This window comes from Protopterus annectens, chromosome 4.part0 (assembly GCF_019279795.1).
Source record: "Protopterus annectens isolate FY-2018-M chromosome 4.part0, PAN1.0, whole genome shotgun sequence".
NCBI classification, from domain to species: domain Eukaryota; kingdom Metazoa; phylum Chordata; order Ceratodontiformes; family Protopteridae; genus Protopterus; species Protopterus annectens.
The window spans coordinates 1,230,196,244-1,230,268,332 of NC_056733.1; positions in this window are offsets into that span (position 1 = coordinate 1,230,196,244).

Consider the following 72,089-nt stretch of genomic DNA (forward strand, 5'->3'; position numbering starts at 1 on the left):
TTAAAAACATTTGCAAGACTAGAGAACATAATAGAGTAAAAGTTGTCAGCCTAGCAGACACCTAGACTTTCAATATTAATCTATTAATTCTGGTAGTGATGTGAGCCAGGACATCATAGTTATTGTAGTGATATCATTAGATGTGTTGTCCTGGTTGATATCATTATATTTCAAGTCAGAGTACACATTTTAGAAACAGTTCTATGGAATTTCTAATAAGCTGATACAATTAGTGGACCATTACAGGATGAAAAACTTGCCCTTTTCAAAATAACTCCTAGCACTAGGGCTGCAAACATCCAACAGACAAAAGAGAACCAAATAATATTCCAAGATGAAGTTAGCCTTGACCAAAAAGCCGTTTGTAACCCTGCAGTGCTTGTGAACTGTAGATTACTGCATACTCAGCACCTTTCCACATCAACATCAGAGTAGTATGGTATGCTAAACCCATTTTTAAAACAGACTCAATATTTGTACATTGACAGCTGTTACGCAATGTTCCCGACTGACTTTCTTTGGAGAGCCCCGGAAACAAGTATGCTACTGGCATTCCAACTGAATTTGTTTTTTTTTTTTTCATTTTAGCTGCTTGAATAAAAAAAAGCCAAGTCTGTAGTGTCCAGCTGTGCTTTTTAGTTTAAGATGAACTAATCTCATTGGTGATTCTTTTGGGTGAGGGAGATATAAGATCCTATGCACTCTATATATGTTGTTGCTATTATTTGCTTTTGTAGGACTTGTTAAGGTCAGAAAAAAATGCCATGAACTGCAGTGTCTTTACTCATGTCCATTATTGCACTTTTGACATGACTAAAGTGGCTTTCAGGTGTAAAACACAATTTAAACATGCGCATTGATTTCTTTAAAGCCCCTAGTTGTACAAATGGTTAATTTTCTTCTAATGTAGAATTCGCTCTTCCCTATCAACAAACCAGTGTGACAGCGAATGCAATATTTTAAGAAGGTCATGTCTGATTGTAGAGCACATATTGATGAAAAATATTGATATTTTCTAGTCTTTATAATTTCTGTAATAAATGCAGCAATTGCTCAATAAGAAATCAAAGTGCAAGTGGTTAAATCAAAGCTATTTGTCCCATAGGAAGTTTCAGGTGTACAATATTTGCTAACAAAATTATTTAGAGATATCATCCTTCTATCTTCTTCTAACATTTTTATAGCAGACTCATCAGATAGAAAACAACTTTCTGAAGATGTCTTCTTTATTTTTCTTATCAGGTGGACAAAGAAAACATGCTTAATCTATAATGTTAGTCTAGTGAGAAACCATGGCTGTAGTAACTTCTTTGCCTTTGGCCTTTGTTAATTGGCAATTTGGTAAATAGCTGCCAAAAAATACTTGTGAGCACTTCAGTATTTAAACCATCAGCTTCTGATACAGCTACAGAGGTTGTTATACTAAACTTTATATAGTTTAAATAAATCACCTCCATGAACTTACAGAGCTCACTTCTGAATGAAACTTGTGCAACTCCTGATTAAATTAAAACAAGCACAAAGTAACTGCTGCAAAACCATGTTTGCTTTGTGCTCCAGTATTTATTAAGATAAAATTTTAACAGCTTTACAATGTTACAGGGTTGTTTACTTCTAAACATGCAGTAAAGGAGGACCTCGGCAATCAAGTCTATACCATACCAAAATCATTATGAAGCTCTAGAAAAAAATCTCAAAGCAACTCCTAATGCATGAGTCAAGACACTAGTCAGTTTAATAAATATAATCTACCATTATCAGCTCCATGACAAAATAAGTCACTCTGTACTAGCCTACTGTACATCAGCAAGGCATTTCCCACTGAACTGCTTTAGTGTAATTTTCTTCTTTTTATTTGGAGATCACTAAACAGATATATTAGTTTAGCAGGTGTTAATTACTGAATTAAAGTTTGTGATTTATTAAAAAAAGGTCCTATTATTTGCAAAGTCAACAAATGCAAATTGTAAGTGGCCATTCCACTTTAATGAGGCAGTATTTAAAACTGAAAATGTGCTCAAATATATTTTTGTGAGCATTAGTTGAAATGTTAGAGTAACAAACTAGGTTGTTGAGGGAAAAGATATGAAGAAAGAATAGGAAATACAAGGACTAGCCAGTTAAATGTAAATGGTTAGCAGTTGTCTAGTTCATTATAAAATCTTTCCACTTGTTCTCAATATTGGTTGCAATGCTATACATATTACTGCAGCTCTTGTTGGGCTAGTTCATAGGTTCATAGGTAGGTACTAGGCTGTCGGCCCAAGGGCCTAAGTAAGCCTAGCCAACAAGGTTCCCTGGCTTACACCACTCAATAAAGTTATTTTCTTGTGCCCCTGTCAAGCAGAGCCATAGAAGTGATCCCCAGGGTGTATTTCTTATTTCCCATCCACTCATTAAGATTTTTGTTGAAGAGTGCTAATGAGGAACTTTGGTTGACATAGATGGGTAGCTTGTTCCAGAGTATGGGAAGTCTCTGGGACAGGAATCTATCCCTCCAGCATGTCCTGTTTATTGTGGTGACAAGGTTTAGGTCCCTAGAGCATGTAGCTCAGAGGGATTGGGATTTCTTTATGTGCAGCATGTCCAACAGCTCTGGGTTTGACATAGCTTTATATGTTAGGCAGAGATCACCTCAGAGTAGGCGATATGCTATGGAGTAAAGCTGGAGTTTTTTGAGACGATCAGTGTAGGGCATATGTTTGAGGCCAGTACTCCTCATTGTGAGGTATTTCTGTGGCCTTTCCAGCTGCTGCAGATGTCTTGGGAGGTACATTCCAAAAGGGGCGTTGTACTCTATAATGGGTCTAATGAGTGTCGAGTAGACGGGAATAATGACCTATTTTTTCCTGGATGAGAACCCTTTTGTGATGAGGTGTGCCACATAGAAGGATTTTCTGACTATTGTGGCAATGTGATTATCAAAGGAGAGACTACTGTCCACCTGGGTCCCAAGGTCTCTTATCACACATTTGGCATCAGTTAGACTGCTGCCTATGTAGTAGTTCATGGGTACAGTGTTTTTACCAAAGGGGATGACAATGCACCTTTTTGGCATTGAGCTTGAGGCCATGGCTCTGACACCAGGCATCTGTCTCAGTGAGGCCCTTCTGTAGGATGTCCAAATAATATGGGGACTCGACTATGGCTCCTAGTTTGCAGTCATCTGTGAACTTCATTAGCCAAAGGCCTTCTGTGTTAGCCTTCAGAGAAGTAGATACCAAACAGGAGAGGTCCCAGGACTGAACCCTGTGGTACTCCACTTGTCACTGGTTTGAAGTCAGATTTGGAGTCTGCAACTTTCACAGTGTGGGTTCTGTCAGTGAGCCAGTTGACAACCCATCTTGTGATATAAGGATTTATACCTAGCTTAGTGAGTTTATCTATAATTCCAGAATGGGGGATGGTGTCGAAAGCCATGGCGAGGTCAGGATAGGCTGAGTGAACCACCTTACCCTCGTCTACAGCTTTGGTGACTGCCTCAAAGAAGTCAGTCAGGTTCAGGAGGCATGATCTGCCTTTCACAAACCTGAAATGGGTGGGGTCTATAGTTTGGAGGCTACCAATGTCTTTGTTTATGAGTTCCATGATGATACGTTCCATGGCCTTACAGACCAGGCTCATCAGGCTAATAGGGTGATGGTTCCTGGGATCAGTTGTGGCTCCACCTTTGTGGAGTGGGATAACTGTTCCAGTATGCCATTCAGTGGGCACAAAGCCTGATGTGAGGCTATGATTGAACATGATGCTTAGGTGGGGAGCCAGTTCATTCTGAAGTTCATGTAAAACACAGCCTGGGATGGTGTCTGGTCCCATGGATGCTGTGTTTTTGGCTTTAGAGAGTGCAGCTTTTACTTGCGTAATTGTGATTACAGGGACTCTGCATTCTTCCTGTATAGATATGGGCCCTTTAGGGGGTGAGTTGGGGGTAAAGTTAGCACTGAACCTATCTGCCAGGATATTGGCAATATGCGTTGGTTCTGTAATTTTTGTGCCGTTGTTCTGTAACTCAGAGCAGATCTGGGTGTTGCCATTGAGATCCCTGACATAGCTATAGAATGCTTTGCAGTTGTCTTTAGAATCAGTGGCGATTTTGTTTTCATAGCTAGCTTTGGAGGATCTTATAAGGGATCTTAGCTTCTTAATGAGGCTGACTATGGAGCTCCTCCACTCATGGGATTTTACTCTCTTTTGCAACAGTTTCTTCCTTCTGTTGTACAGTTTGTTCATGGCAGGGGACCACCAGATTGGCTTCCTTTTTTTGGAGGATAGCGTCTTGGTTCTGTTCGGGATAACACAATCCATGCACTCGTGTAAGTGCTTATAGAGTGCATTTGTGTAGGATTCAGCAGTCGTAACTGTGTTGTCCATCTGCATGGTTGTCATGAAGTTCGCCACTTCTGTCTTAAGAAGCATGAAGTTGGCATTGGAGAAAATTTTTTACCATGGTTTCCTTAATGAGGGTGGGATGTGGATATCTAGGGTGATTAGCTTATGGTCAGATCTGACCAGCGAGGAGTTGACTTCCGGTGTCGAACACCGATCGCTCATGTTGGTAATGACTAGGTCTAGGATATTGTTGCCTCTGGTGGGGGTGTGGATAAGTTGATCCAGAGCATTGGAATTTATGAATTCCAGAAAGCATTGAGTGAAGGAGTTGGTACATGAGTAGTTTTCCCAGTTAATGGTGGGGTAGTTGAAACTGCCCATTATTAGGGTGTTTGGTTGAACCCTAATATTTTCCAGTATATCAAGAAAAGAGGAGTGGGAATCCTGGGGCATTGTGGGGGATCTGTAGCAAGCTACAATTTGGATTACAGTTTTGCCCAGAGTTAGTTGCACTTGGATAACCTCAGATGCATTATGCTGAGCAACTAGCCTGGGGGTGTGGATATCCTTAATGAATATGGACACACCTCCACCTTTGGTGTTCTGGTCCAGGTTTGATGGCCAAAAAGTGTGGTATGAGTTATAGCCTGGTAATGCAGGGGTGCACTCTAGAGCCTTGAACCAGGTCTCAGTCACTGCACAGATATCGATGTTCTCCATTTTAAGGAGTGCATCAAGGGAGTGCATTTTGAGATTTAGATTTCTAGCATTGAGTAGCATTACCCTCAGTTTTTGCTTGCCTGTTCCTGTTACAGTGGTGAATTTGTCATTTGAACCTTGCCTAAAAAAGACACTATAGGGGTGGCAAGAGCCTTAGCCAGTATCCGGAATCCCAGGGGTGACAGATGCAGGCCATCTCTAGCAAAGCATTGTGGTCTGTCGATCATGTCATCCCAGGCAGACAGATACTGGATCCCCTTAGAATGACACGAGAAACTTAGCCAATTGTTGAAGTCAATCATTTTGTCCTTGTACTGCGGTATCACGGTATCATTCTGGGTGATGGCAGGATGCTACTCAGGGCTAGGGTCATACCTGCTTGGGCTAAAAGATCAGAGAGCTCTTCCATGTCTCTTTTCATGTAGTCCAGGGAGGTACATCTCAGGTCGTTCACACTAACATGGTCAATGACAGAGTCATATTTGTACTTGTTGCGGAATGACTTGAGTGCATGGGTTATGTGGCGGATCCTGGCACCTGACAGGCAGCTGACAGTAACCTTCTCCTTGTTTAGCCTGGTGAGTGGGACATCAATGTGCCTGACTATAGAGTCACCTATGACTAGTGTGTTGGGTACATTGTTTTGCCTTATGGGCTGTGGGTTATGTGTCATTTGAGTAGTGTTGGGGAGTGGAGAATGATTGCGTTTCTGCTTTAGAGGTCTCTGTTGCTTGAGCAGATTTTTACTGAGAGCCTCTGCAAATGTTTTTGTGTTTCAATGTGTGGATTTTGGTGGTGTAGGTTTAGTGGGACTATGTGATGAGTGTGGTGTGGTGCAAGTGTTTACCTTCTCCTCTTGACTGTCAAGTTCAGTCTTGATTGGAGAGAGCTTTACCTCCAGTTTGGCTAGATAAGTACATCTATCACAGTTTGTAGTGTTGGGTGGTATGAGGAGAGGGATGTCTGAGTACATGAGGCAATTGCTATATTGCCCCAAGATGCCTAGACTCATCAGATAGACAGGAGACAACGCTGGGAGCTGACCCTTGGACATGCCTGAATAAAAAACTATTTTCCTCTAGACAAGTGAGGAAAGTGAGTATAAGAGCTGTTTTTCTCTAAGCAAGTGAGGAAAGTAAGTACAAAAACTGTTTTCCTCTAGGTAATGAGGAAGGTTGAGTGCTGTAGTAATTAGTACCTTATTTAGTGCTTACAACAAGTTCCAAACAAGTGCTAAGCACGAATAAGCAAATTCAAGTGCTAAAACCAAGAATCTGTATCTGATGTAGACTAGTTACAGGAAAGAAACAAGTACAAATGCGGCTTTTAAATCAGAAAGTTGAGAAAGATGGGAAAATTGCCCAAACGGCCAATAACTACAATTTCTGGGCCAGAAAGCACTCCTTAAGTGGTAGATAGGTTACCTAATGCTTACCACTCCCACTGATAAGCTAGAATGCTTCCTTCCAACACAGAAAGGCTTGGGGGGCTCAAGAGCTTACAAACAGTCCTGGAAACAGCAAATCTGTATCTGGACTTGATTAGTTATGGCAAAGGGAGGAAACAAGTGTTCTTTTAGAGAAAATATCAATAGGTATTCAAAAATGGGCTTATAAAACAACACTCTCCCAGTCACCCAGAAGTCCTAGGGGTTGTCAATGGATTTTGGCTGATGCATGGAATATCAAGTAAAACCCATAAAAATTACAATTTGTCAACAACAAATAAGCTACATAAAATGTGCTTGACCCCTTGCAGGACACATATTTAAGACTACTTGGGGAGTTTTGATGGACTGTGACTCAGTGTGGTGAGGTTGATATTACGAGTGTCAGCAAAAAAAAATGCATGCAGAGAATGCTAATATAATCCCTAGAGGGTACATTAAAACAAACGCAGAGTATATTGAAAAATGAGATGACTTATTTATAGCATGAAATATATGGGCCAATATAAAAATGTTTTATTTCATCAATACTTCCTTTTCATTTGGTAACAGCAACTGTAGCTCCTGTTTCCTGACTCCAGGCAAGAAATGTACACATAACTTAAAAGACTATCAATAGTAATACTGTATAAAATTATTTTTCTTAGCTCTTACTTAAAACTGTGATTTCTACACTTTCTCTTTTGGAGAAATGCCTTCGCAAACAATAAGCATTTCACTGGGAAAGATATTCAATTGCACTCTAAGACCTTTCAACTGCAGCCCAGCATGAGACACAGATAACAGCATGTTAGTGGTAAAAAAAAAAAAAAATATATATATATATATATATATATATATATATATATATATATATATATATATATATGAGGACTTACACAAGTTCTCCTGCTACTAAGGGGCAAGTGAGATCCATGCTTACTGCAGCACTGAGGCCCCTAACAGCAAAATGAGTTTCCCCCACACAAGCCCACCTTTCCTACAGGCAACCATGAATATCTCTTACTTGACCACGTAAGGAAAAGCTCACTGTATTAAAAAAAATATTCAAATTGATTTAAGCACCAGTGAACAACAAGTTTTATTTAAAATTCAGATTTATTTATTTATTGGCATTTGATTACTGGGAAAGTCCAACTGGGCCACAAGACCTGGGAAGAAAAGCTCCATAGGTTTATGCATTCATAAAAGACAGGTTACAAAATGCATACAAAATTCTAGAATCTTAGCATTCTCTATATTTCCAGTTGTGTTCTACCCTAGGACACACACACACACACACACACACACACACACACACACACACACACACACACACACACACACACACACACACACATGTGCCTTACATTTTTATAACATTGCTCTTTATAGCATTTTGTCTGTGTAACTTGTGTGCAATAAAAGCTATATTAGGTGTTAGCAGCACAGCAAATATGGTTTGATAGATTATGGATGACCAGTTGTGTATCTACAGGTCCTGGTACTGTATATAGCTATAGAAATACTGGAATTTGATATAGTTTTCTTTAGGGGAGGGAAGGGTATAGCTACAAATTCTATAGTCTGATATAGATAGGTTTGTTGTATGATGTTCCTTTGTCTTGTTTATTATTTTCTAAATCAGAAACATGAAACACATACTCTTCCTTAATGGGTCTCCAAAAGAACAAAAAAATAGCAATCATCCTATAGAATACCGAGCTAGATGAAGAAACTGAAAATAAACCGGAAGGATGTTAAGTACAAAAACATAACCAGTTAATATTTTTCCTCTTTCACAGCATTCAAAGACTTCAGTCAGTCTGACATATCTTGGCCTTGATTCCAAAAAGACTTACTCTCTGTACTGCACTCTTAAGTGTGTCATCTGTTGGATGAGACATTAAACTAAGATCTCATCTGCTTGAGTTATTGGTAAACTGAGAAAAATAATTGTCAGTCAACCAACACGGTCCAGGCAGGATAAACTTCTGCTGAACACCAAGAATGTATAAAAAAACTGTTTTATTGAAGAATGTTCGCGCTTTCGCGAGGTTACCGCTTCATCAGACCGAATACAAAAGTATGTTAAAACACACAGATAATTAAAACATAGCACAACCAGTTAACTAAAACTATTTAAAAAGACCAATCAAACAAAGAGATGTAACCCATATCAACGCTTACTCAGTAGGGCTGGTTTAAGGGAGACACCACTATTAAGTCCTGGGTATTCATATGCATGCAAAGAAACAATGCATTTTAGCTCACATAGCTCACACATCTCAACAACATTATTAAAAATCACCTCTTCTAATATGGAAATGCAAAAGGTGTAAAACTCTGAATTTAAAAGAATTGTGTCCTGGAAACAATAAGGCATGATTAGCTAAAGCATTTGACGTTAAATGGTTACGTATGTTGCCTAGGTGCTCAAGTACCCTCTTTCTAATTTGTTGTGTGGTTTTTCCCACATAGAAACTATCACAGGAGCAGCATGTAGCCAAATATACCAAATTGCTGCTCCTGCATGTCGCCACAATCTGGGAGTAAAAATGTGCTCTGTAATGGGATGTGTGAAACAAAGTTCAGTAGATGTGGAAGAGCATGTCTTGCAACTGTGGCAAGGAAGCGTACCAACTTTCCCTGTAGGTATATGGGGTGGAGGCCTTGGTCCATAACATAAAAGTCTTTTGATAGACATATTTTTCCTATAGGTGAAGGAGTGGTACTCACTCACTATTTTTCTCACCTCATGATCAGCTAAAAGGACAGGTCAATTCTTTCTTATAATATTCCAGTAATGCTGTATATCACTAGAATATCTTAGAAATACCCTAGGGTGTTGGGCCTCTCCAGACCTTTGGTTACTGTTCACAGTCCTTCTACTAGAGGAAAAATACAGGGTCCCTCTGCCTTGTTGTTGTTGCAGAGTTGTATTCCTAGCATTAACTATGTGTGTCTGTGAGTAACCTCTCTCAGAGAAGCCATTGCTCAATCTATATACAGTTTCCTTGAACACAAGGTCATTAGTACATAGCCTAGAAGCCCTTAAGCATTGACCATTAAGTATGTTAGAAAAAAATATGTGGGGGTTGCATGCTGGAGCGATGCAGAAGTCCATTCCTCCAACAAGGTTTCCTATATAGTTGTGTCCCTAAAGTACCATCAGAATTCTTAGAAATGGTGGCATCCAAAAAATCATTAGATATAGAAGAATTAACAGTAAACCTGAGGAAATCTGAGGTACTTTCAAGATACCTAACAAAGTCTGAAAGTTGCCCCAGATCACCTTCCCATAGGAAGAAAATGTCATCCACACGTACCTACAGGGAAAGTTGGTATGCTTCCTTGCCACAGTTGCAAGGCATGCTCTTCCATATCCACTGAGTTTTGTTTCACACATCCCATTACAGGGCGCATTTTTACACCCAGATTTGTGGCGACATGCAGGAGCAGCAATTTGGTATATTTGGCTACCTGCTGCTCCTGTGATAGTTTCTATGTGGGCAAAACCACACAACAACTTAGAGATAGGGTACTTGAGCACCTAGGCAACATACGTAACCATTTAACATCAAATGCTTTAGCTAATCATGCCTTATTGTTTCCAGGACATAATTCTTTTAAATTCAGAGTTTTACAACTTTTGCATTTCCATATTAGAAGAGGTGACTTTAATAATGTTGTTGAGATGTGTGAGCTAAAATGGACTGTTTCTTTGCATGCATATGAATACCCAGGACTTAATAGTGGTGTTTCCCTTAAACCAGCACTACTGAGTAGGCAGCGATATGGGTTACATCACTTTGTTTGATTGGTCTTTTTTTATTAGTTTTAGTTGATTGGTTGTGCTATGTTTTAAATATCTCTGTGTTTTAACATACTTTTGTATTTGGTCTGATGAAGCGGTAACCCCACGGAAGCGCTAACCTTCTTCAATAAAACAGTTTTTTATACATTCTTGGTGTTCAACAGAAGTTTGTCCTGCCTGGACCGTGTTGGTTGACTCACTATTATTTTTCTCAGTTTGGTTGTTTTGCTTGTGAGTCTCCTTTAGCAGTGTGGTTAGCCTATTTTTGCCTTATGAGTTATTGGTAACTCAGATAGATGTAAAGGATCCTATGACACTTATCAAAAAGAGTAGAGGGAGATCCCCATTGCCCACAGTACAGAGTTGGGATGGTTAGGGGAGTTTCACTTAACAATAATTTGTAATGCAGGCAGTTCTTCTGTCTGTTTGCTCAGAGCAGTGCAATTATGATTTGTGCAATATAGTACTGCTGTGAACTGAACTGCTCAGAAGTAAATACTGTACATGAATATGGAAGTGGACTACCTCCTAAAATTCATAATCATTATTACCCCCCCCCACACCTTTTCCTCCATTTTCTACATTGGGTTGGTGTTGTGTGTGTCAGCAGTGCCACTCTCCTACTGTCTTCAACAGTCATTCTTAAGTATTTCTGGTCTCCTGTCATGCAATCCAATGATGTCTTCCCTGGATGTCCTTATTTCCTTTTGTCTTCTTCCTGTCTCTCCAAAATCATGTTCCCCAATTCATTGTCTGCTTTCTTGCACATGTGACCACACTCCTGTAATCCATTCTCATTAGCTTCTCTGTAATTGGGCTACTTTAGCTTCTGTTCTGATGTCCTCATTTCCTCATCTGTCCCACAGTGGTGTGAATCCTACCAGCCGTCTCAGGCACTTCATCTGCATCAAACCTCAGACTTCTTCAGATGCTCTGGCTTCACTGTTCAAGTTTCTGTGCCATACAGAAGCACTAGTTGCACCACTGCTTTATATATCTGTCTTCTCACCTTCATTGGTGCTCTTCTGTCACACGCTATTCCTTACAGTCTGTGCCAGTTGGCTGCATCACCTCTGATTCTAGCCATTGAAGTCCTCACTCAGGTTTCCTTCTCCTCGACCACCCCTCAAGATACTTGAAGTTGTTAACTTGCAACACTATTTTTCCTTCTATCTCAATTTTCAACTTCTTCTGGTTTCCCACATTGGTTGCCATGTCAGCTGCTCTTTCTGCGCTCACTTTCATCTCAGATTCCTTCAGTTTTGCATTTTGGTCTTCGAATATTTGCTTAAGTTCCTGTTCAGAACCTGGATGTAGTGCCATATCATCTACATACAGCAGATGTTTTGATATGTCTTCACTGACCTTTTTGCTAATGTAGTTAATTACCAGTATAAACAGCAGTGGGCTCTGAAATGAATCCTGATACACACACACACACACACACACACACACACACACACACACACACACACACACACACACACACACACTTGCAGTGGGAACTCCTCGGTAAGTCTAAACACTGTTAATACTTGTAACATTGTGTCCTTAGACATGGCCTGTATTAATTCCACCACTTCTACCCAAACTTTAAACTATCACGGGCTTGCTCAAATCATTTTTTGGGACCTTGTAAGTTTTTTCCAAGCATCTGAAGGCCCAGTTGGAATCTTTCATCGTCTTCATCTTCTCTGCTATCTACCTCACTACAAAAGTCAGGTTGGTTATGGTGCATTTTAATCTAAATGTAAACTATTCTACTCAGATTTTCATTTCTACAACTTTGCATATTTATCAGTCACCCTGTTCAACACATTCATGCAGCATGACAAGAGTCTGATACCTCTGAACTGCCTACACTTGTGAATGTCCCTTTTCTTGTAGACTCTCACTAGAATGTTTATTGTCCACTCATCTGTGATACCCATTTTTCTCCTTACAGCAGTGGGTACCCTCCGACGCTACTTCTTTCCTAATCCAGCGTGCTCATTATACCCGCTGTCACCTAATTTGAGGGTGCTGCTTCCCCTCACTTCAGTTCCTTTCTGCTGTTCTTACTTCTTATAGGATGGATTATTCTTCCTCTTTCATCAAAGGCTGTGCATGGGGTAGTGCAGATTTTGTGAGGTTTTCTTCATTTGAGGTGGTGGCATACTCCTTAAAATTCTTAGATAAGAAAGTCCAAGGGCTGTATTTGTTTTTCTCTCACTTTAAATACATCACTTTATTTTATAAATTATTTATTTTATGTGTTATTTTGTTTTGCTGGCAGAGAAGAAATGCTTTTGGCAGAGTATAGTAGCTGGGGCAACATTATTATCAGAAATGCAATGGAATAATTGCCTTCCTTTCCTTAATAAAGTCTTTGTGCTGTGATACTGTCTTATATGGTCAGTCTTTTAGCCTTTGGATGTAAGAAAATATGGACATCTAATGCCTGAAACAATTCTCCCTCAGTTTTAAAGCAAATTGCTTATAAAATGATCTGATGCATTACAGCTTAATAATTACATCTGTGTTGCACTATGGCTTGATAAAATATCAGTCAAGGTTGATATGACTTTAAGTGCATAAAGGGATTTTTTGAATGAGTTAAATACATAAAAAGATCATTAGCAACAATGTACTTGTATTCTTTGTTGATACAGTCTCTGATATTTTTGATTTTCTGTTGATTACAGTCTGTGGTTAGATGGGGATTTATGCCTCCATGATTAGATGTTCTACAGAAATTCATCTTTGAATTTACCTGCAGATTTATTTATTTTATTTATTATTTTACATTTGGTTACCGGGAAAGTCTGACTGGACACAAGTACTTTTTCAGCAAAGGCCCGGGGAGAAACTCTCCACATGTAACAAAGCCCATACAACATAATTATTATCGATTATAATTTCAGTTACAGAAGTAAGACATTTTCCATTTCCATCAATACCCAGATACAGAGCAGGACTTTCATAATACATTAAAATCAAAATGGTAGTCAATAATTGAAGACATTTGTAACCAGATATAGAAGATGCAGTTTATTAGAACTGCTGAAAACTGAAATAATTAATTTTTCACTCAGGAAAGGCTTTCTTTATCAAATGCCTTCTCACCATCTAAGCTGAAAACTAACAGAGAACTGTTATGTTTTTACAGACCTTTACAATAAGAAGGGCCTTTTTTCTTTTTCAAAGTTTATGTTCTTGCAATAAAAACATATTGTTCACTTAATGTTAGATTACATTAAAAGGAATAATTTTAATTAGCAAAGATACAAACTTTACAGCCAGAGTTCAGTATAATAATGTCCATTAGATGAGTGCTACAGTAAGTTTTCTTTGTTCATGAGTAAAATAAATCTGTTTTCCCACATGACAGCTTTAAAGAAATGGCTATATGGTTTTATTCATGGCTTCATATTGTATAGATGCATGAACTGTTCTGAAACATAAGAGCAGTTACCATTTGTAATCTATCATTGCTTGGGGATTTACCTTTTGGGGCCTTATTAGGAGCTTCAGTTAGTCATGCGTCAACTGTAATTAGCTTAGCATGGTTGGAAAGTGAATGCTTAGCTAGTTTTGTCGTCCTTGGATGGGTTAGGATGATAATTTCTCAAAGTACTGCGTGACAGCATCATATATTATGTCCTCAGGGGTAACAGACCCTGAGGGGTGAGGTGCTGCACTAGTATTTTGAGACACACTGAGCCTTACCCTACAACCCAGAAACTTGGTTTCTTTTGACCTTCCTAAATAATATCCATGACAAACAAAAGGATGTAAAGTCTGTTGGCCTACTCATGATATTATTTGTTTCATGCTGTTACAGTAGTTTTCTTTGCCAGTGGTAATATCTGATCAGACTGACACCACAGCTTTCAGATTTCCTTCTGCATCCTATTGAATTGTTCTCTTTGGGAGCACCATATAAAGGGACATACTCTGCATGTAGTTCCTTTTCTTCCAGAGAGGAAATGAATACTGAGGTGTGCACTATTCTCTGATTGGTTGGAGGTGTAGGTGTGCGCTATCCTCTGATTGGAGGGAGATGTATGTGGGGAACCAACCTACTACCAGCTGGCATGTTGGCTACTGGTTATATCCTAATCTCCTAACATGAGTTCATATATTTGGGTGGGCCTACAGTGAGACATTGTGAGGAAGCCTTCCCTACCTTTGTGGTCCTGTGCTCTTGAATGTCCCGTTCAATACACTAACTGGTTAAATATTCTTTATCTTGGCTCCTGATTTCCATCAGGATGCAAACTGGCTATGTCTTCAGCATGTACAGTTAACTCTCCAAATGAGATATTTGAACATATGACTTGTCGCTCCTCAATCACTCAGTGTCAGATCTTGCAATACCTAGACTACTAATTAAATCCAGGTCACATGGATCTCATATCTCTCTGTGCCTTTGAGCTGCTTATTTTGGAATTTCTGGATGAGGAGTTTAACATATTTTCATCCAGTGACTTGTTACTGGACAACACTAAGTCACTCTTCACAAATAGTTACTGTTTTCCTTCCATTCTCTTAGAAGTTTTGGAAACTAGTTGATATATATTCTAATACAGACAGGGCTTAGAGAGCAATCATGGGGTTTTCAATGTAATGCAGATTTCAAATGTTTGAGAGTTTAATAAAATACAGAGGCCCATTATTTAGGTAGCTCCTGCTGAAAAGCATTTAATGTCAGAAAAGGAAGACATCGATCTCTTGAGCAGATTAGCAATGTTATCAATGCTGTTAACAGTGAGGCCAATCAGTAATCAGAAACATTGCTTACCTAATGTGGTGCATGCAATATGTGAGTGACAGTAATAAATAAATGTTACAAGACATTCTGAATACATATCAGCTCTTTGTTTAACGACTTGCTAAATCTTTCATTTGCAGTAAGTTTCCACAGAGAGGAGTTCTGTTATACAATTCAGTGGGAAGATAGGTCTTCAGACATGCCAGGCATACTTTCAGAAAATTATTTCTGTCACTGAAAACTATTTCATCTCTGGAGTCATTATGTCTGGTAATAAATATACTGATGCAGGTGTACATTAAAAAAACTGAATATGGATGTTTCTTTACAGCTAATATGTCAAAGGAATCAGAAGATATTTCATGTACTATCACACGTGTTATCTGGGGAAGAAGAGATGCATTTATTTTTTGCTTGCTTTATAGGCAGAAAGCTGACAAATCACAAAGGACAGCATTTTTCTAACTAGATGTATTTAGCTCAAGTTAAGGTAAATTATATCACATATAGAGTTCATGATACTCATATAGTTCCTTATGGGACTAGATAAAATGACTGGTCAATAAGTCTTCATAAGGAAAGTCAGAAAATATTAGCTTATTTATGTGAGAGCCGTAATGGAGTGAACAGGAAATCTCATGTGTTTTTTTTTTTCTGCAGCAGACAAAAGAAAAAAGTGAATCAGATTGATAAACCTTAGAATTAGTTTGTTTTAGTCAGTCCTGCACAAAAGAATATTTCAGATATGACTGGAATGCAAGAAAAAAAGTTAGATTAATTAATTTTGACTTCACTGTATGGATAAAGAAAAACTGAGACTTTGTTATTACAGTGTTTTCAGGTGTGAATGGGGTTATTTTATTCTGACATCCTTTTATAATATTTAAACACTGTAAAATATGCTGTAACCATTCTGTGAATTTCCACCATTATGTGGCACATCTAAAATGAAAAAAGTTGTTTCTACCCTCATATATTTTTATACTATGTATTACATAGGTAGTAGAATAATGTTGCTTGCTATTTTGTTAAAGAGAATTATACACTGAAGTTTTTAAACAACACCATTCACAACATGAAGGAAAACAGAAGTAACAAGAACCTCACCGCAAAGTAAAGAAGAGTAAGAAGTGAAAAGATGAAAATGTATATACATAGAGATTAGAGGAATCATAGGAGTCAAAGAAAAGGCAACTGAGTCTTGTGACCATTCACATCGTGTCAGTACCCACCCTTAGACACTCCTTTTTCAAGAAGGCCAGGGCTGAATCTGTGAATATATATCCATTCATCCAGTTCCTATTTGAAGGAAGATAATCTATCACACTGCATAATAATAGCTGGTATCCATTCCAAAGGTGGGGAAGTCACTGCATATAATTTATTTACTAGGAAAGTCCAACTTGGAATGAAGCCATTTTTCAGCAGTCATCTGCAAACTTTGTTAGCCAGAGTCCCTTAGTGTTGGCCTGTACTTTAGAGAAGTCGATGTCAAGCAAGAGCGGTCCCAAGACTGAACCCTGAGGTACTCCGCTTGTCACATGTCTTAAGCTGGATTTGGAGTCGGCTACTTTTACAGTGTGGGTTCTGTGAGTAAGTCAGTTGGCAACCCATCGAGTGACGTACGGATAAATGTCCAGCTTAGTAAGTCTATCTGTGATTCCAGAGTGGGGGATTGTGTCAAAGGCCTTGGCGAGGTCCAGATAGGCTGTGTGGATTGCCTTACCCTCATCCATGGCTCTGGAGACTGATTCAAAGAAGTCAATCAGGTTCAGGAGACAAGATCGGCCCTTCACAAACCCAAACTGGGTGTGGTCCAGTGTTTGAAGGTTGCGAATGTCTTGGTTTATAAGTTCCATGATAATACGTTCCATGGCCTTGCAGATCAGGCTCATCAGACTGATGGGGCGGTAGCTCCTCGGATCCAAAGTGGATCCCCCCTTGTGGAGTGGGATAACTGTAGCTGTACGCCACTCAATGGGCATGAAGCCTGAGGTGAGGCTATGATTAAACATGACACTTAGGTGAGGTGCCAGTTCATTTTGTAGTTCATGTAATACACAGCCTGGGATGTCATCTGGTCCCATGGATGCTGTATTCTTAGCTTTGGAGAGTGCATGTTTTACCTGTGTGGTCATTATTACCGGAATTTGGCAATCTTTCAGTACTGAGATGGGCCCTATAGGGAGTGAGAGGGGGTGAAGTTTGCACTGAATCAGTCTGCCAGGATATTGGCAATATCCTTGGGATCAGTATATTTAATGCCATTCTGTTGCAGCTCAGAGCAGATCTGAGCATTGCCATTTAGATTCTTGACATAGTTATAGAATGCCTTGTGATTGTCTTTGGAATCTTTGGAAATTTTATTTTCGTAACTAGCTTTGGAGGATTTTATGAGAGATCTCAGCTTCTTACTGAGGCTGGTAAGGGAGTTTTTTGCATCCAGGGATTTTCCTGTTTTCTGCAACAGTTTCTTCCTATTGTTGTAAAGTTTGTTTATGGCAGTGGACCACCAGATTGGCTTCCTTTTTTTTGGAGGAGAGCATCTTGGTTCTATTTGGGATGGCACGATTCATGCATGAGTGGATGTGCTCGTACAGTGCCTTAGTGTAGGATTCAGCAGTCGAACTTTCAGTTCCCATCTGCATGTGTGTCATGAGGTTTGTCACTTCTGACTTCAGTAGCATAAAGTTGGCTTTGGAGAAGTTTTTTTATGGTGGTTTCCTTACTGGGGGTGGGGGTGGTATGTGGATGTTATGGGTGATTAGCTTATGGTCAGACCTGACCAATGAGTGGGTGACCACTGATGTGGAGCATCAATTTCCCATGTTGGTAATGACCAGGTCTAGGATATTGGAGCCCCTGGTGGGGCAATGGATTAGTTGATCCAAGGCATTGGAATTTATGAATTCCAAGAACCGTTGGGAAAAGATGTTGAGTAAGAGCAAGAGCAAGAGTAAGAGTAAGAGCAAGAGCAAGAGCAAGAGCAAGAGCAAGGGTAAGAGCAAGGGTAAGAGCAAGAGCAAGGGTAAGAGCAAGGGTAAGAGCAAGAGCAAGAGCAAGAGTAAGAGTAAGAGCAAGAGCAAGGGTAAGAGCAAGAGCAAGAGCAAGAGTAAGAGTAAGAGCAAGAGCAAGAGCAAGGGTAAGAGCAAGGGTAAGAGCAAGAGCAAGAGCATGAGCAAGAGCACAAGCAAGGGCAAGGGCAAGAGCAAGAGCAAGAGCATGAGCAAGAGCACAAGCAAGGGCAAGGGCAAGAGTAAGAGCAGAGCTTTAACACTGTGCATTTGTGTAAGGCTTGGGAAGTGTGTCTGACTCTGTTTTTTTTCATTGTGCTCCTAAGAATAGGGCCTTCATATGGTAATGTGCAGAGTAGGGTTAGCGGCAGAATTAGATTTAGGGTTAGCACACATACATAAAGTGGAGCAGAGGGGCAAGAAAGGAGTAAAGGGAAGTAGCAACACTGTTAGTCATCTGAAGTATGCATCAAGGCACTGTAACACATGCAACGGGACATTGTTGTGTTATGTAAGAATGCAAAATGCAGAGACAAAATGCTGGTCATAATATCCCATGTACAGCTAGCAGTGAATAAAGTTAGTGGTCAATGGTATAACTGAGGCACTTAGTAACAGGGACCGCTCATACGGGTTGCTGGGGGACAGGGACTCCATATTTCTGGAAGTCTGGAATGCCTGCCATTTCTCTAGCCTTTGATTGCATGAATGGAATCATGCCTGATGAGTTCTGTGCTCTTCTACTCAGGTGAGAAATTTTAACTTCTCCGTGAGTGTGCCACCATCTGTTTTATTCACCACCAGGCTGCTCTGTCCTGCGCATCTTTTCCTCCAACAGCATATTATCACCACCACATTCATTCATTCCTTATCAAATAGTTGCTCAGATAACGGAATTATTTCCATTCTTCCTCCCTGTCTTCGCTTTTTTCTTTTAATCATTTTCTTCTCCTCTTCTCTTTGTACCGATTTCAAACTACCTCACATTTAAGCATTACTCATCCTTTCCTGCTTGTTCATAAATCATTAATTTCATGTTTCATTCATTCAGCTTGAAATCTGTTCATCTTCTATTGTGTTTACTTCATTAGTGAGATACTAAACAACCATTTCCTGCCACGTCGTCATTGTTTCTGGTATCCATCTTTCTGCATGTTAAACTGATACACATGTAACTTGAAATGCCCTCTTGTGACCTTAAAATGCCCTGTTGTGACCTTTATTATGAAAACAGCAATTTGTATAGCATACTGCACACATCACATTCTATAGCTTACATGTAAATTATGAAAGCATGATATGTCAGTGTGATGGTTTAGTATCTTCTAATTCTTACCTTTGGCTGACCACAGAAACAATATTATATGACCATTTTTGCTTGCATGTTCTGATTTCATATGTAGTTACGGTAACAGTAAATCATAATATTTTCATTTCATGTAAGTGTGCAAATAAAGTAGTCTCATTTGATTTTTTTTGCATTTGTGAAATCTTAGAATATTAGGCAATAGTTATAGTTTGCCATTGAAATGAATTTATTTGGGCTAAATATATGCTGAACACATAGTTTGTTAAACTACTCATTTTCATATAAAACAGCCATTTGTACTCATTTCATTTTTATTTCAGTGTTCCATTTTAATGAACTCACATAATTAAAAAGAATAAAACTGTATTTCTCTGTCGTTCTTTTATTGGGTACAAGGCACACATTGTTGTGAACTGATCCATAGCAAGGGAATAATGATGAATATATTGCCTGGGGATAGCTGCTTGGTATGACACCATGTCTCATTAGCTTCCTAGTGTGCAAGTCCTTATGGGATTAAACTTTCTGCATAGTATAGTAGTCATGAAACATATATCTTGCCATATGTTTTAAACCCTAGTTAAGTGAATCAGCTTTCTCTAAATGTGCATCCCATTCCTTTTCTGAAAATTAATGTCATGATTCAAGATTTCAGCATTAATTCTCTATGAGTGATTCATCATAACTGAAGATAAAACAAAACAAAAAACCAAAAGGCTAAATTAGTTGAAACAATTCACCAGAGACCAAGCAGGTGTGTAAAATCCAAGATGTTTAATCATAGTTCCGTCCTGGTACCTCGGCTAGGTGCCTTCAAGGGAATAACTATTTCACCAGCACAAACATATAATAATCACAGTTAACCTTCAATTAATTAATCCATTAAGCAGTGAAAATATGTAACCCTTTCGAACAATAAAAAAGCAGTGCTACTTGATAAACACATATGCCTGATACTGTTTATACAATAAACAAATACAGTTTATGTACCAAATAACAAATACATAGTACAAAATATAAATTCAACAAACATGATATATTTTAATAGTTTTTTTTAGTATTCTAGTTAAGCCCTTCTTTACAGAAAGAAGTGATTTTTGGGGTTAAACTTTTACAGTTGGAAACAGAGTTAATAATTTTGTTACTTTATTTCCAAAAGGTTTAAATCAGGAGATCAACATTCATGTTTGTTGAATTTATATTTTGTACTATGTATTTGTTATTTGGTACATAAACTGTATTTGTTTATTGTATAAACAGCATCATGTATATTTGCTTATCAAGTAGCACTGTTTTTTATTGTTGGAAAGGGTTAAACATTTTCACTGCTTAATGGGTTAATTAATTGAAGGTTAATTGTAATTATTATATAAGATGTTTGTGCTGGTGAAATAGTTATTCCCTTGAAGGCACCTAGCCGAGGTACCAGGATGGAAGTATGATTAAACATCTTGGATTTTACACACCTGCTTGGTCTCTGGTGCATTGTTTCAACTAATTTAACCTTTTGTTTTTTTTGTTTTGTTTTGCATTTGGGACTGCTGTTTTTATTCATAACTGAAGATAACAAGCTGAATGCTTGAAGATTTCTTGCTACAGGAATTAATTATTAGGGTGGTACTTTTCTGACTACCTTTTCCATAAAATCTTTAGTGGTTGTATTTGTATGATCTAGTAAGTAACATCTCTTTTTCAGTGTCAGCAAAGTGTCTCAGTATTTCTCTCACTGACCCTGGGTTCAAATCTCACCTCTGCTCTATATTTGTGTAGAGTTTGCATGTTCTGTCTGCTTTCACTTGGTATTCAAATTATCTTTTAAAAATATGTTAGTTGACTGGCTGGCTACTCTAAGGTGTACATACATCTCTCTCTGTGAAAAAAAATCTCTCTCTCTTTATAGGTCTATATTGTTTTATCGGGCGATGAAAGAGCGAGCACTCTTTCATTGATCTGATAATGTCGAAAGGAGAAAATAGCAAAGTCACGGAACATCGATTTTTTTTTCCCTGGGGAAAAAAATTGGTTAGCTGTCTTCAGGACTTTGCCATTTCTTCCACTATGGTACAATCTCAGAGTTGGTATATTTAAGTAGGATGTGAGGGGGGGCACAGCCCCACACATGGCGGGGTGCGGGGGTCGAAGCCCCCCACTTAATTGTGTGTTTAAACTTTTTTTTTTTCCTGCGGAGCAGCAAATTTTTTCCCTGGGAAAAAATTTGCTGTTCCATGTGTTTGCATTTTTGTGGTTTCAACATCATTGGTTCGATGAAAGAGCATTCGCTCTTGTCATTGTCCGAGATATATATATATATATATATATATATATATATATATATATGTGTGTGTGTGTGTGTGTGTGTGTGTGTGTGTGTGTGTGTGTGTAAATATTGGATTTTCCTTGTCAACAAATGTCAATAAAAAAAAAAAAATATATATATATATATATATATATATATATATATACTTACTGGCTGTATTGCTGTTTTAGCCTGTGTACTGAGATACTAAAGGCTAGAGATGGCAGTGCTTGATATACATAAGAATCTGTTTTATATACCATAATGGGTTTTTCTTTATTTATAACTTGTTGTCTTGGAGTGCCTACAGATGGATCCTTAGAGGATGCAATTACAGCTAATTGTGTGAGCTCTACATCGGCCGTGAAAATTAAAAATTGCAGAACATAACAAGGAGACTTAATGATAAACATTCTATGCTTTAGATTTGTTAGGATGTATACCAATGGAACTGAAACATTTTCACTGACATTAAATATTTTTATAGAAGGTAAAGGATGAGATCACGTGAAACATGAGAGAGTTGCCAAAATCATACTAAATGAGGGTGGAGAATAAGCAGAAAACCTTATTAATTGGTGAATGTGATATTGAACTGGAAAGCATATACTATGAGAAGGGAAAGCTTCTGAAAATACTTAGCATTGTATAACGGAAACGTTCTAATATGTGTAAATTATGTGATGTAGATTATACATGCTGAAAGGACAGTATCATTTTTCAACCTTCCAAAAGAGAAAACACAGTTATGATGTCAAAAATATTGATAACATTTTATTGACATATTTTCATTTTAATTTTTTTTTTTTTACATTTAATATCTGAATAGCTTTATTTTTTATTTACCTTCAGTTTCTTAGTATCATACATATATGACTTTCTGCTAGCACATGTGAATAGGACTGGTCACATCTGTAAATGTTTTTGGATAGTGCTTTTTAAAATAATTGTAATTTGAAGCTAGAGCAGTAGAAAAAAATGTTGAAATAGTATAAAAAATGAAATATAACATAACGGCAGAGATCAACAGTTGGACTTAGTCTTTGCTACCAGAGCAATGCATGCTGTTAAGAGAAGCACTTGAGACAACTTATGAGACTTAAGCATATTTAAGCATCTGAAGATAAGGCTATGGTCATGATGAGAAATAAATGATGACATTTATTTATTTATTTAATTAATTAATTTATTTATATTTGTTGACCAGGAGTGTCCGACTGGACGTAGGTCCATTTTCAGCGGAGGCCAGGGGAGAAAAGCCCCACTTTTCTCATCACAGTTTTACTACACATACAAACTCCAGGTAGCACACAGATGAATGCTGCTAGAAAAAACACTAGTCGCTTGTTTGCTAACTTAATGTATCAGAATCTTAGTATCATTCATTGCCTTAACATTTCACAACAGATAACTAACTGTTCTGTTTTTCAAAAAGTACTATTTAAAACTAAGCCCCAGGATACTAACAAAACCATTACCTTAGACTTTGCCTTTGCAAAATATTTCTTTACATTTGTTAGCTCCCATGGAACAGGTAGTTTGATTGAGTCTTTTTTTTTTGCCATGATTAATACCCTAGACAACAGCAGCAATTTCTTAAATGCTCTTATGGCTGTACTGCCTTGAGTGCTGTTGAGAGTCACTACTTATTTTGCCTCTGATACATACTCCAAAGCTTTCTACTGTCTTCTTTGCCCTCTGTCATTCTGGGATATACCCCATCGCTTTCCTTAGTGTGTGTCAAGGGTCTGTCTATCCAGCTAGAGTGTCTTGTGGCTAGCTTGGGATGCTCCATACACCATCACTCAGGGAGTAGAGCAACTGGTGATGGTCGTCATATTGCAGCTAACTCAGGGACTGGCTTGTGTGTTGATGGAGACCCTACCCCTCTGATGTGCTAGTCCTCTTGAGAGCCACAACATGCTATGAAGCATTAGCAAGGAACTTCCCTGCCCCCTCTTAAATGATCATGTTATCCTTAGTTCTGACCCCCTCCTCTCGCCTATTGCAGCTTTCAACTATTCTCTTAATCACCTGGTCTCCACTATGCAAGAGGTAACGGCCAGCCCCACTAACATATCACCGTCCCCTCCCACTGAAGTGTGGATATTAGTCTTCTCCCTTTCCCTGCACTCCAGCTATAACAGGGGCTGAAGCCCCCAAATAAAGCTCTGGTCACCTAGGCTACTGTCAGAGCCTTATCTGTCTGACCTAGTGGAGATGACAATCAAGTTTCATTTTTGTTCCATACAAGATTATTCAAATTGGAATTCAGAAATTAATTTTCTGTGAACTGGGCTGTATTCACCAGGATTAGGGGATTAGTAGTGTCTGCAGTGGGTTTGCAATTTTGATAGTTATGTATCATAAAATGTTCATTGTTTCATGATTTTTTTTAATTCAGTGCTTATGGTTAGCCGATACAATAATTACTTTCAAATACAGATGATGTTTGATTTGTTCTTCATCATAGCATAATCCTACAGATTGTATGCAAGAACAGATTTGATTTCCTTTTATAGGGCATTTTCCCTTTTCCATTGCTGTATGTCTGTGGATTTAGTGTATTTATGTAAAGAGGTATGAGGCAAAGCTTTCTGTCTGGAAATGGGAGCTTATCTCCTGCAAAATCACTTTTCCTGTGAGTTTGAGTTTGTGTGTTTGAGATCCATACATTCTATATCTGGGTAGTTTTCTTCTTATAACATGAATTCCTTAAAATAGTTAATTGTGAAAAAAGATATCAGTTTCTGAATGATAAGAGTGCTGAGTTATCAAAAAGGGGCAATTATGTCAGAGAATGGACTCTCTAAAGGAAAATATGTTTATTTATGGGCGTGGCTGCAAAAGGAAAATTGGGCACAAGACGGAAAAAATATCCTTTGTGAAAAAAACATACTAAAAAGCTAAAAAAGAACAAAATTTCTGTCTTATTTTTTTAAAGGGCTATAATCATATAGCTTAGACAATTTCATAATGTGTGCCTGGCTGCCTGAATAAATTGCCATTTTTTGACCGAAAATCACAGAATCTGACTTTTAGCACTAGAGGAAATGTTAGAGAGCTACAAAAAATGACTTTGGTGTACAAAGATTCAAAACAAGAATAAGAACATTTTTATAAGACTGTAAGTTAATAATAAAAAAAAGTGGACATACACAATATCCCTGAGGTGGGAGAATTAAACGTATTTCTTCATACCACAGGGTTAATGTTTTTCACATTGCAAATATGGTTTATATTAAGGAGGTGCATTAGACTATGTGCAGAACAAATATCTCATGTTTTGCATTGGGGCTCGTGATCATTCCATACCTTTGCACGTTGCAGTTAAAACATTTGTAAGTATCACACTTTCCTCTGACTTGCTCTCTCGTGTTTATCAAAACACTCTTTCAAGTTACTTCACCTTTTATTAATAAAATTGGGTTTCTAACCAATTACTTCTAAAACACCAGAACTTGATGTCATCATACAGTAGATATATTTGTCCTACAGAGATTAAATAAGTCTAGTAGTTTTAATTCTCCACTTCTTCTTTCTATTATGAAATTTAAGAAGATAAGTGAGATAAAAATAATAGAGTTGTGTCTATGGGGTGGCAGGATACTTTTTAGTGTACTAACACAGACAAGTCACATAAATCCCCATTTGTTCACCCATGCTTCAGTGTACATCATTAATGCAGCACAGTGTTTAAGGATTTTATAAGTGCATAGGAATTTTCTAGGCAAGTGGTCCAGGAAACCATTAAAGAGTATAACTGAAACTCCAAACTGCCCCAAAACACTGCCTGGTTAAGGGATTTGCTCAATTGACAACTCATGAAAAGCTCATACCCTTAATTCTCTGTACCAAATGCCTGATGTTAAGTCAAGATTGAAAGAATGTGAGGAAACAAAATGTTTGAACACAGTTATGCCACCAAACCAAACAACTTTGTAAATGCATTATAGTGACATAGCAATGCGTAACAATTTTAAGAGATTTTTTTTATATATTAGATCATGTTGCAGAGGATGAAAGATATGGAGAGAGAGAAGAAGAACTGGAATACAGAGAGAATAAATGGCAGGTTATTTAAGAGGATGCAAATTCCCATTTTTCAATAGTAGTGTGAAATTTAAAAGTATTTGAAGAAAAGGAATCTAAAAATTGTTACTTATATAGAGTAAATATGCCTTTAAGAAGCATTTGGTTGTAAAATGTCATTTGATTTTAGGATTTGGTCATCTGATTTTTTTAAATCTTATATACCTGGAGAGTAAGTGCTTGAAAATCAGTTTGATGAAACTCACTGCTTATTTTGTAAAGATTAAACTGTTCTTACTGATTTATTAAAGTTTGTGAGTGTTTTCAATCATCTTGATCCTTATTTGTTTCTACTTTCTTGGAAATCTTTGCTGATTTATTTTTCTGTGCAGATATACTTTCATTTGACAATTATTAATAGCCATCTTTTCCTTCTTGAGTATAAATTCTAAGTTCTGTAATTATTCTTTTGGAATTACAAAAAATACATGGTCATTTATCCTGAGAGAGGATGCTGATAAAGGGAATAAATGAATGGAAAAATATCTGTGGATATATAGATATTTATCTGTGGATATATAGATATTTTCTGAGTACTGTTTCTTGTGGTCCTACAAACGTCAAATATCCTTCTCACATCATCAAAGTAGCTATTACCTTTCTATCCATGTCATTCACCATAACTTAGATTCAAAAATGTAACTGAATTATCACTTGCGACATAGGCAAATTTACATTTATGCAAAAGTAATCAAACTGTATTAACAAATTAACAAACATTATACTTCACATATATTGCTATATATCATATAATCTAAGCAATATTACACAAATTATTCAGTTCTTGCCCTTTCTTTAAACAAGAAACATCTTTATTAAGCCATCACTTATGACATAAGCAATCATACATTTATATAAATGAAAACAATTCACACCAACACAATCCTAGTTGCAAGCATTGTACATCACAAACCATACTGACACACTCCCACTTGTAAGCATTATATAACACTTATAGTCTACCCAATCATTTTCAAACATTTCATAGCGCACTTAAGTCCTGCTTTTTTTTTAAACCTCATTCCTCCGTTGTACATATTGTTCTAACAATTCCCATTTTCCTATATAGTTTGCTCCTACCCTTTTCTAAAGATCTGAAATACAGTTGTTTTATCTCTGTTAATATATTTACTACTTCTAATATAGTTGGTTTAGATTTCGATTTCCATTTTTTAGTAATTGCTTTTTTGGCAGCCACCATAATTAGACACAGCAAGGCCTGAAAAAAAAAAACAGAAACAATAATGTAATGTTAAAATGATACAACTTTACATATTAAAAAGCACACTGCATATAAAAACATACATGCAAAAGCTAACCTAGCCAAAATAATTTGTTTCCTAAATAGTAGTGTAGTTGGACTGGAAACTCTAAATTGGCCCTAGACGTGTGTGTGTGTGTGTGTGTGTGTGTGTGTGTGTGTGTGTGTGTGTGTGTGTGTGTGTGTGTGTGTGTGTGTGCGCACCTTCTGTGGAAGGTTAGGTGCTGGGCTGGCAAATCAACACCATAAAACTCCACTGCCAATCATGAGCATACCGGTGATCCTCTGTGGTGACCCCTAACCAGGAAAAGCCAAAAGAAGAAGAAGAAAACATCCTATGGTTTTTACTATTAATTCCTCTTCTGACTCAGAATTGCCTCAGCATGGGTTAAATTACATTAATAATTGGTGTAAGGACAATGTTCTTAAATTAAATGTAAAAAAATGTAGTATTGGTTATTTTGGTACATAGTATAGATGTCCCACCCCTGCAGTCATAAACAATTGTAAGGGATTTAAGCACTCTTAGTTTGAATTCCTTGTATTCATGAAAGCTTACACATTGTGCTAAGTATGTGTGTGCACAATACATAGCGATGAGCCCACTGTTTTGTATTTATGATACAGCTTTGCACATCATACCCAGTTGTAAAACATAGGTAAGTGGCAGAATATGCCAATTAAAGAATAAGTACTTAAATGACATGTTAATAAATTAATTAAACATCGCTGAGTGATTCAGGACCATTTAAAAGCCACACTTACATACCATGCTTCCTTTTGTCCTAAATTCCAATATTCTTTGGAATATAACCATGAACAACTTTGGAAAAAATGTAAGGGATTGTTGCTGCCATCATTAACTTGTATGTGCAACAGGCTTTAATTCAAGGAGCTGCTGCCATCATTAACCTGTATGTGCAACAGGCTTTAATTTAAGGCGCTGTTACTGCAATCATTAAACTGTATGTGCAACAGGCTTTAATTCAAGGTGCTGCTACTGCCATCATTAACCTGTATGTGCAACAGGCTTTAATTCAAGGTGCTGCTGCTGCCATCATTAACCTGTATGTACAACAGGCTTTAATTCAAGGTGCTGCTGCTGCCACCATTAACCTGTATGTGCAACAGGCTTTAATTCAAGGTGCTGCTGCTGCCATCATTAACCTGTATGTGCAACAGGCTTTAATTCAAGGTGCTGCTGCTGCCATCATTAACCTATAAGTGCAACAGGCTTTAATTCAAGGTGCTGGTGCTGCCATCATTAACCTGTATGTACAACAGGCTTTAATTCAAGGTGCTGCTGCTGCCATCATTAACCTGTATGTACAACAGGCTTTAATTCAAGGTGCTGCTATCATAAACCTGTATGTGCAACAGGCTTTTATTGAAGGTGCTGCTGCTGCCTTAATTAACCTGTACGTGCAACAGGCTTTAATTCAAGGTGCTGCTTCTGCCATCATTAACCTGTATGTACAACAGGCTTTAATTCAAGGTGCTGCTGCTGCCATCATTAACCTGTATATGCAACAGGCTTTAATTCAAGGTGCTGCTACAGCCATCATTAACCTGTATGTGCAACAGGCTTTAATTCAAGGTGCTGCTGCTGCCATCATTAACCTGTATGTACAACAGGCTTTAATTCAAGGTGCTGCTGCTGCCATCATTAACCTGTATGTGCAACAGGCTTTAATTCAAGGTGCTGCTGCTGCTGCCATCATTAACCTGTATGTGCAACAGGCTTTAATTCAAGGTGCTGCTGCCATCATTAACCTGTATGTGCAACAGGCTTTAATTCAAGGTGCTGCTGCTGACATCATTAACCTGTATGCAAAACAGGCTTTAATTTAAGGTGCTGCTGCTGCCATCATTAACCTGTATGTACAACAGGCTTTAATTCAAGATGCTACTGCCATCATTAACCTGTATGTGCAACAGGCTTTAATTCAAGGTGCTTCTGCTGCCATCATTAACCTGTATGTGCAACAAGCTTTAATTCAAGGTGCTGCTGCTGCCATCATTAACCTGTATGTACAACAGGCTTTAATTCAAGGTGCTGCTGCTGCCATCATTAACCTGTATGTACAACAGGCTTTAATTCAAGGTGCTGCTGCTGCCATCATTAACCTGTATGTGCAACAAGCTTTAATTCAAGGTGCTGCTGCTGCTATCATTAACCTGTATGTGCAACAAGCTTTAATATAAGGTCCTGCTGCTGCTAGACCTCTGTCTAGATGGAGATGTGTGTTTAGACCATGTTTGACCTTTCATGGACTTCACAATACTGAAATATTAGACTGCAGGTGTACAGGGAACCTTTGAGCAAATAATCAACCTCTGCCACCCTTACGTAAGGCCCCAGGGAAATCATGGCGAGAGCATGAGTATCATTATGTATACTAGCTACAGGAAGTTTTCAAAAACCAACAGGGGACATACTAGGGGTGTCACAGACTTCAGCTTCAAGAATATTATACTAATTTCTCAGTGCAATGCTGCATGATGTAAGGAAACATATCTGGTTTTCATGTACCCCATAGGAGAGAGTTACCACCATGCAACTTTTCTCTGCTACAATACATGTCCCCAAGTTCTGTGGGCCATAGACTGCACACACACTGAAATAAACCCCCCACCTGCTAAACAAGGAAGGAAGGAAGTCATCAGAAAAGGATATCACTCTATCCACTGTCAAGTGGTCTGTAATGTCCAAGGGATCATCTACAATATATGTGCAGGTAGCCCTTGTAGTTTCCATGACTCTCACATATGGCACACCTATGACCTATCTACAAGGTTTTATAGGGGTGACATTCCACAAGGGCATCTAGTGTAGGGATGCAGGTTGTGGACTGGAACCTTGGCTTATGATACCCATGAGAAATCCACACAGCTCTACTAGGAAAGGTTACAACAATACAGACTAGAAATATTATAATGCATGTATTTTGCTTGTTCAAATCACATTTCTGATGTCTAGATACATCTGGAGGTACTCTGTAGTATGACCAAGTCACCTGGCCATAATACTGACAGTCTGTGCCATGTTACACAATATAATTGTTAGGAAACAGTTGCAAGAGGGCCAAGGACCATAGTTCTCTGCATTACAGGCAAGGCCAGCAGGGTCAGGAAACACAGATGTGGAGTCTGATGAAGAACCAGTAACTGTGGATGATCCTGGCAGATGGAAGTGTGTACAATATGCTAGGGCCCTGGCTAACAGGCAGATGATAGTGCACACTCTCACTACCTAAGTGAAAACTTAAGATGCTAAGCCCATACAAACAGTAACAGCGATGCATGCAAAATTATCAGTCTTTACTTACCCATATAATGGTTGTCGTCTGTGAGCATCTGACAGTCAACTCCAGAAAAGACAACTTGCCTCAGCAGCATTAATCAAGGTAAGTGGTTAACCTGCAAATAATAGATAAAATTGATTTCTGTCATATGCAAATATTGGCCTTCACTACAATAAAACATGGCTCAACATAAATTTATTTTATTTTAATTATTTATCCTTTGTTGACCAGGTTGGTCCCACTAGGCTAATAGCTTCTTTTAAAGGAGACCTGAAGTGGATTTGTACTACTAGGGGGAATTTGGTCAGGCACTGGGGAACTTCCCCTACATGCGGTTTGTCTGTGAGTGGGAACATGTTCATTGAGATCACTTTCTCCTTCAGTTCCAGGCACAGTGGTGGCTCAAAGAAGCAGGAAGAGAAGAGATGGAGGCAACTTTGATTCACTAAAGCTTAATGTTGGAAGTAGAGAAAATGAAAAATTTTGATAATAAAATCAGTGTCTTACTCCCAGTCCATATAACAATCTGCATTTCTAGAAGGGAAGGTGATTGAGCCTTTTACAATGGTACTAGTATGTGAAATGGGAAGAAAGGCAGTTGAGCCTTTACTGAGGAAGGAGGAAGCAGATTGATGCAAACAAAGGAAAAGTAGGCAGTCAAGCCTTCACAAGATGTGCTCACATTTGTGGAGGGGAAGACAATCAAGCCTACTGTGGATTTGGAGGATGTTTTTCAGCAAAATGCATTCAGGGAAGAGGAAGAGACAGCACGTGAATGTGTCGTCATAACCCTTCAGTTGAGAGGGCTGTGGGATGAGTTGCCTATGGATTTTTTGGATGCTGGTGATGCAGAAAGTGGCAAGGACATATTACGGGGAGATATTGTGGACAGGATACAGAAGGAGGAAATAAAACTATACAAGAAAATGTAACATCAAAGGAGAAATTCTATGCCGAGACAATGAAGGTAAGAAGAGAAAAAGGATAAGAAGAAAAGAATGAAGTGACAGCAAAACAGAAAAAAGTTTCACAGAGCAGATCTCTAGTAAAGAAGAGAAATGGACAGGGGAGAAGAAGTATTTCTCCTAGGAACAGAAACATTGGAGGTAAAGCATTTTAGAATGGTGTAAGAATCCTGACTTTAATATAATTATATTAGAAGACACAAGATTTTTAACAGAAGAAGAAAAATTGCTAACTGAGGCATTATGGGTGAATAATGTTATTTGGCATTTGAGGAAAGATACTTATTCAGTGATAACTATTTTATATAAGAATACAATTAAAGTATGTGATGTTACATTAGTGGTAATGGGTTGGATAACTATTATCGAAGTAAGCTGGAAATGAATATATATATATATATATATATATATAGAGAGAGAGAGAGAGAGCAATTGTAATATATGCATGTGTAACAAAGAAAGATTGAGAAGACATGTTTAATACAATTTTGCATTATGTATCAATAAATATAGAAATAGTAATAGTAGGAGATTTGAACTGTAATTTGAGAAAGAAAATGAATAAGGGTCATGACATTATTTATTTTATTTATTTGACATTTGTTGACCAGGATAGTCTGACTGAGTGAAAGCCATTTTTCAGTGAAGGCCCAGGGAGAAAAGCTCCACAGTAATATACAAATTAGTCAATACAATAGTACTATAAACAAACGTTACAGAAGTAAAACATTATGACATCTGTCAAGCATACAGAGTTTTCAAAAGAACAATGCAAATATAAAAAAGATAACTGACATAATTAGATATGGTCAACTGAATATTTGGAAACAAGAAAGTGGACATACAGAAGAGGAGAATACAAAACAGAGATAAGATTATTTTACAATCTCAGCTGATTTATAAACAGTGGAGGAGGGAATTAGAGATGCAGGGCCTTATTCTATAAAGCCTACACTAAGTGTACACGATATGTATTCAATAAAACTCATCACATTTTTTGTGCTTTCTAGTCACTCAGAAAGATTACATTATGTGTACATGTAGTCTATGCTTTGTGGTAACATTTATGAATCGCTGTCAGTATTTAAAGCTGCAAGAAAATCAGTAGGAAAGCTAAAATTAGGAGGAAGAAGATGTGCATTACGCCTGTGTTGTCTGTTCATGCAGAACAGTGTGCACTTCGTGTATACAATCTGGCCCACAGTTTTTTTTTAGACCATCAGCCTATTTAGATTAAGTTAAAAGGAAAGAAAGACTATATAAATATAGGAAAGTGAATAAAAAGAATAAATGTAGACAAATGGAATGACAAGGAAACACCCATATTGAAATTATGGCACGATCATGTGGTCAGAATGGTGGATCTCTTTCAAAAAGAAATACAGATTGTTATATGGACTGGGAGAAAGACTCAAGGAAAGAAGAACATAGAAACTATGGGGAATTAAGTGATGGAGCATTCATCAGATTACAAAGAAATGAAGACGCATATGCTATTAAATATCAAGAATTATTATTTATTGTACAAACAAAGGCATTTTTTACAAGGAAGAAAAAAACTGCTCCATATTTGAGTGAACTAGTAAAGGAGAATAATAGCACGAGGGAGATGAAAGATAAAAAAGTATAAAATATAATAAGCAAAATAAGATAATGGAAATAATAGTCGAATATAAAAAAGATACATTTAAAGGAAAGACAACACTGGAAAAAGGTATGGAATGTGAAATATTTTTGGAACAGGATAATAAGGATTTAAAAAGGACAGTTGTGGATGAATTAGATAGAATATTGAAATTAATAAATTTAAAATCATCAGCAGGACCAGATGGAATAGAATTCAAAATGTATAAGCATATGACAATATCACAAAATAAATGTTTTGTAGCAGTGTTAAATGAATGGCTAAATGAAGGAAGAAAGAATTGTGTAGTGGTGTATTCAAATTTATAATGAAAAGGGGAGAATAAAATGAAATACAGAGCTGGAGACTGGTCATTCTAAACAATACAGACAAAATCTTCATGAAGATTTTGCAGGAAAGAATGGAAATCAAAGTAAGCGACATTGTAGCTGAAATGGTATATAGTGTGAAAGGTAAAGGAATTCAGGAAGTTTTAACGATTGCTAAGAGAGTTCGTGGGTGATAATATAAGCAGGAAAAACAAAGAAAATCATGATAGATGACTTAAGTAAAGCATTTGATTCTGTACAACATGAAACTTTATAGGAAACATTTCAGTCATATAATATCAGTACTAAGATAAGAAATATGTATTACAATATATGAACAAAATAAAGTTACAGCTTTAGTGAATGTCTGGTTGAGTGGGGAAATAGTGGTTAAAAGATGTATATGGTAAGGATATCTACTAAGTAGTATAATATTTGCATTAGTAATGAATATGCTATTGAGACGTACATCAAGATATGAAGGATATGGGATATATCTAAAGAGGGTATTGAACTGCCTGTTATGTTATTGAAGGTGGATGATATTATAATTGTTACAACCATTTAGAAGGAATGACGAAAGCTTTGGCTTGTTTAAATGAATGTTTAAAAGCAATAGGTTTATAGCTGATAAGGATAAAAGTAGGTGATTAGGACATGATGGGATAATAAGGAAGAATTAATTCAATATGGAAAAAGTAAAAGTTTTAGGAGTTTATTACATGAAGCAGGAAGCTACAAGCTTACAATGGAAGAAAATATAGAGAAAATGAAAAATACTTGTCTATTCTGGAAATATGTTAGGTTAGTATTCAAGAAAAAATATATTTAATTCAACATTATTGGAAAAATGGCATACTTAGCAGGTGTTTTTAATTTACCATTGAAATATGAGAAAGAAATATATACTATTGTCTTTCCATTTATATGGGTATCCAGGCTGAACCCAGTTAGAAGAGGTGTATTGTATGTTTTAAAAGAAGCAAGGAGTTTAGGATTAATCAGTCCTGTAGTTTATGCAGCGTTGATGAGCTTGTATAAATGCTAAAATATATGTATGAAAAAGTGTGGAGTTTACTTCAAAAAATTAAAAGCGAAAGAGCCTGCATGAATGAAGAAATAAAAAGTTATCAACAAAAATATTGCTATGGGAGCAGGATCTGGCCATCCATGTTGATTAACATCTGATGATGTAGCAGCTCTCCGGCCATGTGGATGCTGACCCACCCCAGCAGGCATTCTGTTACAGACACTGCATGATCCAGTGTGTCATTAATCTTGTCCAAGGATTCAGCCACATGATTCAGGCAATCTCACATATTAGAACACATGACATGCAGTACCCTGACAATTTTTTGTGAGGTTCTGGTGGAACTTGTCTTTGCCTCTGCAACAGCCCTCCACATATGTTAGGTGGCACCTACTGTCAAACCAACATTAGGGGAGGGTGGAAAGCATGCCTCCTCTGAGCACCTCTACTGACACCCCTGTGTGGTACTTCACCCTCATGATGGCTATTGAGAGACTCTAGCAGCTCTGCAATTGGAGTTATCACATTACACTGTTCAAGTGTGTCACCTTCAATTTGTGCTATCTCAGATGGCTGTGTGTCATGGGTATGCTTTGGCATACTGACTATGTCCAAACTCTGGAGAGGGTATGTGGGAGCCAAATCCTCAATGTCAGAGTGACTCTCTGAAACCCCAGACTGTGCCTCTTCATCACTGCCATCATCATCAGAGGCTACTGATACTCCCAACATCAGGTAGCAAGAGCTCCACAGTGCCAGTGGGAGGCTCACCTGTGATTATAACAATAAAATTCAACAAAAAGAGAAATATAAGAAAAGCTATTCAAACTTATGCTATGTAACCCTGAGTTAAACAATACTAGATGCAAGTCTAATTAAAAATGTCATTAAGGTAGACCTTCAGATCAAGCATATGAATGCAACTAAAAAGAATGTATGCCCATACAATTGCAGGTAGTTGTGGAACCTCGGGACAGGATGTGTCTAGACATGGAAAATGGAGATGGATATATATATATATATGTCAGAAGATGACACATGAAAGACACTACTTTATAACGCTAAACAAAGCTTTGTAAAATATACCTCTATTCTTCCCCTCAGTCTCACTCTTTCTCTCTCTAGGTATAGATATGAATGCCGTGACTGGAGCATTAACAGTAGACACCCTTTGGTTGCCTTCCACCTCTGCACCCAAGTCCAGCATGACACTGGGAAACCCCAAAGAACTGCCTGGATTCCTTCCAGTGGACAGGAACACCTCCATCTTAGTGAGAGGTGTTTCAATAGCAGGTCCTCCACCAGTAGCTCTCTGTTCCTGTGGCTAGTTTTTTGGCCTTGGTGATCATATCACTGACCCAATGTCTAACATAGGTTTATAGGTTCATAGATTCATATGTTGGTACTAGGCTATCAGCCCTAAGGCCTATACAAGCCTAGCCATAACAATTCCCTGGATATTTCTTCCCACAATATTTACTTCCCAGGACCCCTGTCTAGTAGGGCGACTGACGTGATCCCCCGGGTGAATTTTCTATCACCCATCCAATTGTCAAGGTTCCTTTTAAAGAGGGCCAAAGAGGCGCTCTGCTTGACATGTATGGGCAGTCTATTCCAGAGTATGGGGAGTCTCTGGGTCAGCATGTTTTGTTCATTGTGATGACAAGGTTTAGATCCCTGGAGCATGTAGCTCTGAGGGATTGGGATTTCTTTAAGTGGAGCATGTCCAACAGCTCAGGGTTAGACATGGCTTGTATGTTAAGCAGAGATCGCCACTGAGGAGACCATATTCCACGGAGTATAGCTGGAGTTTTTTTAGATGGTCAGCATCTGCTTTAGGCCTGTGATTCTTTTAGTGAGGTATTTCTGTGGCCTTTCCTGCTGTTGCAGATGTTTTGTGAGGTACATACCAAATGGGGCATTGTACTCTATAATGGGTCTAATGAGGGATGAATACAGTGGGACAGTGACCTCCTTTTTTCTGGATGTAAAGCCCTTAGTGATAAGGTGTGCCACATAGAAAGATTTCCTGACTGTTGTGGCGATGTGGTTATCAAAGGTGAGACCACTGTCCACCTGTGTCCCTAAGTCTCTCATCACACTTTCGGTGTTTAGGGTACTGCCACCTATGTGGTAATTCATGGGTACATGTATTTTCCCAAAGGGGATAACTATACATTTCTTGGCATTAAGCTTGAGCTCATGGCCCTGGCACTAAGCATCTGTTTCTGTAAGGGCCTTTTGTAGAATATCCACATAATTTGGGGATTCAATAATGGCTCCCAGTTTGCAGTCATCTGCGAAATTTGTTAGCCAGAGTCCCTTAGTGTTGGCCTGTACTTCAGAGAAGTAGATGCCAAACAAGAGCGGTCCCAGGACTGAACCCTGAGGTACTCCACTTGTCACTTGTCTGGAGCTGGATTTGGAGTCGTCTACGTTTAGAGTCTGGGTTCTGTCAGTAAGCCAGTTGGCACCCCGTCGAGTGATGTAGGGATTTATGCCCAGCTTAGTAAGTTTATCTATTATTCCAGAGTGGAGGATGGTGTCAAAGGCATTGGCGAGGTTCAGATAGGCTGTGTGGACCGCCTTACCCTTGTCCACAGCTCTAGAGACTGATTGGAAGAAGTCAATCAGATTCAGGAGACAAGATCGGCCCTTCACGAATCCAAACTGGGTGGGGTCCAGTGTTTGAAGGTTGCCAATGTCTTTGTTTATAAGTTCCATGATGGTGCGTTCCATGCCCTTGCTGATCAGGCTCATCAGACTGATGGGACTGTAGTTCCCGGGATCCAAGGTGGATCTCCCCTTGTGGAGTGGGATAACTGTAGCTGTGCGCCACTTAGTGGGCACAAAGCCTGAGGTGAGGCTATGATTAAACATGACACTTAGGAGAGGTGCCATTTCATTTTGTAGTTCATGTAGTACACAGCCCGGGATGTCATCTGGTCCCATGGATGCTGTATTCTTAGCTTTGGAGAGTGCTTTTTCTACCTGTGTGGCTGTGATTACTGGAATTTGGCAATCTTTTGGTATTGAGATGGGTCCATTAGGGGGTGAGAGGGGGGGTGAAGTTGACACTAAATCGATCTGCCAGGATATTGGCAATATCCTTGGGATCAGTATATTTAATGCCATTCTGTTGTAGCTCAGAGCAGATCTGAACATTGCCATTTAGATTCTTGACATAACTATAGAATGCCTTGTGGTTGCCTTTGGAATCTTTGGCAATTTTATTTCATTACTAGCTTTGGAGGGTTTTGTGAGGGATCTCAGCTTCTTACTAAGGCTGGTAAGGGAGTTTTTTGCATCCTGGGATTTTCCTCTTTTCTGCAACAGTTTCTTACTTCTGTTGTATAGTTTGTTTATGGCAGGGGACCACCAGATTGGCTTCCTTTTTTTGGAGGAGAGCGTCTTGATTCTATTTGGGATGGCACAATTCATGCACAAGTGGATGTGCTCATACAGTGCCTTAGTGTAGGAGTCAGCAGTTGAACTTTCAGCTCCTGTCTGCATGGGTGTCATGAAGTTTGTCACTTCTGACTTGAGTAGCATGAACTTGGCTTTGGAAAAGTTTTTTACAGAGGTTTCCTTACTGGGGGATGGGGGTGGGATGTGGATGTCAATAGTGGTTTGCTTCTGGTCAGACCTGACCAATGAGTGGGTGACTACTGCTGTGGAGCATCTATATCCCATGTTGGTAATGACCAGTTCTAAGATATTAAAGCCCCTGGTGGGACAATGGATTAGCTGATCCAGGGCGTTGGAATTTATGAATTCCAAGAACTGTTGGGAAAAGGTGTTGGTACCCAAGTAGTTTTGCCAGTTAATGGCAGAGTAGTTGAAATAGGGTGTTTGGTTGTATCTTATTATTTTCCAGTATGTTTAGAAAGGTGTAGTGAGAAACTTGGGGCATGATGGGGGATCTGTAGCAAGCTACAATTTGGATTGCAGTCTTACCTAGTGTTAGTTGCACCTGGAGAATTTCAGATGCATTATGTTGGGCAACTAGGTGTGAATATCCTTGGTCACTGCTATGGCTACCTTCAGCACTCACATCATTGACCACATGCCACCAAATACACAGAAGGGCTTGTTAGCTACAACTTTCTGTAACAAGCTTGAGCCCTGTTGATGGAACACCAGTAATATAACTCCATTCTCAGCATCTAAGAATGCAGATTTACATGGCCATGGGGGTTAAAAAAGTAAAAATATATGTTTCAGAAAAATCAACATAGACTGGCCAGAAAACAAATATGCATTTTCCAGGAATCCAGTAAAACATGTACAGAACCAGCAATAACAGACCTAAATAAGGATAAAGAAATGTGTTAGTCTGAAATGTATAACAACATTACCAATGAATCAAGTGCATAAAATGACAACTGTAAAAAAAATGTTTTCTATATTCTGACATCTGTTAACAATGCTAAGGTCATGGGCAGAACAGAACTTTTGCATGTAATAGAAATTGATGATTCTTTTTAATAGCAGCCATTAAACCCTCCTAGAAAATGTATTTTGCAAACTGTAGTCAGCACTCAGTTAAGTAATGAAACTCAAACCCCCCTATGAAACAACTGTTCCCCCTACCCTACACTAGCAAACAGAAATGTCAAAGACAAATCCACTTCTAATGGGAAGAACAGTTGTTTATGTCAGGTATATACAACAGCCTTACCATAGAATATTTGCTGAAGTATAACTTTGACATCGCTACTTCTAGTATAAGTTCTGAAATGTGTTTACATCTTCAGAGAAATGTTGCTGTAAAGCTGTGTAACATTACATGATGACCGTTCCAATAGCAACTGCTATGCCTTCTGTACTAAAACAAACTGGCAAAGTGCAGACATCACTCAATTTTCAAGTAAAAAAAAACAAAAAAAACATTATAACTGTGTAAGTATTACTTGTAAAGAACATGACATACCTTGACAGGATTGTAGTAAAGTTCTCCAAAAGTAATGTAATTGCAGCAGTCAAACATCAATATCTGAAGTTGGCGAATCCAGTCTTCCCTATTATGATACATGTTTCTTAGTCCTAGGTTGTGCTTATAAATAAGTAAATCAAGTATCACCTCATTATCATTCATGAATCACTCAATTTGCTCAAAGTGCTGAATGGGTAAACATGGTGTGAAGGCCTACGTGATGCAATGCACATACCCTAACAGTACAAGGGATAATATAGCTAATGGCTTTCAAGGGTACCTCATTAGCAGTAGTCTATGAATACTTAAGTGCTTAACACTCTTGACTCTTTGATGTACATTTACAGAGGGTGTGTCATGGAGAGCAGGCTTACAAAACAGTTTGTGATTACATTGACGGATTTATGACATTAGTAATAAGAAAAGTTCTGGTTCCAAAAAAAATGTGTCAATGTATAACTGAATAGGTACTACCTTTATGAGATTATGCTAACTGAGGTAATTGTGCTCTAAGTAAAAATTATCTGTAATGCATATCCAAAGCATAAAACTTAAAACATACGAACAGAGAGTTTCAAATTGTAAATTATAATGCAGTTATGTTATGGATGCATCAAAACTGAATAATGTTCACAAAAGAAAGATAAGAATGCACTCTAATGTTGCATACATTTATCTGTACTGTGACATTATTTATTAGCTTAACTGGTGCAAGTATCTCATTCATCCAGACATCTACTATGAAATAACAAAGGTCAAGTGTGAGAAAATTTATTTTTTATTTATTTATTTTTTATTTTACATTTGTTAACCGGGATGGTCCGACTTTTCACAGGTCCATTTTCAGTGGAGCCCTGGGGAGAAAAGCTCCATAGTAAGTAAAATTTTACACAGTATGTTAAAATACAGTATACAGAGAATTTTTAAACAATATATTAAAATACACTATACAGCAGAAGACATAACAAGACCTATATATACAGGGAAAATAAGTTACATATGGTTAATAACAGAATAAGTATGCAGATGCAATCAGCATTAGGAGAATACCTAGACTGTAATATATATTACAGTAGGTGTATTAGTAAGCGAGGTATATAAGTGGAATAATTTGAGGACTTAGGTAATACATGGACAAAGCCATTTATTCTTTAAGTGTGTTCTAAGTGAGTTTTTAAAGTGAGAAGAGGTGGGGGCAGAAATCAGAGCAAGACAGAGATTATTCCAGGTTCTAGCTATGGAGTGGGGGAACAGTGCTTTTCCCTGCAGTATTGTTAGCCCTAGAGATACAGAGGAGGGGTTTGTCGGAAAATTGGAGAGGACGATTTGTATTATAGTGGGTGAGAAGTTGGCCTAGTGCAGGGTTTTTTTCTGGATGTGTTACCACATTGTAGGCAATGACTAATTGGTGATCGGTTAGTAGCTGGGGAAAATGGGTGTATTGTTAGCTTAATATAAAAGTTAGAATGTCAAAGCTTGATTATATGTGTTCTACTTTCTCTGCTTCATAATGTCTATGTATATCTGGCAAATGCTGTTAACCTTCTCAGTACTTCATGTTAATGTCATAGTTACAACATTCAAATGCAGAGATGGTGCTGTCTGAGTGCAAGTAGACATCCCTAATGTTCACATTTTCATGGTATAAGACCACAAAGTTGAAAAAACATCACACACATGTTTTTATTTATTTATGTTTTTGGCTTCATCATTTGCACAATGCTTGATACTGCATATCCGTGACAGCAAGTGGTCGCTAGCAATGAATGATAGTTCACTTTCCAAGGGAAAAAACCCTACAAATTTAATTTGGAATACGATCAGTATCACAATTGAGACTAGTGCCATTGCACACTAAACAGTACTGAGTGAAGAAAATATACCTATTACATAACTTTCTCTGTGGCTCCACAAGTTAATGCAGTAAGATATAAGTAACAGCGCCCATGATGCCAGGGTGGATTCCAGCTTTTGATATTTTTTTAGTTGGAATCTGAATTTTTCTTATTACTGATACATATTTGTATGCATGATGTAACAAAATGACATGGACTATGTGTGAAGAAATAAAATCATTCAGCATAATGAATTTGGAAATTAAATGAATTTAAATCACTTGGAATATGTCAGAACTAGTAATCATGACAGTAATACATTTCCTTTAAAAAATTTAATTCTTACTTGTATGTGCTACATACAAAATGAGTTTATGTAATCTGCTGTGTGGCCCACTCCTCAAAAAGTGTCATTATATGAAGTCATGATGATATGCAACAAAAATGCAAGTTATCATATGGCAAACATTGTTAAAAGATTGAATGTGTCAGGGTAATGGTATAGGTCCTGGGTTAAGTGCTAGATAATTTATAAGACCACCACTTTAATAAATGAGCATACTGCTTATTTTTTTATTTATGCAACATGTGACAATTCCTACTGTTGACAATCAGTGGTCTGTAACAGTGACTGATCATTAACTTCTCAAGGTAAAAACTTAAATTTTTAATTTGGAATGCCATCAGTAGCACAGATGAGACTGGCACTGAATCACTTCAGCACTCTGGACAGTACTGAGTGAAGAAAACACACATGTTATGTTACTATCTCTGTGGATCAACTGGACAGTACTGAGTGAAGAAAATATGCCTGTCATGTTACTATCTCTGTGGATCAAAGTGTTATTACAATATATTGTGAGTAACAGAAGAGATTATGCAGGGTCTGAATACAGATTACAGATAGTGTTACTGAAGTGGTCAGAATAACTATTGTCACATACTTCTTATTAGCATTTGAACATGAAGTACAACTGTCAAGTTGCAAAATGAAATTTGTAATACAGTTCTATGTAATGAATGCTAAATATGTTAACTATACTCTATGTGCATTGTGTTAAACATGACAATTATCATATTTCATTCAAAGTACAATTGCATATGTATAATTTTATGAATAGTTATTGTAAGAAAGTATGACTCACAATTCTCAAAGTGTGTAGGACAGTATGATATGTAAACCATGTATGGCCCCTTCTTCAACATATTTGTACTGAGTACATTCAAAAAATGCAAAGAAATTAACAGCAATAAATAATGGCTTCTAAATATACACCTCAACTTAGGTGAAAGATGTTAGTACTCGTGTGGCATTAACAGCTAATAAACAGAACTTAACAGCCCAGCTTTCTTTATAGTCATAGGTTTAAAGCCCAGGTGCTATCAGTCACAGTCTGTAAAACATATGTCCCAGTTTATATAATTGTACCTATTATTAACACTGATTATTGCCAGTTTCCTAGAAAATGTCATATCAGTGTATCACAAGGGTGTATGCATGATTACCATCCACTATACCAGACAGCATGGCCATAGATGACAATGTATCCAGTGAAACATAGTTCAGATATCATCAGCAAAAAAGCATTTGAGGATTTCACTGTGGAGCATGTGGAAATAAATGGCCAAGTCTCACTGCCACAATTCACACTTGCAACGTACTTTGAATAATTCATACCCAATTTCTCTGCTGGGCCATTAGAGTGCTTTCTATTGTGCAAATGCAGTTGACAGGGTTGTTCAACATTGCAGAAAGGCTGGTACATGTGAGATCTGAATTGAATCAAATTCCTTGCCATATTTCAAAAAAGAAAAATTTAGAATTGTTTTTTAAAGACAAGTGCAATATGGAAACAGGGAATACACTTAGACGTAAGAGTACCTTCAACCCCCCACTGCATCCACAGTTAAAAAATTTCGAGATGAATATTGAACAAGAACTAAGGAAATCATTGAATAAACATTATATTTGTCCTAATCTCACACAGAATGAAGAAGAAATCCTTGTGAACCTTGGGAAGGACAAATATATTAGAGTCATGGAACCAGACAAAGGTGGCGGTGTGGTTTTCATGGACCGAATTATATATGATGGAAAGATGTCCAGTATTCTGAATGATACAGAAAGATACAGTAGAACTTCTTTAAATGAAATACACATAGCGTATCAAAGAATAAGAGGTGCATTGGAAGATTTATTATTAGAAGGATCTATTGATTTAAAACTTTCAATTTTTGAATGTCCCAAAACCAAAAATTCCTTCCATTTTGGGATTCGAAGTACATAAGGACATCAATGACTCACCATTAAGAGTTGTGGTTTCTTCAGAAGGTTCAATTACGGCACCGCTAGCAAAATATATTGATGTAAAAATCAAGCAGCTGGTCATTGATAATCACAATATATTAAAAGATTCATGGGATTTTCTAAGAAAGATTAAGAATTTCCTACATAAAGAAACTTCTGGTTTTGCTTGACGTGATTGATTTATTTACAAGTATTCCCCATGAAGTGGGTTTAGCATGGTTCGAAGAAATGTTGATACCTTTCAAAAATATTTCTCAAAATGATTTTAGAACTATTTTAGTTCTTATGGAGTTAGTTTTGAAAAACAATTTCTTGTTTTTTGAAGGAGAATACTACAGGCAAATGAAGGGAGTGGGCCATGGGAGCCCATTGTGCACCCACGTATGCAAACATCATTATGGCATATTGGGAGAATAAATATATTCTTATTCCACAGTTCAAAGATACATGGACCTTGTACTGTAGATTTCTCGATGATTTGTGTTTTTTTTGGAAGGGTACCAAAGAAGAATATGACACTTTTGTAGAATATGTCAATGAGACAACTGATTTTCTTAAATTCACTATGAATTTTGATACACAGCAGTTGATTTATCTGGATGTTAACATAATTAAAAAGGATGACATGTTTGTCTCCAAGGTACATAGAAAGGAAACATTCTCAAACACATATCTGCATTTTACCAGTTCTCACCCTTTCCACCAGAAAAAAAGCGTTTTGAAAGGGCAATTGGTAAGAATTTGCAGAATGACTTCTGATGATGGGATGTTTATAGGAGAATGTGAAACTTTGAGAAGTATGTTTACAAAAAGAGGTTACCCAAAGGAATTATTTGATTCTATATTGCATGATGTTCTTGAGGGGAGAAAGACTAGATTTGAACCTATACTGGGTAAGGATGAAACAATGAGGTCATCAGATATTCCCCAGGAAAATGATTTTGTATCAGGTCTTATTACAACTTATGATGGCCAATCGAATATAGTAAAGAAGACGTTTGAAAAAGAATGGAAAAATTTTGCAAAAGTATCAGAACTTAGTCACATTTTTGAAAATGAAATAAAATTTATTTATAGGAAGGGCAACAACATTAAAGGTATTATTGAGAGTGGTGCCAGTGGATTGACCAATAAAAGTAAGAAAAAAGCTGGGGTTTTTAAATGTGGTGCTTGTAGATACTGTGCACATTTAAAAATTGGAAATAGCTGCTTCTTAGAAGCCAGGAAGAAAACACTTACATTAAATGCCTTTGTAAATTGCAATACAAAAGGGATTGTGTATGTCGCCTTATGTAAAAAATGTGAGGCATTTTATGTTGGAAAAAGTGAACGGATGATAAAACAAAGGATTTATGAACATTTATATGATATCAGGAAATTTTGTACGAACAATTCTCTGTACAAACATACATTAGTTTGTAAGGAATCCACTTTTGAATTTTTTGTAGTGGAAGTTGTGCCTATGGACCCGAGAGGGGGTATGTGGGAAACACTTTTAGAATACAGAGAATTGTATTGGCAAATAACTTTGGAATCAAATAAATATCCTGGTATCAATGATATGGTGTCATTGGCACCAGTTTTAAAACTTAGAGCAGCTAAATTATAATACAATTTAATACTCATATTTTTTATGAATGCCAGGTCAGTGCAATACCATTGTATACCAGTGGGGTGTAGTATTGTTTTAATAACATTTTTTATGTATATTTTATGTATTTTATTGTTACATGTGTTATTTATATATACATATATACATATATATTTTTGCTATTAATTATATATTTATTTATTAGGGTGTGATATGCATCTGATTATGTTTATGAACTGTGTTGCACTTTTGTATGCATTTATGTGGTTTGTTATAAGTGATTCATTGATTCAGTGTGATGATTGGTGTATTTGAATTAGGAACTATATTTAAACAATGGACTTATGGGTGGAATATGTGTTTATCTGAAGAAGGAGAGACGTGTGTAACACTACGTATTGGATTTGTTTTTGCTTTGGAGTGCTGCTTTTAGCCAAATAAACTGTTTGCATCTTCGTTGGCTCATTTGGTGCTTTGTTCGTGTTTACTAGTACTGCCAGCACCTTCCTTTGATTTGGTTTTTGGTTTTACATGGAGGATTCAACGAGGAGTGTGAACGAGACTGAGGGCAGGAGAAATGAAATTGGAGAGATACGTAAGCTTATCGGATAGCTTACACAGTTGGTTGGCCTCCTGACGCCGGTCAGCCAATCAGTGGCGACGCTTTTAAGCTCTATTACTTTGCCAGGGAACCAAGAAGGATTAGCGCGTATAGCTTCGAATGAAGATACGGAACAGGAATTGCAATAATGGTGCTAATAATGGTGCTAACAGTGGAAACGAATATGAAGAATCCAATTTGGACTTATTAAACGATTTCCCTAGGTTTTCTTTTGACGAGATAGAGGAAAGGCGTCCGAGAGAACAGCGAGGTTGTAGTGGTAGACCTAAAGAATCAAACCATGTATATGGAACTAAACAAGGTACTGATAAACTATTTTCTGACGTGGTCAATGTTAAATTTGACTTTGCAAATAACAGGAAAATGCCTAAGGCCACAGGCAATTACAGACAAAATTTAAATGATTTACATTATTATTTACATAAACTGAAAATGTTGGAAATGGACAATGCCTATCTTAAATATTGTTTAAAACTAGAAATTGTGCCTAAAGGCTTAAGGGTAAGCAAATACCCAAATAATGTGTATGAGGGTACTGAATTTCACAAGAATCTGATTAAAGCTTTTGACAATTGTGGGTTTGCAATTATGCAAGCTATAATTTTGAATAATGAATGTGAAATTGCAAAGCTGACTGATATTGTAGAAAACATTAACAAGGCTGTTGTTAATGACCTTATGTTCACAGTTACGGAACAAAAAGACAAATACAAGAAGTTATTAAAGGATATTGAATCACAATGTTATGAAGTGCAACACAGGAAAGTTAATAAGATAGACAGGGATGTAAATGAGTACAAAACTATGATACAATACCCTAAACCAAAATTTTGGGGTAGAAAGGTGAATTATAATTCATATAATGTCCCTGATGTTCCTGCTGGGCAGACTAATTCATCACAAGTGGATGAAGTAATTGATCTTGATGAGTTGATCAGAAAGGTTAATGCAAAAGGAGCCTGTGAATTATAATTCAAAAAACTACAAAGGGGGGGGGGGACATCCAGACTGGAGGCAGGAACAGTGGAACCGCTTTTAGATATTATCAATAATGGGAAAACATGGACTTTTAATGATTTTAACATATTTAATTATTCCAATACTACACTCACAAGGGCCCATTTCAACCTTTTTTCAAAAGGTTTTGGTTTCATACCACAAAGAAAGACAAATATGTTCAAGCTCTTGGTGGATATTAAATTATTTATTAGAAAGAAAAATTTAGAATTGTTTTTTAAAGACAAGTGCAATATGGAAACAGGGAATACACTTAGACGTAAGAGTACCTTCAACCCCCCACTGCATCCACAGTTAAAAAATTTCGAGATGAATATTGAACAAGAACTAAGGAAATCATTGAATAAACATTATATTTGTCCTAATCTCACACAGAATGAAGAAGAAATCCTTGTGAACCTTGGGAAGGACAAATATATTAGAGTCATGAAACCAGACAAAGGTGGCGGTGTGGTTTTCATGGACCGAATTATATATGATGGAAAGATGTCCAGTATTCTGAATGATACAGAAAGATACAGTAGAACTTCTTTAAATGAAATACACATAGCGTATCAAAGAATAAGAGGTGCATTGGAAGATTTATTATTAGAAGGATCTATTGATTTAAAAACTTTCAATTTTTTGAATGTCCCAAAACCAAAAATTCCTTCCATTTTTGGGATTCCGAAAGTACATAAGGACATCAATGACTCACCATTAAGAGTTGTGGTTTCTTCAGAAGGTTCAATTTAGCAAAATATATTGATGTAAAAATCAAGCAGCTGGTCATTGATAATCACAATATATTAAAAGATTCATGGGATTTTCTAAGAAAGATTAAGAATTTCCTACATAAAGAAACTGCTGGTTTTGGTACGCTTGACGTGATTGATTTATTTACAAGTATTCCCCATGAAGTGGGTTTAGCATGGTTCGAAGAAATGTTGATACCTTTCAAAAATATTTCTCAAAATGATTTTAGAACTATTTTAGTTCTTATGGAGTTAGTTTTGAAAAACAATTTCTTGTTTTTTGAAGGAGAATACTACAGGCAAATGAAGGGAGTGGCCATGGGAGCCCATTGTGCACCCAATGCAAACATCATTATGGCATATTGGGAGAATAAATATATTCTTATTCCACGGTTCAAAGATACATGGACCTTGTACTGTAGATTTCTCGATGATTTGTGTTTTTTTTGGAAGGGTACCAAAGAAGAATATGACACTTTTGTAGAATATGTCAATGAGACAACTGATTTTCTTAAATTTACTAAGAATTTTGATACACAGCAGTTGATTTACTTGGATGTTAACATAATTAAAAAGGATGACATGTTTGTCTCCAAGGTACATAGAAAGGAAACATTCTCAAACACATATCTGCATTTTACCAGTTCTCACCCTTTCCACCAGAAAAAAAGCGTTTTGAAAGGGCAATTGGTAAGAATTTGCAGAATGACTTCTGATGATGGGATGTTTATAGGAGAATGTGAAACTTTGAGAAGTATGTTTACAAAAAGAGGTTACCCAAAGGAATTATTTGATTCTATATTGCATGATGTTCTTGAGGGGAGAAAGACTAGATTTGAACCTATTCTGGGTAAGGATGAAACAATGAGGTCATCAGATGTTCCCCAGGAAAATTATTTTGTATGAGGTCTTATTACAACTTATGATGGCCAATCGAATATAGTAAAGAAGACGTTCGAAAAAGAATGGAAAAATTTTGCAAAAGTATCAGAACTTAGTCACATTTTTGAAAATGAAATAAAATTTATTTATAGGAAGGGCAACAACATTAAAGGTATTATTGAGAGTGGTGCCAGTGGATTGACCAATAAAAGTAAGAAAAAAGCTGGGTTTTTTAAATGTGGTGCTTGTAGATACTGTGCACATTTAAAAATTGGAAATAGCTGCTTCTTAGAAGCCAGGAAGAAAACACTTACATTAAATGCCTTTGTAAATTGCAATACAAAAGGGATTGTGTATGTTATGTAAAAATGTGAGGCATTTTATGTTGGAAAAAGTGAACGGATGATAAAACAAAGGATTTATGAACATTTATATGATATCAGGAAATTTTGTACGAACAATTCTCTGTACAAACATACATTAGTTTGTAAGGAATCCACTTTTGAATTTTTTGTAGTGGAAGTTGTGCCTATGGACCCGAGAGGGGGTATGTGGGAAACACTTTTAGAATACAGAGAATTGTATTGGCAAATAACTTTGGAATCAAATAAATATCCTGGTATCAATGATATGGTGTCATTGGCACCAGTTTTAAAACTTAGAGCAGCTAAATTATAATACAATTTAATACTCATATTTTTTATGAATGCCAGGTCAGTGCAATACCATTGTATACCAGTGGGGTGTAGTATTGTTTTAATAACATTTTTTATGTATATTTTATGTATTTTATTGTTACATGTGTTATTTATATATACATATATACATATATATTTTTGCTATTAATTATATATTTATTTATTAGGGTGTGATATGCATCTGATTATGTTTATGAACTGTGTTGCACTTTTGTATGCATTTTATGTGGTTTGTTATAAGTGATTCATTGATTCAGTGTGATGATTGGTGTATTTGAATTAGGAACTATATTTAAACAATGGACTTATGGGTGGAATATGTGTTTATCTGAAGAAGGAGAGACGAAACGTGTGAAGTGTGTAACACTACGTATTGGATTTGTTTTTGCTTTGGAGTGCTGCTTTTAGCCAAATAAACTGTTTGCATCTTCGTTGGCTCATTTGGTGCTTTGTTCATATTTCAAAATATCCTTTAGAACACGTGACAGGTGAAGGTGAGGAGGTGCTCCATTTAAGTTCAAAGGTGTTGTCAAGAGGAGTTCCAGATCTTTTTGGCACTCCTTGTAAAGTGCTGTGGCCACTGACTTCTGCAAAAGGACTGTACCAATCTCAGTACAAGGCTGAGACTTGGAATATTTTGGTCAAGGCTTTCACTGGTGCAACTGGCATTCCACACACTAGTGAACAATGTTGTCATCATTAAAGTGACATGAATAGGTACAAGCCAGACTACCTGAGCCAATGGGAAGAAGAATTTGCAACAGTGAATAACACTATGTTCTGTAAGTATAGTGAGTTATCCCAAAACCAATACAATACCATGGATTGGCAGGACATTCAGATTTTAATTATGATTTTTCTTTCCTGTTTTTTATTCTGTACAGATGCTGAAGAGATAGTTAGAAATAGAGAGGTGCATCAGGAATGTTTGGGATGCCTTGGGGAAGTATGGGGTAAGCATGGCTTGGGTATAAATAGAAGCAAAGTCATAATACATCAGAAATGTTGTTAATTTTAACAAATTTCAGAGCATCAGTCCAGAACAGCCTGAGGCACACAACAGAGTAGGCATATTTCACTTATATATGAATTAAACTTGCCTGCTAAAATAGCTCTTGATTATTGCATAAGACAATATGCAAATCCAATTTTCTGTGTGTGGGCTGAATTCCAAGAAGAGGCAATTAATTCTCATTGCAGAATAGTATGTCAAATCTAATTTTTGCAATCATTAAATTACATTAAACTTTACATATTTGTAAATGAATGGCTTAAACTAGAGACAATATGTCATGTTTGCCATATATCATATATGCTATATTCACCTGTTTGTCTAATGTGTATAATAGCACTGAGATTGATGCATTTTATGACACATTTATGATTTCACATTTATATCTGGATGTGCCAATGTTTACCATATGTATATGTTAATTTGGTTATATATTGAAACATTAAAATGACACAGTATTGATGGCATTTCATATGTTTTCTCTCTCTCCACCCTATATTCCTTTTTTTGGAAAGCTTGCTGCTGCAACACAAGTGACCATCAGCACTGGGAGACAGACTAACCACTAGAGATTGGCAGCTATACCTCCACAGGTGGCTGTGGTGGTACCAACACAGGCAGCACAGGTGCCCAGCACATCTGGGTCCCAACCTGTCAGCATTGTCCCACAACTCCTGTACTACTTTCTTCAGCTGTGTCAGGAACTCTGTCCAGGGGGCTGGTGCAGTGGTATCCACTGGGAGTAGTACTACTGGAGGGGATGATTTTGTCACCTGTCATGATCTGATGGGGCTGGTGGAGGACATTATGGAGAAGGTCTGCACTGGTCAAATTGCCAAAATTGACAAAGTTCTGCATGAAAAACCAAATCAATGCCCCATCCAGCACTGCCCTAAGTATCTGAGAAAGGAGACAGTGATGACATTTTTGAGGGTGAGGACTACATTCTCGTTGTACTCATGCTGGATATAGCTCTGCCTACAATGTTCCCTACCTATCCCCAATACTGTACTCTAACCATTTGTGAAAATCCTGTTTGTCTTGTATGCCCTGTATATATGCACTTGATAATTAACCTACCCTACCTACCTAACCTTCTTATTCCTAAGCATCTTCCCCATTTCTCCCTCTCAGAATAAAGGGCATCTGTCCCACAAAAAAATGACACCCCATATATAGCTCTCCATTTTGCCTGTGTGTCTGTTTGACACATTTGATGTGATTTGGTTCAATTGGCCATAGACCATCATTCAGTTATTGGCATGCAGCTCGGACGTGGAGAAGATCTAAATTCATCAGATTCTTGTTACAAGTATACATTTATGTTGTGAAGAAGTTGACAGCTAAGATGATCTCCCACCTGTATATTGCACATTCTTTTATTCTTCACCCTATGTCCTACCCTCTGTTTCCCCATTTCACCATTGTCCTATCAATCCTTTTTTCACACATTTAATCTGATGAAAAATAGAATCACACACCCAACACATATGCCCAGATATGGCCCATAAAATACCTCTGATTTGTGTCCTCAGTATTCGTGCAATGTTTGCCATCTCACAGTAGTGGTGAATAACAGTAAATGGTGTTTCACATTTTTTGGAGAAAACTGAAGATTTTAATTTCCACCACACTAGTACAGTTACTGACATGCAGCTGTGCTAACCCTGCTGCACTATTGACATACTGACTGATAGCACTATTGTAAGACAGTTAATCCTACATGATATTAGGCAGTTGGATGTAATGTATACCACATAACATGTTATAATTGTCATTATTGAGATGAGACTTGATGCCTTCCTTCTGCCTTGCTGCATTCTTTTGTCACTATCTCTTCAAATGTGTACTTTTTTCCATGTAAAATATGAGCTCCTATGTGGTGTGCTCAGACACTGCTCAGGTCTGTAAACTGCATTTTAAATAATGTCAAAGGTTCAAATCACAAAGAATGCAGGACATTATTAAACATTTTTTCATATTAACATTGTGTAGTTATGAGTTGGCTACATTTGTTATTGACCCACCATTATCCTGCTCATTTCTTGTTTATGGTTCTACACTCCTACCCATGTTTGCTCCCTATTGAAAACAATAAGCATGATGGAATGCATATCAGAAAGATGGCCAGAAATGGCCCATAGCAAACATTTTTATGCCTGTCTCCATCTCTCTCTCTCTCTCTCTCTCTCTTTCTTCCCTTTTCTCTCATTGCTATTTGTCCTTGGTATTTGTGTGTTGCCTGGCACTGATCAGCAGTAACTGATAGCAAGTGAGTGTTCACATCTTATGGCAAAAAATGGTGCCTCTTGCACTAATCTGCTTAGCCTTGTTGCACTATGGGAAGAAAGACTGATAGTACTATGAGTATACAGTTATCGCATTTTGAAAAGGCTGCAGAGTTGAATGTACACCATATGGGATGTTTTAATTGTAGGGACTGTTATGAATTTGCCTTGCTTGCAGTGTGATCAGCTAATGAGCATGTCTATAGACTGTCAATGCAGATTGGCAGGTGTTGGAATCACGTATCAGGTCTAACCCTTTTTAATTTCTCCAAGTCTTTTGGGTTTCTAATACCATGATGGGAATGGACCCCATTTCTAAGTCAAAGTAGTTTTAAAATTTATGAAATTAGTATTGTTTCAGTGGGCGGCCATGGTGGTGCAGCGGTTAGCATTGCCACCTCACAGCAAGAGGTTCTCCAGTTCGATTCTTGGCTGGGGTGCCTTCTGTGTGGAGTCTGTATGTCCTCCCTGTGGCCGTGTGGGATTCCTCTGGGTACTACAGTTTCCTCCCACATCCCAAATACATGCTGTAGGTGGATTGGACACTCTAAATTGGCCCTAGGTGTGAGTGCATACATGTGTGTGCCTTCTGTGGAAAGTTGGGCGCCGGGCTGGCAGCTTGACACCATAAAACTCCACTGCCAATCATGAGCAGACAGGTGAAACGCTGTGGCAACCCCTAACTGAGAAAAAGCCAAAAGAAGAAGTATTGTTTCAATCTTTGATGTTAGTCCGAAGTGCTCTTTGCAGCACCTGCAATGTGCCCAGTAATGACTTCTTCTGAAAATCATATGGAGTTACATGAATTTTCTATACTTGCAACTATATTTATGCATTTTCCACATTTCTTGCCTTCTCATCTGATCCTTCATCATATATTCTTTCTTTTGTTTTTTGGCACACTCAGTTTCTGCTTGATTTTTATCTACTTCTGGTTTGATTTCCATTCACGCTTGACACTAATATGCTTCTGCTAAACTAAGCAGGAAAGTCTTCTTAAACTTATTCTCTTTAAGTTTCAAAACTTTTACTACATTTGGTTCTTTTGACTTCAGCAGATATGTATGTGGCCCTACGACTGCAGATCTATACATATAATCAGTCTTGAGGAGGCCCATACCATCTTCAGAATGGGAAATCACTCCAAAACTGTAAGTTAGGACAGGAAGAGCAAATTGGTTTATAGCTTGGACTTTGTTCCTAGATGGTTTCAGTATTAATTTTAGTCTTCTAAAATATTCTGAAGATTTATTAACATTTGTTCATCTTTTATCGTTGATCTTCATCAAGTCATAAATATTTATACACTCCCTCTTGCTCAAGTTCTTTGATCTCACATTCCTATCCCAAACTGATGTTTTCTTGGTGCTGCAACTTTACTGTTTTAAAGGTTGGTTTTGCACATTTATCAATGACATTCTTATATCCATTTGAAAAAGTTTTGACTTGCAGTTGTGTTTTCAGTTCCTCATCTGATGAACTATGCAGTTAAATCATCCACAAAAAGAAGATGAGTAGTCTTTACATTTGTTTTCTGGGAGCCAAATTGTAGCCATAACCTAACCTGTTAAGTAGACAGTGTAATCGGGTAACGGCAAGACAAAAGAACAGCAGTGACAAAGAGTCACCTTGGAATATCCTGCTTTGAATTTTTATCCTTGGAATAATAATTTGTCCTTATCTTGGCTTATCATACTTTTCAACTGTACAGATTTTCGCAGAACGTCCAGATTTTGGCCTCATATTTTTGGTCCATTTTTCATAAAATTGTGGTTTTCTGGCAAATTAGTGGTAAATCATTAAAGATTGAAGTGCAAAAATAATGACAGATGTTTGAGTTTCAGACTTCATATCCTTAAAAAAAATCATGCTAATGTAAAACCTGCTAGTCTATCAACTTTCTACGTTTGTAAAAGCAATATTTAAAAATTGTCCCTATTTTTGGACCTTGGTCCCACTTTTATTTATGGCTTTGTCCAGATTTCTTGCTTTAAGAGTTTGAGAAGTATAGCTTAACTGCAAAGTGGTTTACCACTTTCGTTGTTTCTGTAATGTAATTAATCAGTGCAGGTTATATCTTATACATTTTCATGCACTCTTTTACCCATGAATGTGGGATACTATCAAATGCTTTTTTGTAATCTATCCATGCCATACTTAGATTCTTCCCCTTTTTACAGTTTTCCATTATGACTTTTTTTTAACAATAAATGGTACTTTGTTCCATATTACTTTGATTTATTACCCTTTTGTTCTATTTCCATGATTGAGTTTTCTTATACATGACTAAACTCTGTTGGCATCAATTCCAGTGTGCAGTTTATACGTCATCGGAAGGCAAGATATTGCTCTATAGTTTTTAGGATAGCTTGCAGGTTCACTGTTATGTAGGAGTATTGTTTTTCCTGTTGTTAACCAGGCTGGTATCTGTTCAGGGTGTGCATATAAATAGTTCTTACTCATGGCTAACTCTTCATGTAAAGATGTGAATACTTTTATTCAGAAGTTAGGTACTGCATCTGGGCCAGGTCTAACATTATGAACATTATCATTTCTCATTAAATTTCACCCTATGAATTTATGGTTACATCTGTGATTCCACCAGCAGTAATGTGGTTGGCCCCTTATATGGTTCATTATCATCCCAAACCTGCTCATACCTCCAAGACATGTGGTCAACTCAAGGATTTATGGTGTAACAATTATAAAACACTAGGCAGAATTTAAAAGTGTTGCTGTTGTATTTACAAAAAAGTGGGGTGATTAATTTTTTAGCTTTGCAATGCTTTTTCTGAAATAATTGAAGCATGACATCTAGATATATGTTATCATGTAGTGAATATAGTACTTAGTGGTGTAATATGAACAAATAAAATGGCTTAAGGAAAAGCATGACATGCATTAAATATGTAGACTGTCACCAGATATGATGATAGGCATACACAGTCTAAGTATGCACCTGTATTATTTACTGCAATGATTCTGACACAATTCTAAAAATGACGTAGACAACATTAACATGACACACATACATATCTGTACTCGTTATTTGCATGAAACTTGGCATGTAAGACCATAGACCACTGTTAGTTTCCTTTCTAAGTTCAAAACCTAAAAAAAATTATTATGCATGCGCTATTATTTTTCCATCAGTCATTCAAATGATCTTGTTAGCAGTGCACTTCAGGAAGCATTTTTGACCAAATAAAAAAAAAATAATGTCAGTAGCTTATATCACTTGTGCATGTTTTAATGGCTTGCTGTACTCAACATATGATGAGTTCACTGTGATGTTATCTAAACACTGCATTATGTAAATTATATGTTTGCACTCCAATACATTATACTTGCAAATGATGTACGATGGTGTGGGACCTTTGGACATGTACTTCCTGACTGTTATTAAGTAGTGTACATTTCTATGTTTGGCCTGTGTTTTTTGTATTTACACTGTACGTTGTCCAAGCATTAGGAAGTATTGACAATGACACACCAAATAATGAAGATTTGCATACAATGATCCTGAGCTGAAAATTACTATGAGTGTGTGTGTGCCTCTAGTGCTAGTTAGGACTGGCTTCACTCACAGATCGCAGTAGTACACTTGCCACTCAGGAGAAACGTTGTCATGGGAACAGGGCTCCTCCATCAATTTCCTTCCTTTTTAACACACGTAATTGTTCGGTAATTGACTGATGATGATTTCATATTTTCAAATGTGCAATATCTCACACTTAAAATCAAACTTCTCCTGTGGTACTTGCTGTTGATACTTCATACTCCAGGATGAGCAGATAGATAGGTAAATGGTTCAAATCTGGCACTAACTGGCTACTGTGAGTGCCTGTAGTCCTAGGTAAAAAAAGGTTTCATCCACAGGTTGTGTAACTAGATGGGTAAGTGTTTCCAGTCCAGCAGTGACTGACTAGTATGAGTGTGTCTGTGTCTCTAGTGCTAGATATGAATGGTTTCGCATGCAGATCTCATGTTTACCCTTTACAGTGGGAGAAGGTTCTGCCACCACTCACAGTCTCATTTAGCACACACACCTACTTTGCTAATATATGGTGATGTCATACATTCAAAATATCTCACACTTGTAATTAATTAGACTTCTCCTGTGGCATTTGTGGTTAATACTATGTACCTTAGGTTGTGTAACTAGATAAGTAAGTGGTTACAAGTGAAAAATAACCATAAGGCCTTCTACAGCTATGTCAGAAGTTTCAAGGCAAGCACAAAGCAATGTGCTGAACTGGTGGATAATGGTGCCACATTCACTCTGCATGGCGACATAGCAAACCTGTTAGTGGACAAATTAATTTCCAGCTTTACCGCCCTGTCTCCTCCAACCAGTCCCCAAAAAATACCCTCAAACATAACCCCTCCAACTATAACTAGGGAGCATGTGATGGATGCACTCACAAAAGCTAAGACCATGGCACCAATGAGCCCTGATAACATCCCAGGATGAAACCTGAATAATCTAAAATATGACTTATCAGGACGTCTGGATTCACTATAGTCTTAGAACAGGCTTTGTGCTATGTGAATGGAGGACTGTGATGGTCATCCCCTTTGATACTGGGAGGACCTTGAAAAGATCCCAGAAAATAAGTCCCATTAGCCTTAGCCTTATTTGCAAAGATATGAAAAAAGTATCATGGAAAGTATCAACAAGGACATAAGAGACCTCCAGACACTATATGCATTCCAGTATGGTTTTGTCAGAGGAAGGTCATGCTTACTGAATCTGGTAGATTTCTTTGAAAAGGTTTATAAGGCAAAGGTTGAGGGGGAAATGGTTCACACTGCCTACCAGAGATGGCTAAATCATTTGATACAATACCCAACTCAGGCATTGTCAATAAACTTATGGAACTAGGTATAAACCACTTTATAACATTCTGCATAGCTGGCTGGCACACTGATAGGACCCAGGATGTTTGAATCAGTGAGACCACCTCCTCAAAGAGGCCTGTCACCGGTGGAGTCCTCAGGGTTTTGTGTTAGGTCCACTCCTGTTTGGCATCTACTTCTTGGATGTCAAAACCGGTGTCAAAGTCCTCTGGCTAACCACATTCACAGATGACTGCAAACTGGGAGAAGTCATTGAATCCCCTCAAGATGAGAATACCCTTCAGGAAGGTCTAGTACAGACAAATGTTTTGTGCCAAAGCCATGGATTAAGACTCAGTACCAATAAATGCATAATTTCCCTGCATGCAAGACATCCCTGGAACCTTTTGGGAAGTCTGCCACCCAGGGTAACTATGTCATCAATAAAACACCCTTAAAAGTTGATTTACTAGTCAGGGATATGGGAATTCATGTAGATAGTAACTTAGCCTTTGACCAACATGTGTCTAAGGTAGTAAGACAATTCTTCTATGTTGCTCAACGTCTAAGCAATGATATGGCATGAAGGTCCAGAGAGGTCATCATTCCACTGTACTCAGCCCTCATCAGACCCATCGTAGAATATAATGCTGCCTTCAGTATGTACCTGACCAGACACATGTAGCAACTGGAATGCTCACAAAGGTTCCTTGCAAAAAGAATATAGGAAGAAGACAAAATGTACTATGCTGATTGCCTTAAAGCCCTTGTCTCTTTACTCTGGATCATACAGAATTCTGAGAGTTGATCTTTACCGGGCATACAAGGCATCCCTGATCCCTGTTTTGATTAACTTTTTGCACATCTGCAAAACAAGCAGCAATGGAACTACTAGATTAAAATACCTAAATTTTGTTTTCGACATAAACAGCTCATGTTAGAGAGGCATATGTTTCTCAGAGAATTCCCATTCTCTGGGACAGGGTCCCCATCCATGTCAAGCAGAGTTCTTCCCTATTCCTAAGTGCAACTTGGACCAATGGATGGATAATCAGAAATTCACCCCTAGTGTGGCCACTTTGTCTTTGTTGAACATAGGCAATCAGTAAATCACCTCTATATAAATCAAATTTCTAGGTCACATTGGGTTGTACGGCTATGCTATAAGGGCCCATAGTGGTCGTTAGCTTAGTATATACCTATGAACCTATAAATCTATGAACCAATCCAATAGTGGCTGACTAGTATGACTGTGTGTATGCTCCTAGTGATAGGTATGAAGGATTTCACCCAAAGATGTCATGTTTATCCTATCTCTCTCAACACTTTCAGTCCCTTTTACACACACACACACACACACACACACACACACACACACACACACACACACACACACACACACACACACACACACACACACAAATCTCCTTTGCCAATACATTGTGATGTCTTCCTTTCAAATATTCTCTAGCTCACACTTGTAATCAGACTTCTTCTGAGGGATGTATGGTTGATACTATGTACATTAGAGTGTATAACTAGATCGGTGGATTGACTCCAGTAGTAATTGACTAGTATGAGTGTATGTTACTCCAGTGCTAAGTAAGAATATTTCACCAGAGATATAATGTTCAGCTTTACAGTGGGAGAAGGTTTTCTCACCACTTTTCCTCCCTTTTAGCACATACACCTCCTTTGCCAATACATGGTGATGTCATGCTTTCAAATGTGCTCTGTCTCAGACTAATAATCAAACATCTCATGTGGTGCTTGCAATTACTGCAATGTCCTTTATGACCTTGTATAGGTAGGTGGTTTGACTCCAGACATTAATCCGTAGTGTCAGTTGTATCAAAGTGTGTGTGTGTGTGTGTGTGTGTGTGTGTGTGTGTGTGTGTGTGTGTGTGTGTGTGTACATGTGTCTGTGTGTGAATGCACAGGTATGAATGCAGTCATCCACACATCTGATGAATAGTCAGAGGGCTTTTTCACAATTTTCTGTCCCTTTTTGCCCAGACAACTGCTTTGTTAAACACTGATGAAGCCATCTGTTGAAATGTGCTTTATCTCACACTTGTGTTAACACTTCTCCAATGGCTTTAGGAACTGATACAAAGTTCTCTAGCTTGTACACTTAGGCATGAGTTTGAATGTGGCATTCTGTAAATGTTGTGTGTGCTACTTCAGTCACAGGAATGGCTGCCACTCAGGTGAAACATTTTCACTGGAGAGGGCTTTTACATCAATTTCCATGTGCTTGTGCACACCTATTGCCATGGAAGATATTGACATGGAGGAAACAGCTCACACCACTATTTAATCAAATTTAAGCCACACTTATGCCTTTCATCACTGTGATGATGTCATCCCTTCAAGTTTGCACTGTCTTACTGTTGTCGTACGACGTCTGTGGTGTGTGCAGTTGGTACAATATCCTGTAGCTTATGTACTTACACAGGTAGGTGTTCAAAACCAGCAGTGACTGAGTAGTGCAAGTGTGTGTGTATGCTAGAGATCATTTACATTCACCACAGTTGTCATGTGTACAATTGCATCGGAAGAGGGCTCCTTCATTATTTGGGTCCCTTTTAGCCAAAATAACTGTTTTGCAGTACAGTGATGATGTCACACATCTCTTCAGATCCACTGAAGGATAACAAACATAATGTGAGCATAGTGACATGCAACAGGGACCCATACACCATTGCATCTAAATCTTTCTATCCTTTTAGATCTAACATAGGCCTTTCCACACATTGATGATTACATGCCTTTCAAATAGATGTTCTGTGATCTTTGTGGTGAGAGTTCTCCCTGTGGCACATGCAGTTAATACTGACTTCTACAGCATGTGTAGTCAGGTAGGCATTGGTCCAAATCTGAGAATGTGCATGTATAAAACAATATTGACATATATGAGTGACTTGCCTAACCAACAGTGATATGGCTTATACTTGTGTGAATAGTAACATGGCTATATCATTTTGCTCCATCAGAATAAATTTTATTTTTGATATTAAAATCTTTAATAAAAAAAAAATCTATTTTATTGGATACATGACCATCAGAAGACTTTCTTAGTTCACACCTTGAAATGTCCTTTCAGGCACCTGTACATTACTATCTCTTGTGTCAGATCCAGTTAATACACAGCTCTGTAGAGTATATAGTTTGATAGGCAAGGGTTCAAATGTGGTAAGGTATACCAGTCAGACAATTCTGACAGACATGAATGGCTTATCCCAAGAAGTGATATGGCACAGTAACAGGACCACATTTTTAGGTCTCAGACTCCATGTTATGGGTGCCATAACCATTCCCAAAGGATACTGCTATAATCCATTCATGTGTGTTATTCATGACACAGCAGATATGCTTCTTTGTTTGGCATCAACGGTTGCTACATTTCTCTCTGAGGTCTGATCTCAGCATGTGTTTAAGTCTGACAAGATGTAACTGCTGAGTATTTCAGCCAATGCTTACATGAATTATTTATTTCTCCCAAAATACTGATCTGTATTCCATGACTTAACACAAACATTTATGTATGCCTTTTATTATTTTGTTCACAGTATAGGGGTTTAATGGTAATAATGGCTTATTCATCAATTCTTAATGTCTGTCAAGCTGTAAAGTTGTCAGAAAGCATGGGTGGACCTCTGATATGATAATTTGATGTTGTTTTATGTTGAATAGTTAATGTTATTGTAGTCATTACTTACCTATGTGAATGCCCAGTATAATAATGAATGTGTTGAGCACCATTTGGTTGCTTGGCACAGTTGCTTAGTTTTTGGACAATGCAGTGGTGCAGTGGTAGCATTGTTGCCTTACAACAAGAGGTTCTCTGGTTCAGTTCTCGGCTGAGGTGCCTTCTGTGCAGAGTCTGCATGTCCTCCCTGCATTTATGTGGGTTGCTCTGTGTGCTCCGGTTTCTGCCCATGTCACAAAGCCATGCATCTGGAGTGTTTCTCCAAAGGCCTTCACTGAAAATTGGCTTTGTTCCAAGTCAGACTTTCCCAGTAAACAAATGTAAAATAAAAATAAATACAATTTAGCAAATACACCATTAAGAAATAAGTGCTATTGTCATTTGTCCTTCTTTGTCAATAGAATGATCTTCTGGATAGTTGGCAATGCCAACATCTACATAATGAGGAGGATGACATTTGCTAGAGTTCAGAGTGCACTTGATGTATGTGAAATGTACGTTTTCAGCAGCTGACTTAATACTTGTTAATGTTTAACCTGGATGTAATTTATTTTAGTACTGTTATACAGGTATTAACTAATATGTTCAAAGCTCACTTCAGGGTAAAATATAATGTACAACCTGATGCTACTGACATTCACATGTGTAGTTTGATAGACTTTTTTTATTTCAGTGTATATGGTGTGGCAGTTGCAGTAGGAAGGGTGCATGTAATATGATTGATTTCACACATGCTAATGCATTATATGCAAAGAATTTTGAAATTACAGTTGATATATTTCCTCTGTAGAAGATGTCATTATAAATTACTACTTGCATGTAAGTTGTTTTGGGCGAAGTCTTCTATGGGCTACCTATCCATCTGTGAACTTTCTGTCACACATACATATATCATATGCATAGTGATATACTGACATTTTTACACACACAATCCAGTTGTCAAGGAACTGACTACATATGAGTTTTGCCTTGATTTATTAGCATGTTACTGTATGTCACATGACCATGCCCCTTATTTTGCAATCACGTACATCTCACATCAGAGACAACTGTAAGTATGGATAGTAGCATATTATTGTGTTCATATGCTGGTCAAAGTGACAGTTTTGTATATGCGCCATGTCCCTCTGAATTGCTGTACATGCATACATACACAGCATGTATGAACAGTCACACTTTGTAGAATTCACAACATGCAGGTGGCTACTGAAAATGCTTCTTTCCTAAATTGATACTGTTAATTGGAATGATTTCACAGGTATGTGAGATTCTTTTCAGTATTTCCTCATTTTTACAGCTGTGTACACTGCCATTACAACTTCCTTATTGTTTTATTCATACATGTAAGGCAATGAAGGGGCACAGTTCTTTAACATGTATGTATGGTGTAACATCAATCATATGTATGTAAAATATTTCCTTTGATTACTGTCAGAGCATACATGACAATGGCAATGTAGTGCAATACATCTGCACCACAGGTATAGTGAGGCATGCTCAGTGTACTCCAGTGATTACAGTTATTTCTGAACACGTCTCAGAAATTGTCTGGTGGAAACAGTACATTATTTTTTTTAACTGCCTTAACTATTCATAATACACATTCCTATAGCAAGCATGCTTTCCTAAACAAAATGTATCTCTTTAATAGCCTTTTTATGATTACAACTAAAAATAAAACTCACTATCTGAATTGCAGCACTTTGAGATGTGAGTATTTTTTTAATGATATGTGGATGGATGGTTAGAGCTACAACATAAGGTTTACTACAAATTATAAATTCATGGATACACACCTATTAGTGAATACAGATTTGTCTGGCTGTTACTGCTTAAACAAAGGGGCAGACACTGTTTTAAACTAAATTAGATTTTATTAGCTGTGTGCAAACAAAGAGAAAAATGTCCAAGCATTAAGGGATTGTAGAGTGACTATGAAATGCAATGAGAACATTGCAAGGGATTCATGGTTGATAAAACCAAATGAAAGGAGCAATAAGATACTCAAATTAAGAGTACTATGTATGTGTGTTGATAGCTACAGACCCCCCCCTTCATGAACCAGGATACCCACACATCAAACCTAGAGCTACTTGAATCATTCACCATCCAGCCTAAAATCATACTCATGGGTGATTTTAATTACCCCTCCAATACATGACCACTAACATAGTGTCCCAAAGATTCCTCAACTTTGTAAATTCAAACATTGTGGAGCAGCTGGTCTGCATTCCCACCAGGGGAACAACTACCCAAGATCTGATACTCACAAATACCAGCCCCCATGTGTGATGTCTTCACTGGTAAGATCAGATCACAAAGTGGTTTCCTTGGAAATTAAGGTAAAACTAGACTCCCAACTGAACTCAAAGAACTTTAAAAAATTTTCTAAGGCAAACCACACCCTGTTAAGTGATAGCATAGATAGATTCCAAGCTCCTTGCAAAACACAAATCCACTGAAACAAACTTGCAAAAATGAAAAACAGGCAACGGATAAGCTAGATTCACAAAGACGAGCCACAACTCTTAAAATCAGGAACTTTATTCCAAAGATGAAATCATGTAAAAAAGGTTAGCGCTTTCGTTTAGATAAATGTAAACTTCTTCAGACACCATTTCTTAAAATGTTCTGATTTAAATACTAAACCTTATAATGACATCACATCCTCTTAATTAAATACTATTCCATTTAAAGTGATACTTATTTTTTTTTTTTAATTATGTACATATTTTCTATTTCGAAAACCAATACTGCCCTATTCATGCATAAAAACATTAAATAAACCCTAACTCATACTACATAATATTGTTTTTTTTTGGCAGTAATCACTGTGGTCACAGGCATGGAAGGAGGTACCTTAAGGCAAAACATCAAATTTGCATAATATGTGTGAAGAGTTGTGTGACACATGTTCTGATAACAAATATCGGTACTTAAATTGGACATCTATTGCATTTAAACCTGACTCAGGAGCAGAGTGTAACATAATAGCTGAATAAATTCATAGCTTTGTCTTAAAGATGCAGGCTAAGTACATTTGCATGAGTGCTGTTATTATATTCATGGGATAAACTACAGCTAGCAGGTACAAAAACAAAGTCTATAAGCTACATTTTCAACCAGTGCCTTTGTAATCTCTAATAATAAAAAATAAATCCTGACATAGATGCATCTGTGCCCATGGGCATAATCAAAATAAATCAGGCTATTCAGCTTGAAGACAGTAATAAAAATTATGTTTGCAGTGAGTGTATACAGAATACTATGGAAAAGATGTGGAAATGGCTTACATGATGCAGTTCAGTCAGAATATGTGGGATGACAGTTCATATGTTCTCAGAGATAGCCAGAATGTACAAGTTGTCTGCACATTTTCATGTTTGTGCAGTGCTAAGTGTGTTGTACTCTGGTTCAAACTCCCACACCCACTACCTGCACAAAGCTGACCACCATTCACAACCTCTTATACTCTCCTAAAAGTACCCATTCCAGAAATGTATTATTTAATTTATTTTGCATTTGTTTTCTGGGGTAGTCCAGGTGGACATAAAGACCCCTTTTCTGCAGAGGCCTGAGGAGAAAAGCTCCAGTACGTGCTATACAATCAATAAATTTTTAAGTTATATAATAGCAACAATGTTAGGCAAAATACAATTAAAAAAATGTACAGTGTCAAACTAGATAGGATATGCATATAGTACAAAGGCTTTGTATACTAATTATACTCTCTACTGATATAGTTAAATAAATAATTATGCAATAGGCTAGATGTCACAGTACAGAATACTAAGTTATTTGCATAAGGTTTATAAAGAATGGTTGATTTAATTTTGAGATATAAATTAAATGAGTAGCAAAAGAAATAAGAGAGGCATAGGCATAAGGTGGGGAGGGCGAAGAAAGTGTGACAGTTGGTAAGAGTAAAGAAGAGAAGAGGTATAATAGAAGAAAAGAAAGAAAGCAGAAATATTATAATTTTCCTAGATATTTACAGAGCGAGGATGTTGAGAGTTGTTTTCTTCGATGCATTTTGAATGCCTGTTGGTTTTCAAGAAGCCAGAGAGCATGTGGCAGGGCATTCCAGGGGAGAGTTAACAAATTTGAGTATAGGGAGGCTTCCACTTCATTTTGGGAATTAGTGATAGAGAGGAAGAGTTTGTCTTTAGAGTGAAGAGCTTTAGTAGGATGGTAGTGTTAATGCAAGACAAGCCTTTTAGTGCCGGACACTTATCAGGATAGTATATTAGAATATGAGCTAGTAGTAGCTAACTATAGTAGAGATGATGTGGTAGTTCAGTCCAATATAGTTGTTTAAGGGCAGAACAGTGATGAGGTCAAAAGGAGTGATTTGTAGAAAAGTTAGTTATTTTATTGTAGCATAATTTGTGGACATTTGTAGGTTAGTAAAAAGTGGGGGGAGGGGCATACAATAGGGTAGGTAGGAGGTAGGCTTTAGCTATGGTTTCTCTGGTTCTGTCTGTTAGGTAGGGTTTTGTTCTATATAAGAGGTGAGCTTTGGTATTTTTTTAATAACACTTTGGAAACGTAGGTCAAATTTCAGGTTGTCATCAATTGTAACTCTTAAGAGTTTGATGTTCCGGACTTGTTCAATCAGGCAATTATTTAATGAAGTGATTTTGACAACAGTTTTTCTTTGGAAAAATGTTTTAGGGGTGAAAAGTAATTGTTTCATTTTTTTTTTTGGGGGGGGGGTTAAGTAGGTGTTGTGAGTTGCCTAGCCAAGATTCTATGAGCATAAAGGATTGTTGAGTAATTTCATGACGTTTTTGTAGGTTAGAAGCTGTGCAGATAAGCGTAGAATCATCTGCATATTGTACAATAGTGGTGTGCTTAGAAGCAGTGTGTAGATCATTTATAACCCTGTTAAACAGGAGGGGTCCAAGTATGGAATCTTGTGGCACTCCTACAGTAATGGGTATAAATTATGAGTATTCTTGCTGCTATCTGCCTGCTTGAAATCTATCAGTTATTGACCTCTTAAACCAGGAGGGAGGACAGGGAGAGACCTAAGAAGGAGAGTTTTAGTAATAGTTTATGGTGAGAGACGGTGTTGAATGCTTTGGGCAGGTCTAGAAATAAGGAAGACACAAGGCTTCTGGTATTCTGTTTTTATTAATGGTATCAGCAAAATGAAATAGGGCAGCAATGGTGCTATGAAAACCATGTTGTGTTGGGGAGAGAAGATTGTTTATACTTAGCTATTACAGTAATTGGAATGGATGCACCTTTCTAATATTTTTGATATTGGTGATCCATGATGGCAATGGGTGTGAAACTGGAGTAGTCAGCAGAGGGTCCTCCTTTATGAAGTGCAAGTATGTTTGCCTTCTTCCAAATGACAGGGACATGAGATTCTAGAATGGGTTTGTTTATTAGTATAGATAATGATATGATAGAGCCTCAGCGATCATTTTTAGAAATTCAGGGGGAAGGTTATATGCAGTAGAGATTGTAGATTTTAGTTTTAGGAGAAATTTTCTTATGGTGGAGGTAGGGACAAGTTTGAGTGAGAAGTGAGCTTCCATGGAGTTTTGTTGGTGGGGTGGTGGTGGTTTCAGCTTGAAGGAAGTAGTTGTTAAAGCTATTAGTAACAGTTGATAAAGGGTCTTCTGGGGAGGGAGTGGATTGTTGACTTTGGCCTGGATTTAGAGTATGTTGGACCAATAACCAGAATTTTTTAGGATTATTTTGGTTTGCCTAGTATAGGTTTTTCGTCATGCCTTATGCTGTGTTTTTGTTTTATTTCTTATTTGTTTGTAGTGTAGAAGTTTTTTTTCCTGAGATTTGTTGGTGTGCTATGCTTTCCAGGCCTTGTCTCCAAGCACCATTAATTGCCTACTGTTTTTTAGATAGCCATGTTGCTGGATTAATTTTAACTTTTTCTTCTTATAGGAGCATGATTATTCAGTCTGCTAGTAAAGGCTTTGTTAAATTTGAGCGTTGCTTCTTCTACGCAAAGATTTTTTAACATACTCCAATTGTATTGCTTGAGCGTAGAGAATTTATGAACATTAAATTAGCTAGGTTACACACATTCTTGTGTGTATGATGTCTTACAGGATTTTATACAAGTCTGTTTGCAAAACAGCACAGGTTGGCACTTAAGTTTTCAGACAGTATGCCATAGACATATGTATTACAGGGTTTAGTTGAGAGAATCCAGTCTAGAGTAGAGGCCTTAGAGAAGGGCTTGTTCTATCTTAGTGTGTTAATGAGCAGAGAGAAAACATTCAGGTTAACACTGGTAGTGGAGGTATCAGATACAATTTGAGCACAGGCTATGTTAAGATCCCCAAGGATGATAGTTTCTTGGGGATGTACTGGTAGATGTCTAGGACAGCATGTTCTCTGTTGTGCTGATGTTATTGCCAGGAGGAATATATAAGACTATGATATATGTGTATATGTGGTCATGTAAGAGTTTACATAGTTTCATAAGGCGATATGAATCTCTGCATTATTGAATGAGAAATGCTTTTTCTGATAAAGGGATATGTTCAGGTGTTTTGGGTATATAAGAGCTACCCCAACTACTTTTTTGGATATGCAGTCTGCTTGAAGGATACCATATCCTGGTGGGAGGATGTCAATGTATTTGACTTCTGGTTTTAGCCACATTTATGTGATACCGAGAATGTTAGGGTTGTAATAGGATATGAAAGCATGTAGTTCAGTTACTTTGTTATAGATGCTTCTGAGGTTAATGTTTATAACTTATTGACTTGTTTTACTCAAGTTGCAGGAGTGAGGTCTTACATTATTAATGGTTGTGTGGGCCATTACGGGAGAGGCTGTTGTGGCTGGACCTGGTTGGAGTGAATGTCATCACATAGTTACAGACTGGGTAGGACTAGCTGGAATATACAATGCTACTTGGTTTTAAATGTGCTTTTAAGTTCTGAGATGGGTTATTTCCTTTTATGTACGTATGTTTGAAAATAAGTATGTGAGATAGGCTGTAAAGGCTGAGGACTATACAGAATGAAATAGGGGAGTAATTGCCATTGAGAGCACTGGAATGAACATTGGGCATAAGCCTGGTGTTGAGAAGTTTATGAATGTTGATTATGTGTGCCAGACAGAGGAGTGAAGTGAACTGTAGTACATTGAATGACATGCTTATTATTATTATGCGAGCATTCAGTTAGTGTAGACGTAAACAAAATAGTCATAGTGGGCCAGATAAGGTTTGGCTGGTTGTGGTTGTGTTCAGTGGTTAGTGGGTGTGTAAAGGAAGGGCAAATGTAAGTGTAGATGATGTGGGAGTGGGTGAGAAGTGGGGGTGGGGTAGGATAGTGGAGTGAGCCTGAGCATAGCATGGGCAAACAAAGTATGCTCAATCATTTAATGGAATGAAGTTACCTCTTCCACAGATTGGAAAATAGTCAATGAGGTAGAATGTTTATGGATACAAAGACAAGGTCTTTTAACAACTTGAGGTGAGTCACAGAATGTAATTTTATTGACTTTTTTCTTATGGGCTTTATTTTCTTTCTCTGGAGAAATTTTGCACTGCTAAAGTAAAATATGCTAAAGTATTCATTTAATTTCAATTTAAGCAGTATAAGGCTTGTTTGTTGGTGGGGAAGCCCCTCTAGCATATTCACACTACAGTGCAGAATACACTGAATTCTAGGATAAAAGCCAGTAGAAACTTGCAAATTCATTTGCTAGACATTAACAGCAGAACGAGAATGACACTTAGCGAGAGTGTAACACAGTAGAAGCTTATTTATAATTCATTCTAGCACTAGTTTGAATGAAATAATAGACAGGTTCTGTTATGAAATGAAAAACATGCAGTGTACCTCACTGTAGAGTGAAGCAGATGGAGGGAGCAGAATTCACTTGGGTCTTGGGTTAGAAAAGTGGTTTTGAATCTGAAGTCACAAAAGCTATAGTATCTGGAAAACAACTAAGATGAGGGGAGGGCCAATCGGGTATTTCAGTGGAATGTAGTTATACACCCCCAAAACAATTAGTGAGCTAGAATGTTTATGGATGTTTTAATTACTTAAGGTGAGTCACATCATTTAATTTTATTGTTATGGGCTTTATTTGCTTTCTACAGGGAAATGTTGCACTGTTGAAGTAAAACTTGCTAAAAGTGTTAATTTAAATTCAACTTAAGCAATGTAAGGCCTGTGTTTGAGGGGTGAGGGAGCCCTTCCAGCAGATTCACACTATAATACAGAACATACTGATGCAGAAGTGAAGGAAAAACAAGATATTTCAGCAGTTTCATTTGGATCTTGGAAAGTGCCTAACACTGGAGGTAATTGAAGGTATTTCTCCTTTTGTGGTTTTACAACTGGAGTGAAATTCAGCTGTAGAGTTCCCTTGGCAGTGAGACTGTCTTACTTTTGCAGCAAGAATCATCAGGGATACTGTGTGCTCAGTACACTTACTATGGAGCGAATCAGCTGGAGGAATTTATTTCACTTGGGTCATGGGGTAGAAAAGTGGTGTTAATTACTCTTCTAATTAACACTTTTGCTCTTACAACAAACTCCTACTATGCATGAGTAAGTCATTCAACTCTACTTCCACTATGTGTCAAAACTGTGGAACAAACTATCTACATACTTAAAACACACAGACAAGGTTAACACATTCAAAACCATGCATAAACCTGCTCATCTGGCTTAGTCTTCTAACCAGATGCATCTTAACCAACAAGTCTAGCACCTGTATACTTTTTAACCCACCTACTATATCTTACCACGTAAAATCTCATTAACTTTCAAAATGTCACTTTCTCACTGCCTTCTCCCTTCCTCAAACACTTACCCTCTATTGTTTTCTTTCCTATCATTTTTTCAACCTACTTTTTCCTTCATTTTTAATGTTAAATCAAATTATTATCTGTATCTGCAGTTACTACCATCCAAGAAAACACTCTGCTATATGTCTTTACTTCCATATAATGAATAAGTTTACACACTGTTTCTCTTTGTATTTAAAAATTGTAATGATGCTTATCCAGTGCATGTACATTTCTTTTACTGTTTTCATTACATACGACAATGTAAACTGTTTACTTGTATGTAATGTAGGCAATTTAACTTCAGATCATTTCTCCCGGGGACTCCACTAAAAATGTTTTTGCCTAGTTGACTTTCCTAATCAAGAAAGAGAATTAGCTAACTAAATAACTAAGTAAATAAATCAGTAACGAAACAGCTCTAATGAAGCAATAAATTGATTGACTTAAGAAAAAGAAGAATTTTAAAGATTTTTTCATACAAAATGAATAGAAAGAATAGACTGTAGACTGGCCCCAATGGAACAGAGCAGGGTGCCCATCTATCTTGCTGGTGATCTGAGTTCAGGAATGTGTTTTGATAGCTGGTAGTGTCAGCCAGGGGGAAAGGATTAAGCAGCCAGAAGCTGGCTGTCCTACACAACAGAGTGGGTCTAGGTATAGCTGCTGCCTTTGCAATCTATACTAGAGACTAAGTGCCTTGTAGTTGACCTATTTAATAGCAGTAGCATCAGTGGCATCACATTGCACTATCATTGTACACTCCATTCCATCAATTTAGGGATTCTGGCCAGCTATGCACATATGAATATGTCTGATGAGCAGTCTGTTATCTCCAAATAAGAGTCCTGTCTTACTGGACACTACAAATATGTACCACAAGGTTTGCACCAAGAGTAGTCTAAAGGGCCTATCTGGCAATAGTTTTATGTTGGGGTTAGGCTGGTAAGGAAGGATCCAGGCTGTTATGACACAGTAGCCATGGGGACAGCTGAAGGTCTAAGTAGACCAGGTAGGGAGATACAAAAAATATGTAAAGATGCAAAATGCAAAGTTGCCAAACTAAAATTGTTATTATCTAGAATTAATTTGATCTGTTTGAAGGTCCATTATGTTGAGTATCATATAAAGAGTCACCTGAAGCTGAACCAGTTATACATGGTTCCTGCATAATATCTACAGCTTTGAGAGAAGAACTAGAGCAAAAACTTTAAAGTATGAAACTGCTGCAAGTCAAAGTAAAAAAAAAAAAAAAGACAAAAAAAACAGGTCTTTTGATTGATTGACCAGTATGATGAGAAGTGCGAAGCAAGATATAATTCATTTATGTGGAGACCTATGACATCTGAACAAATAAATGATTAGAAAGCATTCATTTACAGAGAGTAGAACCACTAATTGCTACTATGCAGAATGCAAAGTTCTGCTCTACACTGGACAATAATCAGAGTTCTTAGCATACTAAACTAAATAAAGCAAGCTCCCTCTCCATGTCAAGCAGAGTACCTCTCTAGCCCTCTTTAAGAGGAACCTGGGCTACTGGATTGGAAACAGAAAATACACCCCTGGGATCCCACCTATGTCCCTGCTGGACAGGGGAAACATGCTGACTTTGAGGAACTTGGGCAAAATTCTTGGCTAGGCTTATAAGGGCCTCTGGGCCAATAGCCTAGTAACATCCTATGAACCTAAGCCTTATACCTTCATGCATCCTAGACGACATGTAGAGTACTGTCATTATGATAAGGCATTTCATCTGCACCAGAAGTCATTCAGTGTGTTATGTAGCTGAAAGGATTCAAGGCTTAGAATACTTTCTGCATGCTACTTATGACACTTTAATTTAGGGTGCGATGAAACAAGTTCAGGACATCAAGTTAATTAAGGTATTAGGCAGACTAAAATCACAACATTTAAAGCTGGATAAAAAGAAGTGATAGGACTGCAGTAAAATTAGGATTGACACTCAAAGGCACAATCACAAAACACTGAGATGAAATACAGCCCTCAAAATATGAAATAAAAAAAAATCTGAAACCACTTCACTCCACTCCCACGAGGGTGCTGGACCCTAACATCTGAAGAAAAAAAAAAAAAAATATATATATATATATATATATATATATATATATATATGGGTATATTATATATTAAGAGAGAGATACTAACCTTGAGATCTCTGTACCTCAGAGAAAGAATGTTATGAAGTGCCACAGTCTCAGAACTTCTCATAGAATTTATTTATTTATTATTATTTATTGACCTTTGTTAACTGGAAAAGTCCACTGGGTAAGGTACCCATTTTCAGTTAAGGCCCAGGGACAAAAGCTCCACACAAATTACATTAAAACATACAAGTAGCACAATTAAATACATTTCCAATTTGATATGTCATAGTTGCATACAATTTTATGATCATGCAGCAGAGTTCAATATTAAATAAAAGCAGTATTGCACAACTGGAAATTACAAAGAAGTTGCCAAAATGGCTTGAAATTGTATTTATGGAATTATACATAAGATGATTGTTAATGCAGCAAAGTATCTCATTATAAGT